Raw genomic sequence first — 72089 nt, 5'->3', positions numbered from 1 at the left:
ATCAGAATAAACCCAAGATATAACGTTACAAAATCAAAATGCCCTTCAAATTCACCACAATCGACACACGCTTCAATCATATTCATATTCACAACCAAAATGTAACCGAGAAAATAAGAAAAAATTATCAAAAGAAGAGTGTTTTACCATCATTGCGGCGTTTGAAGACATAGCGTTCCATCTGGAAGTCGCAGTTTTTGGTTCCCAAATGCACCTCAGCCGCAAGCATCATCTGGATGTCTTGCTCCTTCTGAGAGAGCTGGCGCGGCGCAGCGGCGGAAGTGGCCATAGTTGCGGTGGAGATTTGGTCTCTCGAGAAGATTTGGAAACGCTTGAAGGTCCAAGTAGTAGTAGTGGCAGCGGCGAGAGGAAGAAGGTTTGACGAGTTAGGGTTTTGAGGAGGCACTTCTTCTGTTTCTCTCACACCAATCAGTCGACAATAATATATATATATATATATATATATATATATATATATATATAACTATTTAAACCCTTACTAAATTTAGTCACAAAAAAACCTTTACTAAATTTTACAAACTAAACTCTTGTGAATTATTCAATTAAGGGACATATATTTGGTGGAAAAAGTATATTATTTAAAATATTTTATTTTTGCAGCTATAATTCATTCTTGATTTAATTTTTATTATTTGTTTTAATGATCATAGAAAAGTTAAATTAAAATTATGTTCCAAATTTTGTTTTGGTCTTTTTGAATTGAAGCACAACATAAACAGAGAATTTTTTATTTTTAATATGATGAAAGGAAGGGTGTATATCTGAGTTATGGGAGTGTATGGTGATTCACTGGCGTATGATGGCTGTCCAAGAGAAATCGGACCGTCTGATTGGAGGTACTGAAAATTTTGGGTCCGATTTATGTACTGGCAGAAAACCTTGGGACCGATTTATGTACTGTCAGAAAATTCTGGATCCGATTTCAAAAAACCCTGGATCCGATTTGTGTACTAGCAGAAAACTCTAGGTCCGATTTCAGAAAATCCTGGGTCCGATTTGTGCCCCCCTCTCTCTCTCTGCAATGAAATTGGACCCTCCGATTTGTATACTTTTCACAGTTTTGAAAAACACCAAAAATTACAATGTTAAAGTATATCATCACTCCTACTTCCATAACAAAAAAAATTAACCCACAAACAAACCCAAGAAGAGAGATGCAGCCTCATGAGTCAAGTCACTTGGTCTTATGTCAAGTCACTTGGTTTTCTTCTCAGCTTCCATGAAAATGCAACAATGGATGCCACCAGAGCCGCAATTCCACTGGTCGCCGCGGGTCGTGCTGTTCAGTCCGCTCCCTGAAGCATCAACAATCTTTTCATCTTAAATGAAAAATCTGCTTCGTCGTCGCTCCACAGTTGCTTCTTATTGTCGTTTCAAAGTTCGAGTCCTAATTCATTTAAATAAAGTTCATGAAACATTATTTTCTAGATGTCTTTCTTGGCGGCAGAGAAGAAGCGCCAACTTCGTTGGCATGTTTTGTGCCATTGATAAAGGACGATGGCAGAATCGATCTCCACTAACTCTCTTTTTTATTTATAATTTTCAAAAATTGCTCAATGTAATTGAATTATTATTATTGTTATTGAAGAGTTTCAAAAATAATCCAAAGACCTGTTGAGAAAATTTCAAATTTAAAATTGATAGATAGAGATCCATTAATTTAGTTTCCATTCAACCTAAAATTAATGCAATTTGCTTCTGCTTCACTTGAGGTAGGAGAAAGAGGAGAAGTGGGTGGTGTTGAAAAATGAGACGAAGGAAGAGCCGACAGTAATGAAGTGGAAAAAGATGTTCTCAAGTTATGTGCTAGAGGATGACGGCCATGCGACCGGCGTCAATATGCATTATATTCGAGCACCTGTCATCTTCAATTCTTTGAATTAATTAAATTAATATTATAAATTTATCCCTATAATTTTTTATAATTTTAAACTATACCTAGAATTCGGAGGTCATGAATATACTTTTTTCACCAAAAAAAACTCCTTCAATTGAACTATAAAATGTAAATTGAAATTTATATCTTATCCGTATGAAAATAAAATATTCGTTCAAAATATTAGTCAATATTAGAAAAATATTAAACCTAATCCTTTCTGGGCAATTGTTTTCCCAAATCTTACAAATACAAGAGAGCTGTGATTCACTGACCTCCTTGTCGTTGGATGTCTTTCCCAATCTCAAGAATCTTCAGATATCATTGTGTAGGAATCTAGAATCAGTGTCAATGTCAGAGGCACCACACAGTCACACACTGCTCTTCAACGTCTCAAAATAATTGAGTGCTCCAAATTAGTGTCATTTGCAGGAGAAGGACTGGCTGCACCCAACTTGACTCATCTGGAGATATCAAGGTGTAGGAATCTGGAATCAGTGTCAATGTCAGAGGCACCACACGCTGCTCTTCAACGTATCTCCATCTATGAATGCCCTGAATTAGTGTCATTTGCAGGAAAAGGATTGGCTGCACCAGTGGCGAAACTTGAAACAAAATTTTGGGAGGTCAGATAAAAAATAATTGTCAAAATATTTTTGATATAGACTCTACTTAAGATAAACTCGTCTAATCTCATCTCTCTGGTTTTGGTGATATTGACAAATTTAAAGCCCTTTTTCAAGATCTCGTTCCAAAAAGTTAAGGTTAAAGTCATGAGATGTAACTTTTTGAACTTTTGAAGGTTATATCTCACTTTCTTCGTCATTCATTAAAGTAGAAGAACTATCTACAAGTATTGATATTGTAAAATTTATATATTCTTTTTCTTAAATATTAGTCTTCCTCTTAAAAAATGTATCAATTCTTTTTGGTGGCATTTATATTTGTTAAATATCATTTCACTGCTGATCCTAAAATCTAAACAATGATCCAACATTACTGCACTACTATGCATTTCACAAAAAAGTGTAGAAAATAAAAAGAACTGAAAGACTATAGAATGATAACTGTGTTTGGTTTTTCTGATGACAAACTCCTAGTCTTGAAATGATATTAATTTGTGTATTAGTGTGTCAGGAGAAAGCCTATGAGCTCTGCATGAGATACATTGAGGAATAAGCAGCAATACAGAAACATGGGAATACCCTTGCTGTCACTTGAGTAGACAAGATCAAATATTTTGAAACTGAAACAGTGTCAATTGCAGAAAAGGAGAGGGAAACTTGAAAGCTAAAATGTTGTGGATAGTTAGCTGCCTACAATGGTCAATACAATGCATATATGAAGAGGCTTGATTGAGTATGATTAAGTTGTCCCTTTCAGCACATAATCTTTATATAAATTCAAACCATATTTACATTACCTTCATTCAATCAAAAGAAGTGATTTCTGTTTTAGCTTCAGGTTGGTATAGTTACTCTATTCCTCTCTGCAATTTACTTCAGGTTGGAGAATATGGCAGGAGAAAAGCTTCCTTTCTCTCTGTTACTATTTCAAATTCAACACTGTCCTTTGCCCGGCAAACGCTACAAGAAGATAAGTTGCAGCTAAACTCTTCATAAAGGTAACATAAACTCGATGGATCCAGAGGTATTGATCTTTGAAGCTGCTCTATCTCATATCATTTCTTATGGATACCAACTCAAATAGATTTTTCAGAGGCATCAAGGGATAGATAACTGCTGTGCTGGAGGATTTGCTTTCTTTCTGGTTTCACATATTAAAATGCGCATTAGGCAGCTTCTATGAGAATCGCAATTTGGTGAGCATGTAAGTACATTTGTCAAAATTTTGCATTGCGGTATTATTATTTTGATGTCAATCTTTTCTCAAGCTGAATTTGTCCCTTTCGGTTCTGTTTTTGAAGCTAAAAAGGAATGCAACAATGTTGAACGCATCATTGTGTATTTATCAAGCAGGTTCTTATCATAGTCCTTCAACTTTGAGGTGTGATCGCTATCCGTGCTCTCTACCCAAAAAGTTCGAAAACAACGGCTGTCTATTGTATCATTGATTTCACCATTTAGTTTATGTGGTTATGTTCTTGGACAAGAGTTCTGCACTTATAAGTAGTAGTGCTTGTAAGTTTTGAGACTTGCTTGTAGCTTTATTTGGAAAATAGTGAATACTTTTACCTTCCCGTGGGTTTTTTTCCCTCTCACATTGAGAGGTTTTTTCCCACGTTAAATTTTGGTGTTCTGTTGTTCTGTCATCTCTTCAATTATTTGCTGGTATTGATGCTTTCATATTATGCCTTTAACAGGTTTAGTTTATTCCCACCATGAATGATGATTTTACAATGTTAAATATCTTGCCTATGAAAATTATATTGAGGTGCAATCTATATAACTAGTAGCTTAATGTTTCTCTCTCTCCTTTTTTTTATAAGAGAAAGAAAAGAATTAAAGAAAACTAAAAGCAATTCAGTTTGATTGTACTAAACTCAGGAATATTGAAAATAATGCACCAACTATTAATTATCTTAAAAGGTTTTCATAGGTGTATACAAGAACTACTCTCTTCCTTGAATAAATGGAAGAGAAGAATCATACTCTTCCAAAAGGAAATTCAGTTTCATTAGAAAAAACTTTCAAAAAACTTTTTCAAAAAAAAAAGTATGAAAAAAAAATATTGGTTCCCCCCTTTCCCCTAAATCATGGTAGAGGGGAACAACAATATTAGAAAATTGCTAAAAACATACAAGTTGTATGATAGAATTACTCTACTTAGTATGTTAAAAAGTTATTATTATAAGTTGATAAAAATAATTGAAAACAATCAATATCACTTGATAATTCTCAAATGAGATATATTTTTAGACGTAATAATAATAAATGAGAAAAATATTTATTCTTGGATGCAGGAACAACCTTATTTTAGAGATGCAAGGCAATTAATGTCAACAAAGAGAGTGGTTTATACAAACTTTGCTCATAACGACTACACTCACAAAATGACAAGCACTTAATTTATGATGGGGCCATAAGTTATGATGGACCAAAATGAGACAAAGGTAGTTTGATACTACAGTTTGAACAACTTGAAAATATTAATACTTTTTATTCAACACTTGAGCTACTTTTGTCTTATAAAGCAGAAGGACATCAAAATTTTGATTTTTAGTAATAATAAATATGAGTATACAGTGAATCCCAAACTGTGGTGGGAGAGGAAATTATGCAGCAAAAAATACACTCATTGCATCTTGTCCAGATTGAGGTAGAAATTATTATAGGCAAACTACTAAAACCAAAAATAATAAATACGTAGCTACATTTACCATTTAACAACTATCATCTCAACCTAGTGGGATGGACAAGATTTTTACTACTATTATCATCTTCACTTTGATCAGTGATCTCTCCACCTAAGTCTGAATTTAAGGCAATCAGCATTAGCCATCTAAGTTGTCTCCAAAAAGTACACATCTCATATTGTTGCTCTGCTGTATCCTTTGCTAACAATTGTTTTCCCAAATCTTTGCAAAAGCTAAAAATCAGTGGTTGCAGCAACCTGGAATTCCCAGAGAACAGCAGCAGCACAAGTATGATTTGGTAGAGTACAAATAGAAAACAGCTGCGATATCACTAACCTCATTCTCCTTGGATGCCTTTCCCAATCTCAAGATTCTTAAGATACAACAGTGTAAGAATCTGAAATCAGTTTCAGTCGGTTTCATATCTGCTCTTCAATGTCTCACCATGGTCGGCTGCCCCGAATTAGTGTCATTTGCAGGAGAAGGACTAGATGCACCCAACTTGACTCATCTTAAAGTCACAGATTGTGCAAGTTGGTGGCATTGCTGTCTCACATGAATAGTCTTCTCCCGTGTTTAGAGTCTCTCAGTATAGAAGGTTGCTCAAATCTTTGTAGGTTGCTGGAGGGTTGGTTTGCCGCCTAACTTGAATCAGCTTCTTGTGGGAAATCGCAAGAAACAAGTGATAGGGCTATCAGGGATGGGAAACTTCCACACCCTCACCCTCACTCATCTTACCATTTATGGTGGCTTTGAGGGCCCCAAGTCATACCCTGAGAAAGGTTCACTACCTCATCTTCCCTCCCTTACCACTTTGCACCTCTATTGCTTTCCAAATATGAAGACATTGGAGTGCAACCAGCTTCTACCCCTCACCTCCCTCAAACATTTACTCCTTTCATACTGTTCCAATCTGAGAAATATGGCAGGAGAAAAGCTGTCTTCCTCTTTGTCATCATTTCAAATTCATATCTGTGGTTTGCTGGGAGAACACTGCAAGAACAGGAATCATCAAATTTGGGCCAAAATTTCTCACATCCCCACCATTAAAGTCGATGGCATCAACCTTTTTGAATAAAAGGTTACTGACTACTTACCAAGTAATTCTCTAATCTTCATATTTCACATGCTAGCACAATTAAATAATTCATACATGCCTAAATTTCCTTTTCCTTACAAACAACAACATTAACTAGTTGAACTGATATGCCAAAAAGAATGCAAGAAAATTTGCATTATTTTCTTTCATTTATTGGGAAAGCTCTCATTTTGTTGCTGTATTTAAAGAGACATCCTTTGTTATCTGACAAGAACTCATTGCTATATGTCATACTTATCATCCTTCATATTTTTCAGCATTTACAAAGGAAGATAAGAATTAAGATGAAATATAAATCAAAAGACAGGAATATCTTTTTTTTTTTTCTGTATCCAACATTTGAAAATTTCTTTGGATGTATTAACAAATAGGTGAATCAAATTTATTGTTTTTCCCACCTTCTGCTGAGATTTCATGATTCAAAATATCATGGCATATATATGTAGTTGTGAAGTGGGAAGGCCTACTGTATCCATGCTTCATGTATCAAACTGGTAAGTGGTTTTCCCTCCTATTTCCACAAAGTATGTCCCATTTGCATCTTCTTAAAAATAGGATTCTCTTCCTCTTTTTCTTTTTTTATTCAAACAAATAACTTCAAATACTTCCACAACACAAAATTCTGCTTAACGGTAATATCAAACAAACTACAAAGATTCTTATTTTGAATACTACCTTAACTTTGGATGCAGAAAATTTATGGTGTTACTGTGCTGTATTTGGGTTATCTTTTTAAATAATTTAACAACCTTGTTTTGCAGGAAATTCCTACTGAGGCTGAACACAGATGGTTGAGATTTCATGGAATCATGGTATTTGTGAATATATGGAGATGTAATCTTATACAGTGGCAATCATATCAAAACTGTTTACTTTCAATTCAAGGTTCACTTGAGGTGGTAAAATGGAGTCCATTGATATGTTGGGAACCAGAAGTGTTTTCTGATTTTAGCTTCAGGTAGGTAATTACTCTATTATTCTCTCTGGAATTCCATTTTACCTGTTTGGTCAGAATAATTAAAATGATAGCTTCATATTTAAAAGGAAATAAAAAAGGAAAATTATTGTGAAGGACCACTAAGAATACTAGTTACAAAAAAGACCAATTATTTTTAAATTATTAAAAAGGACCAAATTAAATAGGTAGAAGGACCAAATAATTTTCCCAAGTAGACTTCAGTACCCTTAATTTCATTAAATCAATGTTTGTACTGAAAATTATTATTGCTGTTAACTTATTAGTTATTATGTAATGTTGTATGATGGCAAACATTATTTTTGACAGCATATTATTTTTGTCAATTCATCCTTTTCAGTATATAGGAAAACTCTCTACAAAAAGGGAAGAGTAGATCAGCAAGCAAATCAGAGAAAGAGAATCAAATTCTTCATCATTTAGTCTTGTCTCGATACAACTGCAAAGTTTTTCTCTTTTTCACTTGTGTCACTTTGTTTATCATTCTCTTTCTGCAATTGTTTTAAACAGAGAGTGAGTTATCCTAGGCTAGATAAAGAGACTTGTTCTGTTGTCCTTAGGTTGTGCTGTTTAAGAAGTTTGTGTTTCTGTAAGAAATTATTTGTAATAAACATTGATATAGTGAAAAATCTCTCTTTGGTTGTGAATTGGATGTAGACTCATGTTGGATTTGAACCAGTATAAATTTGTTGTGCCTCTTTTTTCTAACTCTCTCTTTGCATATTTTTTATCATCTTGCATTTGTGATATTATTTAAACTTTAAAGAGACTGGAAATTATGATTTTATTGAGCAAGAAAGTTTTTTAATGGTATTTGATTCAATCCCCTTCTCAATACTATCAATTGCTTTCTAAGTTGGAATATCCATAAGCTAACGAAGTCCTTTAGTGAATAAATAATAAGGAATGGATTAACAAATTTTGCATTATGGAGGACCAAATAATTTTTACACATTTAATATGTCAAAAGCTATACATTTGCATCTCTTCTATAATTTATCTTGGAGCATCTTTCAAAGAGAAATTATATTAAGTGTTTGTTATTTGTGTTGAATAAATATTTTAACTTCCAACTCTTCATAAAAAAAAAAATAGACATTATGGTATTTCTTAGAAGGTATGTGCTTATATTATGTTTGGGTGCTTCCAAATTATGCCTTTCACAGGTTTAGTTTATTTCCATCATGAATGATCATTTTACAATCTTAAATATCTTGCCTATAAATTATATTGAGGTACATTCTATATAACTAGTAGCTTAATGTTTCCAAATTCAAAATGTGCACACAAGTAGGGGAAATAAATCCTTGGAGTCTAGGTTGGTTGAATATACCATGTACCTTTCATTTTGTCTGCTTTCTCTCTATCCTTTTCTTTAGAAAAGAAAGAAAAGAATTAAAGAAAACTAAAAGCAATTCAATTTGACTGTACTAAACTCAAGAATATTGAAAATAATGCACCAACTATTAATTATCTTAAAAGGTTTTGATAGGTGTCTACAAGAACTACTCTCTTGGCATTTACACAGTTTTCCTTGAATAAATGAAAGAGAAGAATCATCCTCTTCCAAAAGGAAATTCAGTTCATTAGGAAAAAATCCATTAGGATCATTTTTGTTACTTGTGCTGCATAAGTAATAAAAATGACAAAGCAAGCTAGAAAGACCAAAATAGGAGAAATGAATGGATAAGAGTTAGTCTTCCGAAGTTCCACAGTTTGATTAAAATGATGTCAATATTCAACAGAGCTAAAAATATTATTGATAAAAATAAATCAATAAAAACTTCATGTCAAGGAAGCCACTGCACGGATGAAGTTAGACATGGAGGAAAACAGGTTTGTCATCAAGGGGGAGATTGATGAGTTTGGAAAACTCTAAATTAATATTTGTGATGACTAAACATTATTAAAAATAATTAATTACAAAATTATTAATCTAATTTTCATTTAACATATTTTGATTAATAATTTTGTTGTGCAGGTTTAATGTTGGGCCGAAAACAAATTTCTGGTGCAAGTCCAATATACATTCAGCCCTTGGTTTTAATAATTTATGATGAATATGGCTGAATGGAAAATAAATTAATTGGGCCAAAACTCAAACATTATGATAAGCCCAATTAATTTGGTTGAATCAAAATTTTATTGGGTCAGATTAAGCTTTATTGCAACAAAGCTCAATTTCAATTTTGATGAATGTTTCCATGCATGATCCGAATCCAAAGTCCATCAAGAAAGCAAAAGTTAACAATTGTTGCTTGCCTCCAACGGATTCCATTTCTCACTTTGGATGGAATTCAAATTTAATTTAATACATTGGAAACATAAGCAAGTGAGAGAAGATTGATTTGACTAAGGGCATCATTGCTACACGCCAACTAAGGGAAGTAAAAGCAAGCTATTTTCAATTAATTAGTTTAATCACTTTGAAATAGCTTTACTTCAGATTCTTTCTTCTCTCTCTCATCTCTTTCTCTCTTCGGTTATTGCACAGAAAATATTGGCAGCCATGGAAGCAAAAAAAAAGAGCTACCGAAAGGAAGAGAAAGCAAGCCTAAAGACCATCACAATGATGGCAATAAAACATACTAAAATAAAAATGAGTTGTGGCTGAGATTTTCACCAAATGTGGTTAGATTTGGTGAGGTAATCTCGAGCTCTTCATGCTCAGAAAAGGAAGATGAAGATTTGGCCAGCAAGGGAGATTCTTGAAGCATGGCTTGTCTTTGATTCTGCTCAACCACCACAGGGAGTAGCTAGAGTGGCAAAGTGATGGTTGAAGGCAGAGATTAAAGCAGATGAAGTCATTATCATCATGAGACATCAAGGGCCAAAAATCCATCTTGGAAAGCAAGCCTAGGATGGAGAGCCCGGATTGATGAAGGGTGATGATCAAGAAAGGACTAGAGGTAATTGCATGTTGGTTAATGCATGGTTATCTCTTCTCTCTCTGTGTGGCCGAACCGGTTCTGTGTTTGTTGAAGGAGGAAGAAGTTGGTTCGGTTTTAGCTTCAAGTGTGGAGGCTTTCCTCTTCTTTAAAAAGGGGGAACAACCACTGTTTAAAGCAAGGAGAAAATTTGAGAGTGCAAGGCACAGAGTTCTCAGAGCTACCTGAGCTAACAGATTTCTCTTCTCCTTCAATGTTCTCTATTTTGTAATTTTTCTGTTTAATTTTGTCATGTCTTGAGTCTCATGGAAAAAGGCAAACAAGTGAGGTTTGTATGAAAAAGCCATAGAGCGAAAAAGGGCAGAGAGAGCAAAATTAAAAGAAAAAGCCATAGATGTCTTAGAGGTCCTTTGTTCATCTATGTTGTGTATCATGATTCTGTGGGAATCCCCTTGTAAGTTGGGTTAGCACTTTACAAGTTGTAATCAGATTGATTATAGTGAAATTCCATCATGTTTGTGATGGAGACTGGATGTAGGCTACATTGCATTTAGCAGCCGAACCAGGATATATCTGGGTGCAATCTTCTTCTCCTTTCTACTCCATTTCTGTTTTCAAATACATAGGAGCAAAAACCAAAATTATCTCGTGCCAAGTGACGAGACAAAAAGAAAAGTCTCGTGGCAAGGGACGAGACAAAACAAAGTTGCTCGTGTCCATTGACGAGCAAAAACAGAAAAGTCTTCTCTGAAGGTCAGCAAGTGTTAGCATCGAAAAGGGGGCTAAGATTCAACCCCCCTTCTCTTAGCCACTGAAACCATCAATTGGTATCAGAGCTTGGTCTCAAAGAGATCAAGCTTTGCAGCTTGGAGTAAAGATCCTCATGACAGAAAACAGTGGCGCAAATGTGGTGTCTTACAATCTGGCTGAAGGTCAATCAAGCAACAGACCTCCTCTTTTCAATGGGAAAAATTATACCTATTGGAAGGAGAGGATGAAGATATTTGTACAAGCCGTGGATTACAGACTTTGGAAGATCATCTTGGAAGGTCCTAAATTTCCAACTACCACAAATGCTCAAGGAGTAATCTCTCTTAAACCAGAAGCAAGCTGGACCGAGGAAGATAGGAAGAAGGTGGAGTTAAATGCCAAGGCAATCAATCTGCTCAACTGTGCTATCAGCTTTGAGGAGTACCGACGAGTATCACGATGCACAACGGCAAAGGAAATCTGGGACAAGTTGCAAATCACTCATGAAGGAACCACCATTGTAAAGAAAACTCGGACAGACATGTTAAACAGGGAATATGAAATGTTTGCAATGAAGGAAGGAGAGTCCATTGATGAACTGTTCAAACGGTTCAATACCATCACTGTTGGCTTAGATGCTCTTGGAATCACACATTCAGAATCTGTGCTAGTGAGAAGAGTGTTGAGATGTCTCACAAAAGAGTGGGAAACAAAAGCTTTAATTATTTCTGAGAGTAGTAGCTTAGATTCCATGACACTTGATGATTTGAGAGGAAATCTTCTTGCTTTTGAAAACGCATATTTGAAAAAGGATTCAAAAAAGAAAGGGGTTGCTTTTTCTTCTGTGACTAACCCTCTGGATGATGAATCCAGCGATAACTCTTCTGAAAATGAGTTTGTGTTGTTTGCAAAAAAATTCAGGAAAATGGCAAAGCTCAAAGGCAAAGGCAGCAGCTCAAGGAGGATGAAGAAAGACCTTGGCAAAGTAATCTGCTACAATTGCAAGGAAATGGGGCATTTTAAATCTGATTGTCCCAAGTTGAAGAAGAAAGAAAAGCCGAGAAAAGGAAAGAAGAAAGGACTAATGGCTTCATGGGAAGAGTTGGAAAATGACTCAGATGATGATGATGAAGAATCAGAGACCAAGTCTCAACAGTGCCTTATGGCAGATCATGTAAATCAGGTGTGCCTAGCATCCAAAAGAAAGGAGAACATGTGGTATATGGACAGCGGATGTTCTAGGCATATGACCGGAAAGACAACATTCTTCATAAAGCTAGATGAGTATGATGGAGGACTTGTCACTTTTGGTGATGATGCAAAAGGAAAAATAGTGGCTGTTGGGAAAGTTGGTAAAAATTTTTCTTCTTGTATAAATGATGTGCTTCTTGTAAATGGTTTGAAACATAACTTACTTAGTGTTAGTCAATTGTGTGATTTAGGTTTTGATGTTATCTTTAAAAAGTTTGTTTGTTTGGTTGTTTGTGAGAAAACTGGGGATATTTTATTTGAAGCCAAGAGATGCAACAATGTGTATGGATTAACTCTTGAAGATTTAAAGGAACAAAATGTAACATGTTTTACATCTTTTGAATCTGAAAAATGGCTTTGGCATAGAAAGTTGGGACATGCTAGCATGTACCAAATTTCTAAGCTAGTTAAAAAGAATTTGGTTAGGGGAATTCCAAATATCAAGTTTGATAAGGATCTCACTTGTGATGCTTGCCAATTGGGTAAACAAGTAAAATCTTCTTTTAAATCAAAAGATGGAATCTCAACCAAAAGGCCATTGGAGATGTTACATATTGATCTTTTTGGTCCTACTAGAACTCAAAGTTTAGGAGGAAAACACTATGGTCTTGTAGTGGTAGATGATTACTCTAGATTTGGTTGGGTACTTTTTCTTGCTCATAAGAATGATGCATTTTATGCCTTCTCTACCCTTTGTAAGAAAATTCAAAATGAAAAGGATTTGAAAATTGCTCATTTGAGAAGTGATCATGGAAGGGAATTTGAAAACCAAGATTTTGAAAAATTTTGTGATGATTTAGGAATTTCTCATAACTTTTCATGTCCTAGAACTCCCCAACAAAATAGGGTGGTTGAGAGAAGGAATAGAAGCCTTCAAGAGATGACTAGGGCTATGCTATGTGAGAATGAGATTTCTAAATTTTTGTGGGCTGAAGCTGTGAACACAGCATGTTATATTTTGAATAAAACAATCATTAGAAAAGGGCTAAAGAAAACCCCTTATGAGCTATGGAAAGGAATCCCTCCAAATCTTAAGTACTTTCATGTTTTTGGATGCAAATGCTTTGTGCTTAATAATAAAGAAAATCTTGGAAAATTTGATCCAAAATCCTATGAAGGAATGTTTGTTGGATATTCCACCACAAGCAAGGCCTATAGAGTTTATCTCAAGGAGCATAGGACAATAGAGAAATCCATACATGTTACTTTTTGTGATTCTAAGTTAATTCCCAGTACTGTGATAGATAATGATTCAGATGGAGAAGGAGCTGGAACAAGCAAAGAAAATCCCAAATCTGTCCAGAATGAAGAATCTGCCAGTCCAATTTTGTCTCGTCAGATTGAATGAGAAACTTCCGTTTTGTCTCCTGAGCAGGCATAAGAAACTGAAACAGTGAGACCACCAGAAGTTCATCAAAACTCAACACCTGTCTGAAAGCCTAGAGAATGGAAGTCCATGAGGGGCTATCCTCATGACTTCATCATTGGTGATCCCTCTCAAGGTGTAACCACAAGATCCTCCACCAAAAGGCAAACCGAACCTAGCAACCTTGCTCTCTTGTCACAAATGGAGCCTAACAATATCAAACAAGCTCTTGAAGATCCATCATGGGTCAAGGCCATGCAAGAGGAGCTTGCTCAATTTGACAAGAATAAGGTTTGGACATTAGTACCTCATCCGGATGGTAAGAAGGTAACAGGTACTAAGTGGGTATTTAAAATAAACTTGGTGAGGATGGACAAGTTGTTCGTAACAAGGCTAGATTAGTGGCCCAAGGTTACGATCAAGAAGAGGGTATTGATTTTGATGAGTCTTTTGCTCCGGTAGCTATAATAGAAGCAATTAGGTTGCTTCTTGCCTATGCTGCCCATAAGGGTTTCAAAATGTTTCAAATGGATGTTAAGTGCGCTTTCCTTAATGGCTTTATTGATAGAGAAGTGTATGTGGCTCAACCCCCCGGTTTTGAACATAAAGAGTTTCCAAATTATGTTTTTAAACTAACTAAGGCTCTTTATGGCCTTAGACAAGCTCTAAGAGCTTGGTATGAAAGGCTTAGTGCCTTCTTGTTGGAAAATCATTTTCAAAGGGGAACCACCGACACTACTTTATTCATTAAAGCATCTAATGATGATATCCTTCTTGTTCAAGTTTATGTTGATGACATTGTATTTGGTTCGGCCAATGTTTCCTTGTGTGAAGAGTTTGGAAAACTCATGACTAGTGAGTTTGAGATGAGTTTAATGGGAGAGCTTACTTTCTTTCTTGGCCTGCAAATTAAGCAAACTCCTAGTGGTACTTTTATTCACCAAGGAAAGTATACAAAAGAACTTATCAAAAAGTTTGGCCTAGAAAATTCCAAATCAATGGGCACTCCTATGCATCCCAATACTAAACTTGAAAAGGATGATGATGGCCAAGATGTGGATGAAACAAGGTATAAAGGAATGATAGGTTCACTTATGTACCTTACCTCCTCTAGACCGGATATAGTCCAAAGTGTGGGTGTATGTTCAAGGTTTCAATCTAATCCAAAAAAATCCCACCTTACGGCTGTTAAGCGCATCATTAGATACATTAAGGGAACTTGTAATTATGGATTATGGTATCCTAAAACTGATGACTTTTGTGCAGTAGGTTTTTGTGATGCAGATTATGCGGGAGATCGAGTGGATAGGAGGAGCACCTCCGGCATGTGTTGCTTCCTTGGAAGCTCACTCAATATGTGGTCAAGCAAGAAACAAGCCACAGTGGCTTTATCCACAGCTGAAGCCAAATATGTTTCCGCATCTGCATGTTGCTCTCAATTAATTTGGTTAAAAACACAATTGGAAGATTACAAATTAAAGATCAATAGTATTCCTTTATTTTGTGATAATATGAGTGCTATAAACATTTCAAAAAATCCTGTTCTGCACTCAAGAACTAAGCACATTGAGATAAAATATCATTTCATTAGGGAACATGTGCAAAAGGGTACTATTGATATTCAATTTGTAAAATCTGAAGACCAAATTGCTGATATTTTTACAAAACCTCTCTGTGAAGACAGATTCTGTACCTTGAGAAAAAGTTTGGGAATGTTTGATTTAAGTTTCATTGAAAATCTGTGAATATGTGACTCTGTTCAGTTTTGCTCGTAGGTTTGGACGAGATGAAAAATAATGCTTGATGGAGGAGCTATGGTTAAGGGGGAGGCTGCGCAGAAATAAACTCCTATGGGTCCCACGAAATTTGTTGACCCCACTTTGACCGTTTTGTTAGTTCCTCATTTTTTTGAAAATCAAATCTCAAGATTGTCTTATCATATCTTTTGGAAGAAGCATAGGTCAAATCAAATCCTTCTTTTTCAACTAATCCCTTGATTTAAGGAAACCATCTTTTCAAACTCTTGGAAACCACCTTGGTCATTAATCACCCACCTTGTGCATTAACTATCTCATATTCTCCTTTCACTCAACATTTATTCCATCCATACTCTCTCACACAATTCGGTTCAATTCACTCTCTCATCTCCTACCCTTTCACTCTCATTATCATGAACAAAAAGGACACACCCGAAAAGAGCACTCAGAAGTTTAAAGGGATTGCCTTGAATGACACCAAGGAGCCAGCAAATTTGGAGTCATGGGATTTCAAGAAAAAATTTCATAAGCCACACTCTCACTATGATCCATCTAGGTTTGACTCATGCGCTTCCCATGAATTCCACAATGAAGTTCTGAAAGAACGAGATCTCTGTGCTACTTATCTAGTCAGCCTAGACTCACTCTCCAACAAAGGGATCAATGTCTCCTCTCTGTTTGATAATCTTCAATGGACTCCTCTGCTTCACATCCGGAAGCCAGTTTACCCAGGTTTAGTCCGTGAGTTCTACGCCAACATGAGACTTATTGATGGCACAATCCACTCATATGTGAAGAAGATTCATATCACTCTTGATGCTGGAATCATTGGGATGGCTCTAGGCTACAAAGAAGAAGGACCAAGAGCATACATGTCTAAGAAATGGGATTTAAGGGTTGGGATCACATACCAGATGGCTTTAAATCACACCTGCGAAGGTCTCTCCAAAATGGAGTACGGCACCAACTCTCAAAGAACTTGGTCCAGATAAGACAATTCTTCTTTACAAAATCATATCTCATGTTCTCATGCCACAAAGTGGACCACGACATCGTGTAACAGTGTCTGACTTTCTTGTCCGTTTTGCTCTCGTTACTTCATCTCAAATATCATTTGCATACCTTATGATAAGGCACATGTGGAAATCTGTCAAAAGTTCAAAAAGGCCTAATCTTCCATATGGAATGTTTCTCACCTGCATCTTTGAATATTTTAAAGTTGATATAACAAATGAAGATGTTGAGAATAAGGTTTCACTCATAAAGGGAGAAGGAGCTGGTGACAAGAATGCTGATTCTGAATCAGGAGTACAATCTATCTGATGTCTTATGTGAATTCTGGTGTTATTCGGTTCCTGTTTGAACTTTTGATTGATTATATGGATACTTTTGCGATACTCTGTTAAACACTTGATTATTTTGGATATTGGTTATATTTTGCATATTTTGTTTCATAGAATAAATCCTGTTTGCAGTTGCCCCCGTGATGACAAAAGGGGGAGGAAATTTAGGTTCCAAAATTGAAATTGGAACGAAACAGGGGCTGGAAAAACAGGGGAACAGGAGTTAGGGGAACAGGGGTTGAAATTTTCAATTTTAAAAATTCATGATCACCCTTGTTCAAAGAATGCATGTTGTTATTGCATTTGTTTTACTATGGTCATTGCTGTTTGAACTGCATTAGTTTTTGGTTTATCATGATTAATTTATTTGGCATTTGGTTTATAATGATGTTTGATTTATTTTGATGCCTGGCTGTTGATTCATCATTGATAAACTTGTTGGATTGAAAATTTATTTTTGACAGTTCCTTTAATTTGTGTAAAATATCAAAACTGCCTTGTTTTGTTCTTCAAATATTTCTCATAATGTTATTTTGCTCTGATATTCTAAACAGAAAAATGTTTGAAAAATATTTGGATACTTTTTGTAGTTTGAGCAGTAAATCAGTTTATGATATCAAATGAGTTTTGATTATCAATTAAAACTGCTCATAAATCAAGCATTTAGCATTATAAAAGATACTAAATAACATTGTTACCTGAAGCTTGATTTAAATGTTACAAATTAAGTGCTTCCCTAAGTAATATGAGTATACATCTAGGGGGAGCAATGTGACATTTTGAAAGGGGGAGAAATTTAAATATTTAAAGGGAGTACTCTATACTCAATCTCTAAATTTCTTTCCATTTCAATTTTAATAATGTTTGTCATCAAGGGGGAGATTGATGAGTTTGGAAAACTCTAAATTAATATTTGTGATGACTAAACATTATTAAAAATAATTAATTACAAAATTATTAATCTGATTTTCATTTAACATATTTTGATTAATAATTTTGTTGTGCAGGTTTAATGTTGGGCCGAAAACAAATTTCTGGTGCAAGCCCAATATACATTCAACCCTTGGTTTTAATAATTTATGATGAATATAGCTGAATGGAAAATAAATTAATTGGGCCAAAACTCAAACATTATCATAAGCCCAATTAATTTGATTGAATCAAAATTTTATTGGGTCAGATTTAGCTTTATTGCAACAAAGCCCAATTTCAATTTTGATGAATGTTTTCATGCATGATCCGAATCCAAAGTCCATCAGGAAAGCAAAAGTTAACAATTGTTGCTTGCCTCCAACGGATTCCATTTCTCACTTTGGATGGAATTCAAATTTAATTTAATGCATTGGAAACATAAGCAAGTGAGAGAAGATTGATTTGACTAAGGGCATCATTGCTACACGCCAACTAAGGGAAGTAAAAGCAAGCTATTTTCAATTAATTAGTTTAATCACTTTGAAATAGCTTTACTTCAGATTCTTTCTTCTCTCTCTCATCTCTTTCTCTCTTCGGTTATTGCACAGAAAATATTGGCAGCCATGGAAGCAAAAAAAAGAGCTACCGAAAGGAAGAGAAAGCAAGCCTAAAGACCATCACAATGATGGCAATAAAACATACTAAAATAAAAATGAGCTGTGGCTGAGATTTTCACCAAATGTGGTTAGATTTGGTGAGGTAATCTCGAGCTCTTCATGCTCAGAAAAGAAAGATGAAGATTCGGCTAGCAAGGGAGATTCTTGAAGCATGGCTTGTCTTTGATTCTGCTCAACCACCACAGGGAGTAGCTAGAGTGGCGAAGTGATGGTTGAAGGCAGAGATTAAAGCAGATGAAGTCATTATCATCATGAGGCATCAAGGGCCAGAAATCCATCTTGGAGAGCAAGCCAAGGATGGAGAGCCCGAATTGATGAAGGGTGATGATCAAGAAAGGACTAGAGGTAATTGCATGTTGGTTAATGCATGGTTATCTCTTCTCTCTCTGTGTGGCCGAACCGGTTTTGTGTTTGTTGAAGGAGGAAGAAGTTGGTTCGGTTTTAGCTTCAAGTGTGGAGGCTTTCCTCTTCTTTAAAAAGGGGGAACAACCACTGTTTGAAGCAAGGAGAAAATTTGAGAGTGCAAGGCACAAAGTTCTCAGAGCTACCTGAGCTAACAGATTTCTCTTCTCCTTCAATGTTCTCTGTTTTGTAATTTTTCTGTTTAATTTTGTCATGTCTTGAGTCTCATGGAAAAAGGCAAACAAGTGAGGTTTGTATGAAAAAGCCATAGAGCGGAAAAAGGCAGAGAGAGCAAAATTAAAAGTAAAAGCCATAGATGTCTTAGAGGTCCTTTGTTCATCTATGTTGTGTATCATGATTCTGTGGGAATCCCCTTGTAAGTTGGGTTAGCACTTTACAAGTTGTAATCAGATTGATTATAGTGAAATTCCATCATGTTTGTGATGGAGACTGGATGTAGGCTGCACTGCATTTAGCAGCCGAACCAGGATATATCTGGGTGCAATCTTCTTCTCCTTTCTACTCCATTTCTGTTTTCAAATACACAGGAGCAAAAACCAGAATTATCTCGTGCCAAGTGACGAGACAAAAAGAAAAGTCTCGTGGCAAGGGACGAGACAAAACAAAGTTGCTCGTGTCCATTGACGAGCAAAAACAGAAAGGTTTTCTCTGAAGGTCAGCAAGTGTTAGCATCGAAAAGGGGGCTAAGATTCAACCCCCTTTCTCTTAGCCACTGAAATCATCACATAGGTATATACAGGAACTAATCTTCTGGAATTTACACAATTTTCCTTGAATAAATGAAAGTGAAGAATCATCCTTTTCTAAAAGGAAATTCAGTTCACTAAAAGAAAATCCATTAAGTGCATCATATCAGTGTGTGCTTCTTCCAAGGCACTGTCAGCAGTTAAGATTCTTTAAACAAGAGTTTGCTTGGCTGATCAAGATCCAAGAGTGACACCAATATTTTTCAATAAAACTGTATGGAAAAAATATTGGTCTTCCCCACCCCCTAAAACATTGCCTTTTCCTAAAGGGATGAAGATTCAAGAAAGGTGTGAATGAGTTATGACTTATGAGTATGACTCAGCACATACGGATACGCTGATACAGGGCAGTGCCAATGTCAGACTCTCAGGTAATTAAGTAACAGTGATAATGCAAACCATCTTTTTGAAAAAAAATCATACATATACATATTCATTTTAACTATTCAATCAAATTATTCTCTACAACTTATGATTCATTCCCTCACCATTATAGTAGTATTGTAAATTTAGAGTAGCAGTATCTATTATATATCCCACTATCCTCAACAAACACCTCTCTTTTAACTACTGTTCAAATTCTCCATCCTTATTGCTTACTATGTGTCAAGTGTGAACAATAATGAACAATAAATTATACTTTACTACTAATTTTGGAATGTAGATCCTATTCATTCATAATAAAAATTTATATATATCTATACATCATTTACCATCAGGATATTTTCTAGGTAAATTAGTTGCACTGAAAATATATGGTTCCACAGCTGAAAATATAACTGTTTTAGAATGTTTAAACTGCAGTGATATGCTTAATTGTGGATTTAAACTTCAAGTTTAGTCTGATTGATAGTTTACAGCCGAGAAATTCCACGAAGAGGATAGATAGCACTTATCTTAAATTTTGATTATTTAAGTTTTACAAACTTGTCATCATATTATTATTCAGATATGTCCAAAGATTCAAGCCTAAAAGGCATTTAAAAATAAAAAGGCATAGCTCTTACTAGCTTTTGGTAACATGTACTCTCTTACCGGTTATTTACAAATAGTTGTTTATTTTGTTCCTTTGATTAGGATAATATTGAAGCTTTTTATCTTATCCTAAGTTTCTTTGGTCTCTCACACTCGAGATATTTTTTCCCACATTAAATTTTGGTGTTGTATTTTTGTGCCTTCTCTTTAATTTTGTGCTGTTATTAACTATTGCCATAGTGTGCCCATGTAATGCCTTAGAGTGAAAAAAATGATTGTACAATGTTAGCATAAATTAAGTATCTTGTCTCTACAGTCTGGACCATAAATATATAACATTATCACAAGAAGGAATCTTTATGATCAAACAGAATAACTTTTGTTGATTCAACAAAAGTGAAGAATCACACACGCTATTGCCATGCATTATTAAGAAAAAGTTTTAACTGTGCAACATAATTTTCACAAAGATAACAATTCCATTGGTCACGCATAAAGCTAGTCCTGCAATCACACTGCATAGTCAACAGTTAGGATTAAAGATAAAATCCAATTGTGATGTACCTTCCAAAGAAGAATTTTAACTGTTGGTTATGTAGCTTGTATATGCCACTTTCTTTGGAAAATTCTCTTGGTTTTATCTGTATTTCTCTGACAAGAAGATAATATTTACATGCAGCAATCCAATAAAAGAATCATCATGAGCGCCTAATGCTGTACTGAGTTAAAATACAAAAATTATTAGTCCCAAAGCATCACATATCTTTTAAAGCAACCTCATAGATAAGCTAGCTATCATCACGTGAAGGCGTGAAAGTCAACATCTATTGCCAACACATTTTAACTTATATTATTAACATAAGACCATGATTTATATGCAGATCCATGCTCCTTAGTTTTATATTATTAACATAAGACCATTATTGATTGCAAAGCCAGCTAAGCACTCCACCATACAGAATTTTTTATAGTTACCTTCTTTGAACCCCTCTATTATTGAGTTCACTACCCCCTGCAACCATTGTTCTCTTACCTTTCCCTGAAAATTCATTCACTTTTCTGTTGTTGTTGACATCATATCATGGCTGGTGCACTTGTTGGTGGAGCTTTTCCTTCTGGCTTCATTAACGTTGTCTTTGACCGGTTCCTTACAATGGATGCTGTCAACTTGGTCTTGGGCAAGAAACTTGGCCCTGACTTGGTTCAAAGGCTGAAGACAGCTCTGTTGGGTGCTGAAGCTCTTGTTGCTGATGCTGAGATGAAGCAGTTCGGTAATCCATCTGTGAGGAAGTGGCTCGATCATCTCCGGGATGCTGTTTACTGTGCCGAGGACTTGCTCGACACTGTCCTCACTAAAGCCGCCACTCGAAAGGAGGAAAGTTTTTCCTGGTCCCTTAGCTTCTACATCAACCGAGATAGAGATGACATGGTAGACAAGATGGAAGGGGTGGTTAGAAGAATTGAGGATCTTGGAAGACAAAAAGATTTCCTTGGTCTTGAAAAGATTCCCACTGGTAGCTCATCATGGAGGACTCCATCCAGTTCTCTTGTAAAAGGGAATGTGTATGGCAGGGAGGATGACCAGAAGGCCTTAGTCCAAATGCTGAATGACAACAATGAGTATCACTTGTCTGTGATTGCTATTGTTGGCATAGGTGGGGTTGGTAAAACAACTTTAGCCCAATGGCTGTACAACAATGCAGAGTTCATGGAGGGATTTGATCTGAAAGCATGGGTTTGTGTTTCGGAGAAGTTTGAAGTTGTTGAGACTACAAGGAATGTCATAAAGCAGATCCATGGAGGTACTTGTAGTCTCGATGATTTCAGTTCACTTCAAAATGCTTTGAAAGAAGAATTGTCGAATAAGAAGTTCTTTATTGTTCTTGATGATGTTTGGAGTAACGATGGTGACAAATGGAGTAATTTTATGAACCCTTTCCAACAAAATGGGAAAAAGGGAAGTATTATTTTTCTGACTACTCGGGAGGAAAACGTTGCTTCCACAGTTCAAAATTGTCAGCCTTACTTTCTCAGAAAGTTGTCAGAGGACTATTGTTGGTCAGTATTTGCAGAAAATGCATCTTTTCCACAGTCAAATGGGAGAGCAGCAATTGAAGAAATAGGTAGAAAGATTGTCAAGAAGTGTGATGGATTGCCATTAGCTGCAGAAACACTTGGTCGCTTGTTACGTACTAAGCATGATGTTGAGGAATGGAACAAGATACTAATGAGTGATATTTGGGAATTTTCGGTGGAGAAGAGTAAGATTATTCCAGCATTACTGATAAGTTACTTCCATCTTTCTCCATATTTAAAGCGTTGTTTTGTTTATTGTGCTTTATTTCCTAAGGATTTTGAATTTGTGAAAGATGTATTAATCTTTTTGTGGATGACAGAAGATCTTTTACCACCACCAAAGAGAGGAGAAAGTTTAGAAGAAGTTGGTTGTGAGTGTTTTGATGAACTAACTTCCAGATTACTTTTCACGAAGAGTGAAGGCTTTGACGATTATTTTGTGATGCATGATCTCTTGCATGACTTAGCAATATTCCTTGCTGGAGACTTCTACTGCAACTCGGAAGAACTTGGTAAAGAGGAGGAGATAAAGATTTAGACTCGGCATTTGTTTGTAGATTTAAGTCATTGTAGCTCAAAACTTTATAATTCTATTTCTAAAGTAGAATCTTTGAGAACATTATTATTGTTTGGCGATTTCTGGTCTCCCAACTGCAACATTGAAGCGGCAACATGTGAGATATTATCAAAGTGTAAATACTTGAGAGTTTTATCCCTTAGAAAACTTGATGAGGTGCCTAATTTAATAGGAGAATTGATCCATCTGCGCTACTTAAATCTCTCTTGGACTGATGATATTAAGACATTGCCAGAGTCTTTGTGCAACTTGTGTAATTTGCAGATATTGAAGTTGTATCAATGTTCTGAGCTAACTACGCTACCTAGTGGTTTGCATAACCTTGTGAATCTGCGGCATCTTGATATTAGAGGAACTTCTTTGGAAGAAATGCCCAGAAAAATGAGCAAATTGAATCAGTTGCACGTTTTAAGTTCCTTTGTTGTTGGCAAGCACAAAGACAATGGAATCCAGGAATTAGGAGGGCTGGTACATCTTCATGGATCTGTTGAGATTAAGAAGTTGGAGAATATTGTTGATGTGAATAAAGCAAAGAGGGCAAAGATAATGGACAAGAAGCACATTGATGAATTATGTTTGAAATGGTCTTCAGGTGATGATTTGGTTTCAAGTACACAAAAAGAAAGAGACATCCTGGATAAGTTGCAACCGCAGAATGGGTTGAAAGAGTTGAAAATCAAGGGATACAAGGGTACAATATTTCCAGATTGGTTGGGGAACTATTCCTACGAAAACATGACACGTGTATCTCTAAAGTCTTGCAAGAATTGCTGCATGCTGCCTTCACTTGGACAGCTGCCATCTCTTAAGTCCCTGCGCATTGAAGGTTTGGATCAGCTGAGGAGTATTGGCGAGGAGTTTTACAAGAATGAAGGAGCTCATCATTCTTCGCATATTGCAGCGTTTCCCTCACTGGAGACTTTGCTATTTGATAACAATATAACATGGCATGTTGGGAGGTGTGGCACGTATCTGAGTCGGGAACTTTTCCTCAACTTAGGAAGCTTCAAATAACAGATTGCCCAATGTTGAAGGAAGAGATGCTTAATCAGGTATTCTTTAGAATAGTTTCTTCTTTGTCGGATGTTTCAAAAGTTCGCAAACTACATATAGACAACAACTTCATAGAACGGCACATTTTTCTTGATGGGGATACTTTAACAATTGGGGGGAGTGAATCTGTGATGGAGTCTGCATTGAAGGCAATGATGAGCATCAACCATCTACGTTGCCTCCAAGAAATACACATCGAAGGGTGTAGAAAAATAGAATTCCCGCAGCTACAGAAGCAGAAGTATGATTTGGTAGAGCTACAAATACAAGACAGCTGTGATTCACTGACCTCCTTGTCGTTGGATGTCTTTCCCAATCTCAAGAATTTGGAGATAGAAGGGTGTATGAATCTGGAATCAGTGTCATTGTCAGAGGCACCACACGCTGCTCTTCAACGTGTCACCATCGTTGACTGCCCTGAATTAGTGTCATTTGCAGAAGAAGGACTGGCTGCACCCAACTTGACTCATCTCAGCATCACATGGTGCTCAAAGTTGGAGGCATTACCACGTGACATGAATAGTCTACTCCTAGATTTACAGTCTCTCGAGATATATGGCTGCCCAAACATTTGCAGGTTGCCAGAGGGTGGTTTGCCGAGTAAATACCCATAGTAGTCCCTGAGATTCACGCAATTACTCATAGTAATTCCTAAGATTTCGATTTCCCTATTGTAGTCCTCCAGATAGAGCTCCGAGCACTCAAACTAGTCCCTGGCCATATTTCAGGTGATGACTCAGCACCGGAGCGCTGACGTGGCCTAGGATTGCCACGTGGGACATGTCCAAAACGACGTCGTTTTGGGTTTGGCGCCCTTGAAAGCCAAAAACGACGCCGTATAGTTGTTACTTAATATGAAAAACAGTTCTCTCCACCAACACAAACACTTTATCTCTTCTTCTTCCACCCTCTGAGTTCTTCTTCATCTCCCCAACAATGGCGTAGCCGTAGGGTTGTCTGTGCTGGGTTAACAAAAATTTGAGAGAAGAAGCCATCTGATCAGAAGTTGTTGTTGCTCTTCCCTTCCCTTCCTTCACCACAAAGACGAGGTTCTGACGTTGTGATCGGACTGAAGGTAACGTTTTTTTTTTAGTTTGCATTTTGAATACAGTGTTGGTTGATGATAGCATTGGTTAGTGTTGTTGAGGTTTTGGAGTTTTGGTGTCATTGTAGTATCTAGGGTTTGAATCTTTGTTGGGGTTTGTGGGGTTGCTGTAATAACCGAATGAAACAGGGAAGAAACAGGGAGAAGTATGGAGGTTTGGAAAAAAATATTTTCTTGTGGTGATTATTTTTCCTTTTTAATGCATGAGTAGGCTTTCAAATTCTCCCTATGTATTGTAAAAATTTTAAATTTCTTGCAGATGGAGGAGAAGTTGGACATCATGTTTCATCATGGGGGTGAGTTCAAAAAAAATGCAGAAGGAATTATGATATATTCTCCAGACAATAAGGCCTGTTTAGGTGATCTAGACACTGATACTCTGGATGTGTTCTACATACGGAACTACCATAAGTAGCTTGGGTACAATGACATTAAACAGTGCTGGTGGCATGTTCCTGGAAAATGTTTGGAGAAGGGGTTGAGAAATGTAAACAGTGACAAAGAGATAAGAGAGATGGTGAATTGTGCTAGGACAAATGAGGGATTGATTGATATATATTTCGAGCATACAGTGTCAGTGCCGGAGGTGTTAGAGGGAGATAACACAGTTGTGTACTTGGATGATCATGGTGGATAGGGATGTAATGCAGGTACAGATACTGATGTGAGTCCCCCAGTTACAGAGACCCATGCAATCATAGTTGCTCCTCCTATCCCTAAGGTTGTACCCAACACTTCTTGCAAATCCAGTCCCAAAAAAAACAGAACATCTCCACGGCAATCACAACCATCACACTCCAAAACTGCCAATCCTTCCAAGACAACCAAACCTGTGAAGAAGACCAACTCCCCAAAAGTCACCAAGCCCACCAAGCCCACCAAGCTCACGAAGCCCACCCAGGTCACCAAGCCCACCAAAATCAGCCAGCCCACGAAATCCAATCAGAACACCAAATCAGATAAGAGCAAGAAGCAGAAACTGTCCAAGAGACCAAGTATTTTCAGGAGACCCTGTACACGGTCTGCTGCTAGAGGATTTACTAGCAAAGTGTTTAACAATGAAGTTCCGTTTGATGTATCTTCTGACTCTTCTGATAGTGAAGAGGATAGCATGTTCAAGCCAGGTCCGGATGAGGGTAGTTCCTCTGATTCTGAGGCTACAGGGAATGATCCTAAAAGTGGGAGTAGGATTAGGAGAAACATGACACATGCTATGGTGGGTAAGAGAAATATTAGTCCACTGGGTAAAGGGAAGGAGAAGATATTACATGAAGACGATGGTTTGGTGGAGGAGGTGAGTGACGCTGAGGTTGACCTTGGGTTTGTGGGTTGTGTTCATGAAGGGGTAGAGGATGGACTAGACCCAGGTGTTGACTCAGATGGCACCAATTCTTGGCACTCGGAGGAGATGAAGACGCCTCCAAACTCAGAAGATGAGCTGGAGGAAGGAAATGAATCTGAAGAGGCAAGTCCGCTGTTTAGGGAGGGTGCAAGATTTGGAGAGCTGCATCTTGAGGTAGGCATGAAGTTCGGAACTAAATGGGAATTTAGAGAAGCTGTGAGAGAATATACAATCCAAGAGGGAAGAAGCATAAAGATAGTGAAAAATGATAACATTAGGTGCAGGGCGGTGTGTAAGGTGAAAGAGTGCCCATGGGTGGCTTATGCATCAAGAGACCATGAAGACACATGTTGGCAAATTAAGACATTCAATGATGACCACACTTGCCCAAGAGAGGACAAGAATAGGGCTGCCAACAGGAATTGGGTATGCAGCAAGCTTGTGAAGAAGGTGAGAAAGTATCCAAACTTTAGACACTGCGAGGCTACAACTTACTTCAAGACACGATTTGACTTGACTCTGAATAAAAACTCAATATCCAGGGCATTAATGGATGCAAGAAGTGTAGTGTATGGGGATGAGAAAGAACAATATAGGATGGTTAGGGATTATGGTATGACGCTGTTGAAGACTAATCCCAGTTCCACTGTACAAATATGCACCACCCCCCAACCAGATGGTGAAGTGTCCTTTGATAGAATGTATATATGCTTAAGTGGCTGCAAAAACGGGTTCAAGGCTGGTTGCCATCCTTTGATAGGTCTGGATGGTGCTTTCCTCAAGACCCAGTTTGGTGGACAGATTTTGTCAGCCGTGGGGTTAGATGCTAATCATCATATCTATGTCATAGCCTGGGCTATTGTCAGAGTGGAGAATACAGAGACATGGAAATGGTTTCTCGAGCTACTTCATCAGGACTTAGGGCATTATAAAGAGCATGACTGGTGCTTCATATCGGATATGCAAAAGGTGTGATTTAATTTGAATGTCTCGCTTTGATTTTATGTGATCTTATATTAAGAACTGTGTTGTTATGCTTACTGTGAATAATTGTGCTTTCATTAGATTTTGATGGTTAGTTTTTAGGGTAAGACCTTTGATCATTGAATTATTGGATTTTCATGGTTAATTATTAGGGAAAGAATTCTGCTGTTATGCTTACTTGAAGAATTGTAGCTTCCATTCGAGTATGATGGTTAGTTATTTTGTTAAGAATTTTGCTGTTTTGCTTATCTGCATAGACTGTGAGATGATTGGATCTTCATGGTTACTTATTAGGAAAACCATTGTGCTGTTATGCTTGTAATGCATTTTATGGGGAACTTGTAATTACTGGTGTTCTCATTAATCTAGCTGTCCTATTAAACGTTAGGGACTTTTATGGGTCACGACCGTGAATTGTAGGGACTATTATGGGGATGGTAATCAAATGTAAGGGACTATTATGTGTTACGATTATAATGTCAGGGACGATTATGTGTCTAACATTTACTGAATCTGGTAGGGACTGATATCAGCAGTGAAAGCGGTGATGCCTGATGTGCATCACCGTTTCTGCGTCTGGCATTTATGGAAAAATTTCAACAAGAACTAGAAGGACTTACAGCTAAGGGGACTTCTGTGGGAATGTGCAAGGGCAACAACATACCAAGAATTCAGGGATGGAATGGAGAAGATCAAAAGGTTAAACGAGGATGCCTGGGCATACTTAGAGAAGTGGCCTATGGATGCTTGGACCAGAAGCTTATTCAGCCACAAGCCGAAATTGGATAGCATCTATAACAACGCCTGCGAAGTGTTCAATGCTAAGATCAAGGATGCACGAGCCAAACCCATCATAACATTGCTGGAGGAGGTAAGGATGTTTGTTATGCGAACCATAGCGAAAAACAAGGTGAAGCTGCAGAATCACACTGGGAAGCTCACACCTGTTATAAAGAGCAGGCTGGAAAAGGTGAGGAAAGAATCCAAGCATTGGAAGCCTATTTGGACTGGGGATAACGGATACGAAAAATTTGAGGTGCACGGACATCCAACCAATCATGTTGTGGACATAGGAAAGAGATTGTGCACATGCCAATTTTGGATGCTAACGGGTAAGTTAATTGTGTTTATGCATTTTACTTTCTTCAGCCATAACTATTATCATGGTTCATCTCACTGTTTGGCACCTGCAGGTATCCCGTGTGTGCACGCTTGTGCTGCCCTGTCTCGTGTGAATAAACAGCCAGAAGACTTCTGTCACACATGGCTGACCATGGACTCATACAAGGAAACTTATAACCACCACATTAATCCAATTCCGGGTCAACCACTGTGGGAAAAAGCAGATGATTGTAACAGGCCACATGCCCCTAAAATCAAGACAAAACCTGGAAAACTAAAGATGAAGAGGAGGATGGATGCGGACGAGAAGAGTGCTTTTGGAACTAAGAAGCCTAAAGTTGACCCAAAACTCTCAGGCAACACTGCAGATGGTGTACACCTAAAGAGACAGCTGGGTGCCTTTACATGCAGTTACTGTGGTGATAAGGGGCATACAAAGAGAGGCTGCAAAAAGAAAAGAGATGCTGATGCTGCTACTGCTGCTGCTGCAGCAGCAGCCGCTGCCGCTGCCACTGAGGCAGCTGAGAAGAAGAAAAATGATGAAGTTCATACTGTGCCTGAGAAGCAGGTTCAGCAGCCCCAAGACGTTTCTAGCCAAGCAGATTTAGGAAGCAATCCCCAGGAGATCGAATTAACTCAGCCTTCTGCTTCTGAGCAAGAGGATTCTGAAAAGGTAACTAAAATTTTACATATGAGTATGTTGTTATTTCCATGCATAAATAATAGTTAATGCCACTTATTTCTCCTATAGGATCCTGCACCGAAAAAACCTTCCAAGCTGTCACCACGAAGACGATCCTCTAATCAGCCAACCGTACCAACAGTGAATCCCTTGCAGGGTGCATCTTCAGCAACATCTTCAAAGTTTGCCAACTTGATGCAGTTCATCCCAACGCCAGGATTTAGGCCCCCAAGAAAGAAGAATTGAATACTTTAGATATATGTACTTAGGAGTTTCTGTTTTGTGTTTTGTGTTTTGTTATTAGTCTTTTCCATCGTATAATGACTAGATGGTGAACTGTGATGCAAAGGCCTTTTTGGTATGCCTTGGCCTTGCTTTTGATGAAACTACAGATAGCAGCAACATGGTTTCTAGGCTGCCTTTTACAGTCAACTTTTGTTGTTTCTTGATAGACAATGGAATTTATGTTAATATACTATGCTATGTGGTTTACCATTCAAGAAGCAGTTTCTTTATTTTTTTCATACACAATGGAATTTAAATTAACAACAATTTGATAGTTAATAGCACTTTTCATTCCATCAAGAAGCAGATTTTTACAAATGTTGATAACAAGGAACACAAAACCACCAATTCATTCATCATTTACAATACAGGATCACTAACAACACTGTCAATACACACACACCTAACACTAACAACTGGGTCATCACTTTTTGCATCTGGACATCCTCCTCCAACCTTCGAAGCCTCCAATCAACGTTGATCTTCATTTCATCACCACACGATTCTGACTTTTCAACCTGTTCCTCATTCACAGAATCTGCCCACACAAAAAGCCCGCACCACATCTTCCCACTTGTCTGCAACCAATAAAGGATCAAAGTTTAGACAGGAACAACACAAGAACAGTCAGGGGAGGCATAACAACACAAGAACAGTCAGGGGAGGAGAATAATATCAACACAAGTGATTACTCTAACCTACATTATAATTGGGGCAGCCATAGAACGGTTTATTCGGATTCGAATCTGTGCCAGACCATCTGAGAACTGGTCTACAGCCACAGCCGCACCATTCTGGCGGGGCCGATCTTCTGCTCTTCGTTTGCGTTCTACTCCGGTTCCAGCTAGATGGGGAACGAACAGAGCTTCCACCTGCAGTGCTACCTCCACCCATCATCGACATGAGTAGCAGCCCCGGATGAGAGTACATGAACAGGAACAAGTGTATGGAAGAGGAAGAAGAAGAGGTGAACAAGACGAAGAGGGGAGGTGTATGAGAATTTGGGGATTTAGGGTTACTTATACTAGGAGGGACCAATCTGGGTAAAAATTGGAACTTAGCCAGCTCAGCTAGCCGTTGGCAGCAGTCCAGCGTGGTAATCATAGGCCACGTCAGCGCTCCGGTGATGAGTCATCACCTGAAATATGGCTAGGGACTAGTTTGAGTGCTCGGAGCTCTATCTGAAGGACTACAACAGGAAAATCGGGATCTTAAGGATTACTATGAGTAATTGCGTGAATCTCAGGGACTACTACGGGTATTTACTCCTGCCGCCTAACTTGAAATCACTTCATGTGGGATTTTGCGAGAAACAAATGAAGAATCTATCCTGGATGGCCAACTTGGACGCCCTTACTCATCTTACCATTGAAGGTCGTTACTGCGACAACATAAATTCATACCCAGAGGTGGGTTCGCTGCCTCACCTTCCCTCCCTTAACACTCTCAAGATACGCTTCTTCCATAATCTGGAGACATTGGAGTGCAACGAGCTTCTCCGCCTCACCTCCCTCCAAGAATTATTCATTAGATCCTGTAAGAAGCTGGAGAATATGGAAGGAGAAAAGCTGCCGCCCTCTCTCCTGCTACTTCAACTGCAATACTGTGGTTTGCTGGGAGAACACTGCAAGAACAAGCATCAACTAATCTGGCCCAAAATTTCCCACATCCCTGTCATTAAAGTCTTCTAAACAGAGATTTCTGAGCAGGTAATTCTCTATTCCTCATGATTCACACATGCTACCACAATTAAATTCACACATGCACAAGTCATACTTATTAACACATATTTTTTAATATAATTGCATCTACAGAGGAACATAAGAATTAATTACCATGAAATAAAAATTGAAAGACAATTAATATCTTTTTTCGTGTATCCAGCACTTAAGAATTTCTTTTGATATATTAAACAATTGGATGAATCAAATTTACTGTTTTTACCATCCTCTGCAGGTAGCTTCTACCGAGGTACAAGTGCCCAGATGGCTAATATTTCAAAGCACATAATCTTATATAAAACAAACCATACTTACATTACCTTCATTAAATCATAAGAACTGATTTCTGTTCTAGCTTCAGGTAGGTATAGTTACTCTATTCCTCTCTGCAATTTACTTCAGGTTGGAGAATATGGCAGGAGAAAAGCTTCCTTTTTCTGTTACTATTTCAAATTCAACACTGTCCTTTGCCCGGCAAATGCTACAAGAAGAAGAGTTGCAGCTAAACTCTTTATGAAGGTAACATAAACTTGATGGATCTAGAGGTATTGATCTTTGAAGCTGCTCTATCTCATATCATTTCTTATGAAGACCAACTCAAATAGATTTTCCAGGGGCATCAAGAAATAGATAACTGCTATGGTCGAGGATCTACTTTCTTTCTGGATTCAACCATTAAATGTGCATTAGGTAGCTTCTGTGGCAATTGCAACTTGGTGAGCATCTAAGACTTCCGTAAAATTTTGCATTGCGGTATTATTATTTTGTGTCAATCTTTTCTCAAGCTAAATTTGTCCCTTTTGGTTCTGTTTTTGAAGCTAAAAAGGAATAATACATCATTGTGTAATTATCAAGCAGGTTATGATCATTTTCCATTGTGTGAGGCCCAAGCAAACACTTTTTGGAGAGTCCCTCTACATCACAATTAGTGTATTAACCTGAATAAATGAATGATCGGATGGTTAAATTCTTTTCTGGTTTACCTGGAGTTCTTCACTCGTAGTCCTTCAACTTTGAGGTGTGATTGCAATCCGAGCTCTTTAGCCAAAAAGTTCGTAAAAAACGGCCGTCTACTGTATCATTGATTTCACCATCTAGTTTATGCTTTCATGTTCTTGTACAAGAGTTCTGCATGTATGCTTAGTAGTGCTTGTAAGTTTTGAGACTTGTTTGTAGCTTTGATTTGGAAAATACTGAAAAATTTTACCTTCCCGTGGGCTTTTTAATCTCACATTGAGACGGTTTTTCCCACCTTAAAATCTGGTGTTCTGTTGTTCTGTTTTATCTTCAATTATTTTCTGGTATTAACTATTGCCATAGTGTGCTAATATTATGTTTGGGTGCTTCTAAATTATGCCTTTGACAGGTTTAGTTTATTCCCACAATGTTAAATATCTTGCCTATAAAAATTATATTGAGGTGCATTCTATATAACTAGTAGCTTAATGTTTCCTAGGGGACATAAAGCCTTGGAGTCTACCTTGGTTGAATACACCATGTACCTTTCATTTTGTCTGCTTTCTCTCTCTCCTGTTGTTTGTATATGGAGAAATCAAAGTGTCTACCATGCTTGTGGATTTAAAGTTCAAGTTTAGTCTGATTGATAGTTTACAGCCGAGAAATTCCACGAAGAGGATAGATAGTACTTATGCTAAATTTTGATTATTTAAGTTTTACAAACTTGTCATCATATTATTATTCAGATATGTCCAAAGATTCAAGCCTAAAAGGCATTTAAAAATAAAAAGGCATAGCTCTTACTAGCTTTTGGTAACATGTACTCTCTTACCGGTTATTTACAAATAGTTGTTTATTTTGTTCCTTTGATTAGGATAATAATGAAGCTTTTTATCTTCTCCTGAGTTTCTTTGGACTCTCACACCGAGATCTTTTTCCCACGTTAAATTTTGGTGTTGTATTTTTGTGCCTTCTCTTTAATTTTGTGCTGCTATTAACTACTGCCATAGTGTGCCCATGTAATGCCTTAGAGTGAAAAAAATGATTGTACAATGTTAACGTAAATTAAGTATCTTGTCTCTGGAGTCTGGACCATAAATATATAACATTATTTTTGCTCATAGTTCTTCAATTCAGAGTTGTGATCGCAATCTGAGCTCCCTGGGGAGACTACCAGAAAGTTTGTAAACAGCAGCTGCTTTTCTAGTGAAGTTTTGCTCGTGTTTCGTTGGTTTCATTTTGTTGATGTGTTTGTATCCTTGTACAAAGAGTTGTGCATGTATGCTTATTAGTGCTTGTAAGTTTGAGACTTGTTTGTAGCTTTGATTTGGATAATAGTGAAGCTTTTTACTTTCCTGTGGAGTTTTTTTTTGCTTCTCTTCAATATTTGGCTGCTATTAACTATGCCATACTGTGTCTATATTTTGTTTGGGTGCTACTGCATTATGCCTTTGTCAGGTCCATACTATTGCCTATGAAACATATAATATATAGGATTCTCACAAGATTAGAAGATTATAAAAATTATATTAAGGTGGATGCTGTATAACTAGTAGCTTAATGTTTCCAAAATTATAAAAAAAAAAAGAAAAAAAAAACTTAATGTTTTCAGATGTGCAGACAGCAGGAAAAATCTTTAAAATGTGGTACCAAAATGTTCCTAGTTTTATATAGTGTCCATTGCTGACACGAGAGACAACACGACTTGCAAGAAAGAATGAAAAGTTAGAACCAAGGCAGTTAAGCACTCCACTGCTATGAATTTTCTAGGTTACTACCGATACTGTGTCTTGTTACTAAAGAATCAGTGACACCTTCAGAAGAAGAATAACAGTTAGTTACTTAACAATGTAGCATGCATATACCACTTTAATTTCTGCGGAAAGTACTCTTGGTTTTAAAACTCCATATAGTTTCAAGATATAATGTATTTCTCTAAATTTTGTTCGCACAAATCTTAAAAACTTAACTTGCAATTCTATAGCTGTAGGTCTTTTTTTTTTAATTTCTGAATCGAACCGGTAATAACTGTAAGGGAATGGCTCAAATCTATTAAAACAGCACTTTAGAAAACAGAAAATAGCTCATGATCCTATAGCCATTACATATTCTCTTCAAAATTTTACATTATGGAGGACTATATAGCTTTAAAATTTTACATTCTTATTAAACAATTTATTATTATAATATTAAATCCATTATACGCTAGATAACTAGTTGTAAACTTGTAATAGTTCAAATACATAACTGTTAATATAATACTGAGTAAGTGATTTGTTATATAGCATAACTACTTCGATTTGATGTATCTGAGAGAGACTAGTATGGTAGTACTATTGAACCTGGCCCCATAACATAGCAGGGTGGTTGGAAGTTGAAACTTTCCACAAGATGCATTTATCTGCATGCATCAAATAAAGTAGAATTAAGGACTAAACTAAGCGTAAGCCAGCTGCAACGACTTGAAGTCAATGCCGTCTAGGCTGAAGCTGAATTATTGGAAGGAGCAGCTCCTCATCACATCACATCAAATTACACAAAATTTCCACAAAAACTTCTACTCCACGTCTTGCAATCACATGGCCTGTTTCAAAGTTTTGGAAATGAAAGTAACAATAAAATTACGATGCATGCACCTCAAAGGACACCAACAAGATAGTCCCAACACAAGTATAGGTCCAACATATTAAAACAGTACTTCAGAAAACAGAGAATAGGTCATGATTCTATAGCCATTATATATTCTCTTCAAAATTTTACATTATGGAGGACAATATAGCTTCCAACACTTATTTAACAATTAAAGTGCGGTTTATCTCTCAAAGAGAGCCCCTTTTTTTGTGTAGAAAGAAATAACAAGTAAAATAGAAATAATCATGAGTGTCTCAAACTCTCAATCACTGATAAAAGTTGCAGAAAACCGTACTATTGCCTTGCTCGTACACAAAGTTGAAACCTTCCTCAACTTGCAATTTCGTTGAGTCTTTCATGAATCAAAAACACAAGTATGAGCCATTATTACAAAATTTAAATCCAATTCTTAAAATCTTCTTATATTACAGTTTTGGATAAGCCAGTAAATTTTAAAAATTTCTATGAGATCAAATGATTTTTCGATTTAAATCTAGTTACGGTTTTACATTTTACATGTTTAATTTATTCTTCAATTTCAATCTCAACTACCTTGCTGTTCACTACAAATTCATTTCATTGCATGCATTATTAGCTTGTATAAGAAATAATTATTTTAGACTTCTTTAGTTTGTTATGTTTCTTTCAACTTTGTATAAGAAATACATAACTCTTAATATAGTACTGAGTGGTGACTAGTAACTAATATTAGCATAACTACTTCGATTTGATGTATTTGAGAGAGATTAGTTTGGTAGTACTATTGAACCCAGTCCCATAACATAACACGTTAGTTGTTGAAAGTTACCCCAAGATGCATTTATGTTGCCTGCATGAAATAAAGTAGAATCAAGGACTAAAAATAGTGTGAGCCAGCTGGGACGACTTGAAGTCAATGTCCTCTAGCCTCAACCTGAATTATTGGAAGGAGCAGCTCTTCATCATATCACATTATACAAAATTAATGAATAAGTTTTCAATCACATGGCAAAAATTAAAGGTAACAATAAAGAAGTTAATGGCAAAAATGAAAATTACTTTGTATGCACCTTCCAAATTACAAAATAACAATCAAATACATCAAATTAATATAGAGCTAGCAAGACAGTCCCACAAAGGACACCAATATTTAATTATTAGGACCCTCAGACAGTCCCACAAAGGACACCAAAGCCTGCAAGCGTTACATTTTTTACTCACCTTCATATCTAAATTTCCGATCACTTGTTGAGATCATATCATGGCTGCTGCACTTGTTGTGGAGCTTTTCTTAATGGCTTCATTAATACTGTCTTTGAGAGGCTCCTTACAACTGATGCTATCAACTTGGTACTGGGAAAGAAGCTTGGCTCTGACTTGGTTGAAAGGCTGAAGACTGCTCTGTTGGGTGCTGAAGTTCTTGTTGCTGATGCTGAGATGAAGCAGTTCGGTAATCCATTGGTGAGGAAGTGGCTCGATAGTCTCCGGGATGCTGTTTACTGTGCTGAGGACTTGCTAGACACTGTCCTCGCCAAAGCTGCCACACAAAAGGAGGAAAGTTCTTCCTGGTGGTCCCCTAGCTTCTTAGTCAAACGAGATCGGGAGATGGTAGAGAAGATGGAAGGGGTAGTTAGAAGAATAGAGGATCTTGGAAAACAAAAAGATTTCCTTGGTCTTGAAAAGATTCCCACTGGTGGCTCATCATGGAGGACTCCGTCCACTTCTCTTGTGAGAGGGAATGTGTATGGCAGGGAGGATGACAAGAAGGCCTTAGTCAAGATGCTGAAGGACAACAATGAGCATCACCTGTCTGTGATGGCTATTGTTGGCATAGGTGGGGTTGATAAAACAACTTTAGTCCAATGGCTGTACAACAATGAGGAGGAGTTCATGAAGGGATTTGATCTGAAAGCATGGGTTTGCGTTTTGGAGAAGTTTGAAGTTGTTGAGACAACAAGGAATGTCATAAAGCAGATCCATGGAAGTACTTGTAGTCTGGATGATTTCGATTTACTTCAAAATGCTTTGAAAAAAGAATTGTCCAATAAGAAGTTCTTTATTGTTCTGGATGATGTTTGGAGTGATGATGGTGACAAATGGAGTGATTTTATGACCCCTTTCCAACAAAATGGGAATAAGGGAAGTATTATTCTTCTGCTACTCGGGAAGAAAATGTTGCTTCCGCAGTTCAAAATTGTCACCCTTATTTTCTCAGAAAGTTGTTGGAGGACTATTGTTGGTCAGTGTTTGCGAAAAATGCATCTTTTCCAGAATCAAATGGGAGAGCAGCACTAATAGGAAGAAAGATTGTCAAGAAGTGTGATGGCTTGCCATTAGCTGCAGAAACACTTGGTCGCTTGTTACGTACTAAGCATGATGTTGAGGAATGGAACAAGATACTAATGAGTCATATTTGGGAATTTTCGGTGGAGAAGAGTAAGATTATTCCAGCATTATTAATAAGTTACTTCCATCTTTCTCCATATTTAAAGCGTTGTTTTGTTTCTTGTGCTTTATTTCCCAAGGATTATGAATTTAAGAAAGATGAATTAATCCTTTTGTAGATGGCAGAAGATTTTTACCACCACCAAAGAGAGGAGAGTTTAGAAGAAGTTGGTTGTGAGTGTTTTAATGAACTTACTTCCAGATTATTTTTCACGAAGAATGAAGGCTTTGGTGATTATTTTGTGATGCATGATCTCTTGCATGACTTAGCAATATTCCTTGCTGGAGATTTCTATTGCAATCTAGAAGAACTTGGTAAAGAGGAGGAGATAAGGATTCAGCCTCAACATTTGTGTGCAAATTTATGTTACTGTAGCTCAAAATTTCATAATTTGATTTCTGAAGTAAAATCTTTGAGAACATTATTATTATTTGGCAATTGCTCATCTTCCAACTGCAACATTGAAGCAGCAACATGGGACATATTATCAAAGTTTAAATACTTGAGAGCTTTATCCTTCTGTAAACGTGGTGTGGCGTCATGGTACACGAGAGATTCATCCTTGAGTATAATTGTGGTGCCTGATTCAATTAAAGAATTAGTCCATCTGCGCTACCTGGATCTGTCTTGGACGTTTATTAAGACATTGCCAGAGTCTTTGTGCAACTTGTCTAATTTGCAAACCTTGAAGTTGTATCATTGTTGTAATCTAACTAGGAAGAGATTGCCCAATGTTGAAGGAAGAGATGCTTAATCAGGTATTCTTCAGAATCGTTTCTTCTTTGTCGGATGTTTCCAAAGTTCGCAAACTAGTATAGGCGACGAAATTTATCCACAGATGAAGACCATGAATCTTGATGGGGATAGATTATCAGTTAGGGGATGTGAATCTGTGAGGGAGTCTGCATTAAAGGCAATGATGAGCATGAACCATCTAAGTTGCCTGCAAGAAATGGATATCTCACGGTGTTCCTCTCATGTATCCTTTTCTGGGCAATTGTTTTCCCAAATCTTTGCAAAAGCTGGAAATCCGGAGGTGTAGAAAAGTAGAATTCCCGCAGCGCAATGCATCAATCTCTTGGGGGCCAAAGAAAAAGGAAGCTTGGGAGGGTTTGAAGGAGACAGTTTTGTTGTCATCAAGTGATAGTTGTTTGTATTCATGGTGGATGAATGTGACTCTTGGTGGGTCTCTGGCACAAAGAAGCTCCCTATACCAAACTGGGAGAATTGAAGGGTTTGATGCACCTTGGGCGATTTCTGCTCATCGGGTCTTCCATGAACTTCAAAATTAAAGATGTTCTTTCATTTCACTCTCTTTAGGCCTTTACTCTTCTTGTAAACTGATTTGGTTTTTTGTGGAACATTTTCAATACTATCCTTCATTTGTTGTCCAAATATGGACCTTAAATTTATTTATAGTGAAATAAAATGACTTTACCTTTGACAAAAAAAAAAGTTAAATAAATTATTTTATAATAAAAAATTTATTAATATTAACTATATAAAAATTTAGTCACAAAATGTTAAAAATTAATTTTCTATATTTCTTATATAGATCATTTTTATACAAACCCTTGAAACCCTAGAAGGATACACTATTCAACGTAACATTTGTATCTGATGCAAGTAAACAAGAAATCTTACCTTAATGGATGAAAGGGAATATTAATATAATCACGAACATGCTTTATATATTGTACTTTTTCCATTGCATGTCGTTGTAAATTGATTAGATATGCGACATTTTCTTACAGTGATTAAATGATGGATTATTGTCCATAGTATGAACAGTTTTAAATTTTATTCTTACATAGTAAGTTTGAATTTCAATTAAGGATGGGGCATCCGAAAAATTGAGATAATAGGTCAATATGCAAAATGTGATCTTGTAAGGTTATCCCGACATATTCTTTTGTCTCAGCAAACTTCAGTACCATTAGCGGTCGCAACGGAACAATTAAATTGTTGAAACAAACCAAGTATCAGTATGCTAAATCAAAATTTAAATATCAAACCTACAGGTAATGATGCATCTATCCTAAACAAAAGAAAATCCCATACTCATCCTATTCCCAACTAGTGGGAGCAACAGCTCCGGGTGCCGGAACGGAAGGCTGAGGAGCTGGAACCGGTTCCCAATCACCTGCAGCTGCAGCTATAAAAAGAACTTAGGTCAAACAAATTGTGATCTTATATTTTTTTAACAAGACTATGTTAAAGCTGCAAGAGTTTCTACCATTTCGAGGGAGAACCTTTGAAACACAAGAACACATTAAAAGCTTGATGCAGCAACTATTGCGCATCCAATTTATTAGGAAAAAGGAGGGAGAACAAATACGGGCGTAAAGAGAATGACAATACAACCAATCAAACTGAAATTAAATCACACAAATGACTAGCATATAACCACAGATCCAAAGTTGAATAAATTATTCTTACAAGTATCTGGGGCCCAATCAGCAGGCGCAGCTGCAATAGGTTGTTGTGGAACTGCCTCGGGCCAGGGTTGTACTGTGACAGCCGTCCATTCACCATCAGCTGTGGGGAAACCGGCAATGCCAGCAGCACCAAAGTCTTGAATGGCATATTCTGGGGCAGCTGGTGCTTCCTCCTCCTCTTGTTGCTTGGCCTCTTCAGGTTCTCTATAGAAGAATAGATCCACCTACACATGAAAAGTTGACATAAATTATCTAATATTGGAAGGATACCAAAGAATAATATTACTATCTTACAAGAAAATATGAATTTCTAGACGCTTGCACGTACTGAAAGAAAACTTGTTCTGAATCAAGTGCAAAGTAACAATAGTTACATTCATAAGAGCAGAAATAAGTTTTTACCATCACATCCCATTTAAGCCCTGGACGAATAATACCCCTCATCTGCAAAACCATCCTTGCTAATAGCCAAAAAAGACAACCAATACTGTGCTTCCCTTTATTATTGGCAGGAATGCCAACATCAACATACCGCATTGGAGAATCAGTATCGCAAAAGGCAATTGTTGGAATATTTCCAAGAGCACCTTCCTTAATGGGCTGCACAAAAATGGAAAAACAAAAATGAGATCAACTGATAGCAGAATTTCAAAGCCCCATGAAAACATTGGATGTTAAAAGTGAAAACATGTTACATATACAACATTACATCCTCAACACAACCAAAAAACTCTTTGAACATCTAATGCGGTACCTGATGATCAGTCCTTGGATCAGTCAGAATAAGAAGGCGAGGCTCGTTATAGGATGTCTGCATCTGATTAGTGAATGTTCCAGGAGTGTGCCTTCCAGCAATTGCATTTGCACCGGTGTATTGGGCAAATTTCAAGACTGCCCTCTGACCATATGGCCTAGCAGACTGAACAATGATGTCCTGCGGATTCTCGATGGCAACAATAATCCTAGCAGCAAGTTGGAGCTTCTCCCATGTCTTGCCAAGGTTAATTATGTAAATACCTGGTAACAGGAAATACTAAAAATCAACAAAAAGATAAAATGCATTCTTTGTTCAGTACAATGTACAAACGAAAGAAGAGTAAATTGACAAAAGTACACATAAAAGAGTTTGGGATGGACAAAAATACCTACTAAAGATTCGTGAAAACAAAAGTATTCTTCAGATATTGTTTTCGATAGACAAAAGTGTCATACTGTTGGTAAGGTTTGATATTTACAATCTTTAATGTGTACTTTTGTCCATGGAAAACAATCTTTGGTGTACTTTTATATTTATAAATCATAGCCTGTATTTTTATCCACCCCAAACTCTTTCACGTGTACTTTTGTATATATATTACTGAATTAGAATGATTATAGGCATCTTAAGGTTTGATCAATTTTGGAACAGAAGTTACCCGCTTATAACAAGCTAATAAAAAGCACATAACAAAAAACAGAACCCCATAGACACAAAAAGATAAATAAATAAACCGAAAAGAAAATTCACAAATGAGCAAGGAATATATAGACACAATAAATAAATAAATTTCTACACAGATCTCTGTGTATTTAATATGAGCAAACGAATATCAGAATAAACCCAAGATATAACGTTACAAAATCAAAATGCCCTTCAAATTCACCACAATCGACACACGCTTCAATCATATTCATATTCACAACCAAAATGTAACCGAGAAAATAAGAAAAAATTATCAAAAGAAGAGTGTTTTACCATCATTGCGGCGTTTGAAGACATAGCGTTCCATCTGGAAGTCGCAGTTTTTGGTTCCCAAATGCACCTCAGCCGCAAGCATCATCTGGATGTCTTGCTCCTTCTGAGAGAGCTGGCGCGGCGCAGCGGCGGAAGTGGCCATAGTTGCGGTGGAGATTTGGTCTCTCGAGAAGATTTGGAAACGCTTGAAGGTCCAAGTAGTAGTAGTGGCAGCGGCGAGAGGAAGAAGGTTTGACGAGTTAGGGTTTTGAGGAGGCACTTCTTCTGTTTCTCTCACACCAATCAGTCGACAATAATATATATATATATATATATATATATATATATATATTATATAACTATTTAAACCCTTACTAAATTTAGTCACAAAAAAATCTTTACTAAATTTTACAAACTAAACTCTTGTGAATTATTCAATTAAGGGACATATATTTGGTGGAAAAAGTATATTATTGAAGAGCTTAAAAGACCAATTTAAAATATTTTATTTTTATAGCTATAATTCATTCTTGATTTAATTTTTATTGTTTGTTTTAATGATCATAGAAAAGTTAAATTAAAATTATGTTCCAAAATTTTTTTTGGTCTTTTTGAACTAAAGCAGAACACAAACAGAGAACTTTTTATTTTTAATATGATGAAAGGAAGGGTATATATCTGAGTTATGGGGGTGTATGGTGATTCATTGGCGTATGATGGCTGTCCAAGAGAAATCGGACCGTCTGATTGAAGGTACTGAAAATTCTGGGTCTGATTTGTGTACTGACAAAAAACCTTGGAGGTCATGAATATTATAAATTTATCCCTATAATTTTTTATAATTTTAAACTATACCTAGAATTTGGAGGTCATGAATATACTTTTTTCACCAAAAAAAACTCCTTCAATTGAACTATAAAATGTAAATTGAAATTTATATTTTATCCGTATGAAAATAAAATATTCGTTCAAAATATTAGTCAATATTAGAAAAATATTAAACCTAATCCTTTTTGGGCAATTGTTTTCCCAAATCTTACAAATACAAGAGAGCTGTGATTCACTGACCTCCTTGTCGTTGGATGTCTTTCCCAATCTCAAGAATCTCCAGATATCATTGTGTAGGAATCTGGAATCAGTGTCAATGTCAGAGGCACCACACACTGCTCTTCAACGTCTCAAAATAATTGAGTGCTCCAAATTAGTTTCATTTGCAGGAGAAGGACGGGCTGCACCCAACTTGACTCATCTGGAGATATCATGGTGTAGGAATCTGGAATCAGTGTCAACGTGAGAGGCACCACACGCTGCTCTTCAACGTATCTCCATCTATGAATGCCTTGAATTAGTGTCATTTGCAGGAGAAGGATTGGCTGCACCAGTGGTGGAACTTGAAACAAAATTTTGGAAGGTCTAATAAAAAATAATTCTCAAAATATTTTTGATATAGACTCCACTTAAGATAAGCTCGTCTAATCTCATCTCTCTGGTTTTGGGGATATTGCCAAATTTAAAGCCCCTTTTCAAGATCTCGTTCCAAAAAGTTAAGGTTAAAGTCATGAGATGTAACCCTTTGAACTTTTGAAGGTTATATCTCACTTTCTTCGTCATTCATTAAAGTAGAAGAACTATCTACAAGTATTGATATTGTAAAATTTATATGTTCTCTTTCTTAAATATTAGCCTTCCTGTTAAAAAATGTATCAATTCTTTTTGGTGGCATTTATGTTTGTTAAATATCATTTCACTGCTCATCCTAAAATCTAAACAATGATCCAACATTACTGCACTACTATGCATTTCACAAAAAAGTGTAGAAAATAAAAAGAACTGAAAGACTATAGAATGATAACTGTGTTTGGTTTTTCTGATGACAAACTCCTAGTCTTGAAATAATATTAATTTGTGTATTAGTGTGTCAGGAGAAAGCCTATGAGCTCTGCATGAGATACATTGAGGAATAAGCAGCAATACAGAAACATGGGAATACCCTTGCTGTCACTTGAGTAGACAAGGTCAAATATTCTGAAACCGAAACAGTGTCAATTACAGAAAAGGAGAGGAAAACTTGAAAGCTAAAATGTTGTGGATAGTTAGCTGCCTGCAATGGTCAATACAATGCATATATGAAGAGGCTTGATTGAGTATGATTAAGTTGTCCCTTTCAGCACATAATCTTTATATAAATTCAAACCATATTTACATTACCTTCATTCAATCAAAAGAAGTGATTTCTGTTTTAGCTTCAGGTTGGTATAGTTACTCTATTCCTCTCTGCAATTTACTTCAGGTTGGAGAATATGGCAGGAGAAAAGCTTCCTTTCTCTCTGTTACTATTTCAAATTCAACACTGTCCTTTGCCCGGCAGACGCTACAAGAAGAAGAGTTGCAGCTAAACTCTTCATGAAGGTAACATAAACTCGATGGATCCAGAGGTATTGATCTTTGAAGCTGCTCTATCTCATATCATTTCTTATGGATACCAACTCAAATAGATTTTCCAGAGGCATCAAGGGATAGATAAATGTTGTGCTAGAGGATTTGCTTTCTTTCTGGTTTCACATATTTAAATGCGCATTAGGCAGCTTCTGTGGGAATCGCAACTTGGTGAGCATGTAAGTACATTTGTCAAAATTTTGCATTGTGGTATTATTATTTTGATGTCAATCTTTTCTCAAGCTGAATTTGTCCCTTTCGGTTATGTTTTTGAAGCTAAAAAGGAATGCAACAATGTTGAACACATCATTGTGTATTTATCAAGCAGGTTCTTATCATAGTCCTTCAACTTTGAGGTGTGATCGCTATCCGTGCTCTCTACCCAAAAAGTTCGAAAACAACGGCTATCTATTGTATCATTGATTTCACCATTTAGTTTATGTGGTTATGTTCTTGGACAAGAGTTCTGCACTTATAAGTAGTAGTGCTTATAAGTTTTGAGACTTGCTTGTAGCTTTATTTGGAAAATAGTGAATATTTTTACCTTCCCGTGTATTTTTTTTCCCTCTCACATTGAGAGGTTTTTTCCCACGTTAAAATTTGGTGTTCTGTTGTTTTGTCTTCTCTTCAATTATTTGCTGGTATTGATGCTTCCATATTATGCCTTTGACAGGTTTAGTTTATTCCCACCATGAACGATCATTTTACAATGTTAAATATCTTGCCTATGAAAATTATATTGAGGTGCATTCTATATAACTAGTAGCTTAATGTTTATCTCTCTTTTTTTTATAAGAGAAAGAAAAGAATTAAAGAAAACTAAAAGCAATTCAATTTGACTGTACTAAACTCAAGAATATTGAAAATAATGCACCCACTATTAATTATCTTAAAAGGTTTTCATAGGTGTACACAGAAACTATTCTCTTGGCATTTACACAAGTTGCCTTGAATAAATGAAAGAGAAGAATCATCCTCTTCCAAAACAAAATTCAGTTCATTAGGAAAAACTATTTAAAATTCTTTAAACAAGAATTTAATTGGCTGATCAAGATCCAAGAGTGACAATAATGAGAAAAATATTTATTCTTGGATGCAGGAACAACCTTATTTTATAGATGCAAGGCAATTAATGTCAATCACCGGAGTGAAAAGCTGTATAGGACTAAAGAGAGTGGTTTAGACATTAAATCATAACTAACTAAGAAAAAGGCAGCAAGAGACAAAGAAAAAGGATGTCCCAAAAAGACATTCATGATCAAGCTACTAATTAGTGCCGATTGTCTAGCTTATAAGGACAAATTGGTAAATTCTGGAGTGGCAAGTTTTGCATTGATTGTGGATCCTAATTCCCTAAATGATCAAATAACGATCCACTTTCTTACTTAAATTGCTTGTTCCACCATTTGAGCAATCATAGCCAAAATGACAAAAAAGTTACAGCTACATTTAATATTTGATTAGCCAGCCAGCAAGAGCAATTCCCACAAGCATCCAACTATGAATTAGGCAATGATGATGATGATGCAATGATATTTCTTCTATCAAGATAGCTGGATGGTAGACCTAGCATTAATGATAGTGTATAATATTTGTTTTTCTTGTTCTTCATGTGTATTTATTTACCACTCTTTGTATAAGATGACTCACATTCAATATTCGATCCAAGTTACATAGCAGTAGAATGATTAGTACATAATAAATACATAAAGAATAAAATAAAGACAAAAAAAAAATAAATCATACACATTTTACTCTGGGTCTAATGCTCATAACAACTACACTCACAAAATGACAAGCACTTAATTTATGATGGGGCCATAAGTTATGATGGACCAGAATGAGACAAAGGTAGTTTGATACTACAGTTTGAACAACTTGAAAATATTAATACTTTTTAGTTTTTATTCAACCGTTGAGCTACTTTTGTCTTATAAAGCAAAAGGACATCACAATTTTGAATTTTAGTAATAATGAATATGAGTATACAATGAATCCTAAATTGTGGTGGGAGAGGAAATTATCCGTTCCCAAGATGATGTTCATCCGGATATCCCAAGTCAGAGGGCTTACAGAATCAACATCCCCATGCAGCCACTGGTCCAGATTCCCATTGTCAACATATTCATACACAAACATCCTGAGAAACATATCAATACTTAAAATCTTACTAGTCTTGAACTTTTTAGCTTTAATTTTTCCAAATGAAATGTCAAGAGTTAATACCTGTACGCCCCTCAACACAGTATCCAAGCAATCTAACAAGATTCTTGTGCCGCACACGACCAATAGCTTCTACTTCTACCCTAAATTCTCTCTCAACTTGTCCCCTAAGATGAGTCAAACATCACGTGCTTACTTATATACAAGAGTAAGACCAGAGAACCTTCATTATATTGTAAAGAGTAAACAATCAAGAAAAAAATCCAAAATATGACACTGCAAAACTTTTGACAAGCAACAACACAAAGAAACACAGTTCTGATTCTTTTCTTTACATCAGTAGTAAGTCATGCTACCTTGAAATCGAATTATTAAGAAAATAAGTCCAAAAGAAGCAAGAGAAACATTGTATTTCATGTTCCTTCCTCTTGTTCAAAATATTGAAGGCCTATAATTTCTTCACTATCTGCAACCAAATTGAAAAAACCCGAAGACATTAAGTACACAAATTTACTACGGCCAACCATGAAACATACCAAGCATATTGATGATTACGAAACAGAATATACCAACCTAGTGAATGAACCAGGATGGAGCAACTGCCAAAATTTGTTGCAGAATAAACTTTAGAAGAAGTTGGTACTGAGTGTTTTGATGAACTAACTTCCAGATTATTTTTCACAAAGATTGAAGGTCATGACGATTCTTTTGTGATGCACGATCTGTTGCATGACTTGGCAATATACCTTGCTAGAGGTTTCTATTGCAACTTAGAAGATCTTGAAGAGGAGGAGATAATGATTCAGACTCGGCATTTGTGTGGAATTTTACGTTATTGTAGCTTAAAACTTTATAATTCTCGTTCTAAAGTAGAATCTTTGAGGACATTATTATTGTTTAATGACCAAATCTGGTATCATGAATTCAACATTGAAACAGCAATATGTGACATATTATCAAAGTGTAAATACTTGAGAGCTTTATCCTTTCATAAACTCAATGTGTTGCCTAATTCAATAGGAGAATTGATCCATCTGCGCTACTTGAATCTCTCTGGGACAAGTATTGAGGCACTACCAGAATCGTTGTGCAACTTGTATAATCTATAAACATTAATATTGTATCATTGTACTGAGTTGACCATGTTGCCTAGTGGCATGCATAATCTTGTGAATTTACTGCTCCTTGATATTAGGGAAACTTGCTTGCAAGAAATGCCTAGAGGAATAAGCAAATTGAAGGGATACAATGGTACAATATTTCCAAATTGGGTTGCGGATTCTTCTTACCAAAACATGACAATTGTAGGTCTGTGGGATTGCAAGATTTGATGCATGCTTCCTTCACTTGGAGAGCTGCCTTCTCTTAATGTCCTGTACATTCAAGGTTTTGATCAGCTGAAGAGTGTTGGCATGGAGTTTTACAAGAACAAAGGCCATCATTCTTCTTTGTGTATTACACCATTTCCCTCACTTGAAACATTGGCATTTGTGGATATGGCAAGTTGGGAGGAGTGGCACTTACCTGACTCAAAAACTTTTCCTCAGCTCAGGAAGCTTGAAATAAGAGATTGCCCAATGTTAAAGGGAGAGATGCGTAATCAGGTAATCTTGAGAATTGTTTCTTCTATGTCTGATGTTTCCAATGTTTGCAAACTGAAAATACAGGAAGATCGTGATGGAAGGTCTCTAGATATGCAACTTGATAGGGATACTTTATCAATCAAGGGATGTAAGTCTGAATTTAAGGTAATCAGCATTAGCCATCTAAGTTGTCTCCAAGAAGTACACATCTCATATTATTGCTCTACTGTATCCTTTGCTGACAATTGTTTTCCCAAATCTTTGCAAAAGATAAAAATCAGTGGTTGCAGCAGCCAGGAATTCCCAGAGCAACAGCAGCAGCACAAGTATGATTTGGTAGAGCTACAAATAGAAAACAGCTGCGATTCACTGACCTCATTCTCCTTGGATGCCTTTCCCAATCTCAAGATTCTTAAGATACAACAGTGTAAGAATCTGAAATCAGTTTCAGTCGGTTTCATATCTGCTCTTCAATGTCTCACCATGGTCGGCTGCCCCGAATTAGTGTCATTTGCAGGAGAAGGACTAGATGCACCCAACTTGACTCATCTTAAAGTCACAGATTGTGTCAAGTTGGAGGCATTTCGGTCTCACATGAATAGTCTTCTCCCATGTTTAGAGTCTCTTGATATAAAAGGTTGCTCAAACCTTTGTAGGTTGCCGGAGGGTGGTTTACCGCCTAACTTGAATCAGCTTCTTGTGGGAAATTGCAAGAAACAAGTGAGAGGGTTATCAGGGATGGGAAACTTCCACACCCTCACTCGTCTTACCATTTATGGTGGCTTTGAGGGCCCCAAGTCATACCCTGAGAAAGGTTCACTACCTCATCTTCCCTCCCTTACCACTTTGCATCTCTATTGCTTTCCAAATATGAAGACATTGGAGTGCAACCAGCTTCTACCCCTCACCTCCCTCAAACATTTACTCCTTTCATACTGTTCCAATCTGAGGAATATGGCAGGAGAAAAGCTGTCTTCCTCTTTGTCATCATTTCAAATTCATATCCGTGGTTTGTTGGGAGAACATTGAAAGAACAGGAATCATCAAATTTGGGCCAAAATTTCTCACATCCCCACCATTAAAGTCGATGGCATCAACCTTTTTGAATAAAAGGTTACTGACTACTTACCAAGTAATTCTCTAATCTTCATATTTCACATGCTTTCACATGCTAGCACAATTAAATAACTCATACATGCCTAAATTTCCTTTTCCTTACAAACAGCAACATTAACTAGTTAAACTGATATGCCAAAAAGAATGCAAGAAAATTTGCATTCTTTTGTTTCATTTATTGGGAAAGCTCTCATTTTGTTGCTGTACTTAAAGAGAATACTCTAACAAGAACTCATTGCTATATGTCATACTTATCATCCTTCATATTTTTCAGCATTTACAAAGGAAGATAAGTGATGGTTTTCAGTGGCTAAGAGAAGGGGGGTTGAATCTTAGCCCCTTTTTGCTTATTAACACTTGCTGGTCTTTGAAGCGACTTCTGGAGACTTTTTTATCTTTGTCTCGTTTCTAGCCATGAGACTTTTATTTTTGTCTCGTCACTTGGCACGAGATATTTTTTAGTTTTAGCTCCTGTGCAGTAGAAAACAGAAATGGAGTAGAAGAGAGAGAAAATTACACCCAGATATATTCTGGTTCAGCTGCTAAGTGCAGTGCAGCCTACATTCAGTTTCCATCACAACAATGATGGAATTTCACTATAATCTTCTTGATTATAGACTGTAAAGTGCTAACCCAACTTACAAGGTGATTCCCACAGAATCATGATACACAACACAGATGTACAAAGGAACTCTAAGGACATTGGTGCACAAAATTGCAATCACACTTTGCAATCCCGCACAACTAACCAGCAAGTGCACTGGGTCGTCCAAGTAATACCTTACGTGAGTAAGGGTCGATCCCACGGAGATTGTCGGCTTGAAGCAAGCTATAGTTATCTTGTAACTCTTAGTCAGGATATCAGAAATTATCAGGATTGATGCTGAAAAGCAAAAGAACATGAAATAAGTACTTGTTTTGCAGTAATGGAGAATAGGTTGAGGCTTTGGAGATGCTCTGTCTTCTGAATCTCTGCTTTCCTACTGTCTTCTTCTTCAAGCACGCAAGGCTCCTTCCATGGCAAGCTGTATGCAAGGGTTTCACCATTGTCAGTGGCTACCTCCCATCCTCTCAGTGGAAATGTTCAACGCACCCTGTCACGGCACGGCTATCCATCTGTCGGTTCTCAATCAGGCTGGAATAGAATCCAGTGATTCTTTTGCGTCTGTCACTAACGCCCAGCCCTCAGGAGTTTGAAGCTCGTCACAGTCATTCAATCATTGAATCCTACTCAGAATACCACAGACAAGGTTTAGACCTTCCGGATTCTCTTGAATGCCGCCATCAATTCTAGCTTATACCACGAAGATTCTGATTAAAGAATCCAAGAGATATCTACTTAATCTAAGGTAGAACGGAGGTGGTTGTCAGGCACACGTTCATAGTTGAGAATGATGATGAGTGTCACAGATCATCACATTCATCCGGTTTAAGAACAAGTAATATCTTAGAATGGAAGCAAGCATGATTGAATGAAAAATAGTAGTAATTGCATTAATCCATCAAGACACAGCAGAGCTCCTCACCCCCAACCATGGGGTTTAGAGACTCATGCCGTGAAAGGTACACAAAGAAACGTGTAAAGTGTCATGAGGTACAGATACAATGTCAAAATATCCTATTAATAGTGAACTAGTAACCTAGGGTTTACAGAAATGAGTAAATGACAGAAAAATCCACTTCCGGGCCTACTTGGTGTGTGCTTGGGCTGAGCATTGAAGTATTTTCGTGTAGAGACTCTTCCTGGAGTTAAACGCCAGCTTTTATGCCAGTTTGGGCGTTTAACTCCAATTTTTATGCCAGTTCCAGCGTTAAACGCTGGGATTTCTGAAGCTGATTTGCAACGCCGGTTTGGGCCAACAAATCTCGGGCAAAGTATGGACTATTATACATTGCTGGAAAGCCCAGGATGTCTACTTTCCAACGCCATTGAGAGCGCGCCAATTGGGCTTTTGTAGCTCCAGAAAATCCACTTCGAGTGCAGGGAGGTCAGAATCTAACAGCATCTGCAGTTCTTTTCCGTCTCTGAATCAGATTTTTGCTCAGGTCCCTCAATTTCAGCCAGAAAATACCTGAAATCACAGAAAAACACACAAACTCATAGTAAAGTCCAGAAAAGTGAATTTTAATTAAAAACTAATAAAAATATACTAAAAACTAACTAAATCATACTAAAAACATACTAAAAACAATGCCAAAAAGCGTATAAATTATCCGCTCATCAGACATCTATAGCTTTTTCTTTTAATTTTGCACTCTCTGCCTTTTTCCGCTCTATGGATTTTTCATACAAATCTCACTGTTAGCTTTTTTCCATGAGACTCAAGACATGACAAAATTAAACAAAAAAATACAAAACAGAATACATTGAAGGAGAAGAAAATCTATTAGCTCAGGTAGCTCTGAGAACCCTGTGCCTTGCACTCTAACTTCTTTCTCCTTACTTCAAGCGTGGCTGTTCTCCCTTTTTATAGAAAGGGAAGCCTCCACAGTTGAAGCCAAAATATCAAGCCAACTTCTTCTTCTCTATGCAAACCGGTTCGGCCAGAGAGAGAAAAGAGATAACTCATGCAAAACCCAACATGCAATTACTTCTAGTCCTTCTTTGGTCATCAATCTTCATCAATCCGAGCGCTCCATCCTTGGCTTGCTCTCCAAGATGAATTTCTGACCCTTGATGCTTCATGATGATGATAGCTTCATCTGCTCTAATCTCTGCCTCTTCCATCACGTAGCCACTCTAGCTACTTCCTGTGGTGGTTGAGTAGAATCAGAGACAAGCCATCCCTCCAAGGATCTTAACCTTGCTGGCCGAATCTTCTTCAACCATTTTTGGTATGAAGAAGCCAAGATCTCATCACCATATCTTACCATAAGTGATAAGAATCTCAGCCACTACATTTTTTATGTTTTCTTGCATTGTGATGGTCTTTTTGCGTGCTTCTTCCTCTCTTCGGTGTCTAGTCATGGCTTCTATGGTTTGCTGGGTAATGACCGAAAGAGAAGAAAGAAAAAATGAGAGAGAAGAAACAATTGGAAGAGAAGCAATTAAATGAATTAAACAAATTAAAGAAGTTGCTTTTCATTCCCTGAGTAGCGTGTAGCCTTAATGCCATCAATCATATCAATGACAATCTCTCTCATGTTTCCAATGCATGTATTAACTTCACTTTAATGAAATTTGAATTCCACTAGAAATGGATTCCGTTGGAAGCTAGAAGCAATACATTTGCTTTCTTTCAAGCTTGGTTTCGGACCAAGCATTGAATTATGTAGCAACAATTATCAATTTGGGCTTGTAGCAATAATGGTTCAATTTTGGCCCAATAACAAGAATAATAATCCAGCCATACTTCATTGGATATCTTTGAATCAATGCTGAATAAATTCACACTTGGGCTTGCATCATTTTATTTAATTTTCGACCCAAATGATCACAAATTGCTTCAGCCACTTGATATAGAAAACATTCAACAAGGCTGAATGCTTATAAGCATATTGGGCTTGCAATAATTTTTCTTTTCTGTTCGGCCCAATATAAACCTGCATTGCAAAATTATTTCAATCAACATTTAATCCAAACTTAATTTTTGCAATTAATTATATTAATAATGTTTGATCATCACTTAATTAAAAATGGAGTTTTCCAAACTCATCAATCTCCCCCTTGATGACAAACATTATTAAAATTGAAATGGAAAGAAATCAAAGAATTAGAGTATAGAGTACTCCCTTTGAAGATTTGTATTTCTCCCCCTTTCTAATTGTCACATGACTTCCCCTTAATATATACTTTCTTTACCAAGGGAAGTTCCAACCTGTAACAATTTTATCAAGCTTAAGGCAACAATGTTATTCAACATATTTAATGTAAAATGTTGAATGACTTGATTTATGAGCAGAATTAGATGATAATCAAAACTCATTTGTTATCAATAATTTGATTTTCTGCTCAAACACATACAGAAATAATTTTGTACAAAAAATTTATGTAACCTGAAGCTGTTTTTAAAAGATTTAAAATATTTTCCAATAAACAAATCAGAGCAAAGTGATTATTGCAAGGAAAATATTTCTAGTCAAGCTTGATCCTTTCAAACCATAGCAATTTTCAAACTTCATGTTTTTATCACATTTTAAAGGAACTGCCAAAAAAAGGTTCAAAACAGCAATAATTTTATCAAGGTAAGTCAATTGTATCATCAACACAGTAAGCCTTTTACCAAGATAAAATTAAATTACAAACTTCAAAGCTTCAAGCATCAACTCAAAATAGCAAGCATCAATCCAAAATAGCAAGCATCAATCAGATGTATTATTAACATCAAACACATAATCATAACAAGATATTGAAACTTAAAACGAGGGAGGTCATGAATCTAAACAAGGATTTCATTCCTATTTTGTTAATTTCAATTTTCAGCACTTTCTTCCCCTTTTGGCATCAAGGGAAACCTGCAAAAGATGACATATAGAACAGAATATGCAAAATATATCCAAAATATCAAGATTGTTTCACAGTGTCATTTGTCTATAGTACCAAAATAAACTGCCACAGTATTGGATTAAGCCTAAACATGCCAAATATCAACAAACATAAAGAAAACAGTACTTAATTATCAGAGAGATTAAAGTCAGATTCCTCAGTGCCTTCCTCACTAGCAACTCCCAGCTCCTCCTCAGAGCTTTGTAGCATCAGACTCTCTCTATCCTTGCATCTCATCCAAGCCCTTTCATTTTCATATGCTAGCTTACGAGCCGCCCTATGGGATTGTACCATTAGCTCAGACATGTTTGAGAATTCAATGAGGATTTTCTTGATTGATTCGGTTGCCTTGGAGGATTCTGGCCGACTCTCAAAGTCACTATCCGAAGGTACGGATTTCTTGCCCTTGGTTCCTTTAACAGCTCCACCTCCTTTGATCATAGACACTTTGTTTTCTACATCCTCATTTGTTAAATCTACCTTAAAATACTCAAAAATACACGTGAAAAATATTTCATAAGGTAAATTAGCCTTTTTGGTACTCTTTTTACAGACTCCCACATGTGTCTAATCATAAGGTAACCAAATGAAATAGGAGATGAAGTAACAAGAGCAAAGATTATGAGAGAATCAGATACAGTTACCCTGTTAAGTGAAACACTCTGAGGGGTCAGAATGTGAGTTATAATTCGGTACAGCAGTGAGTTGGTTGGTCCAAGAGCTTTGTGGGTAGGAATAGTGCCATCTAGGCCAGACAGATTTTCACAAATTTGTTGAAGAGCTTGCTTGTATGTGACCCCAACTTGTGCATCCCACTTGTTAGTCATGTATACCCTCAGTCCTTCATCTGTGTATCCAAGGGCAGAGCTGATGGTCTCAGTGTTCAGAGTGATATGCACACGCTTCACATAGGAGTGAAGACTACCATCAATCAATCTCAGATTAGCATAGAATTGTCTCACCAACCCTGGGTATACCATTTTCTGAATGTGTAGCAGTGGAAACCATTTGAGATTGTCAAACAGAGGGTGAAAATTGATCCCTTTGGCAGCCAGAGAGTCAAGATTCACCAAGTATGAGGGACACAGATGCCGCTTTTCCAACACCTCCTAGTGGAATTCATAAAATGCACATGTAGAGAACCTTGATGGATCATAGTGAGAGTGTGGTTTGTGAAATCTGTTCTTGAAGTCTAATGATTCAAGGTTCGCGGGTTCCCTGGTCTCGTGCAACACGAAACCTTTGGTCTTCTGCGAGCTTATTCCAGATGCAGGTGGTGTTGCCCTTTTTGGTGATGAGGGAGGAGGTGATGTGTGCGACTCCTCTTCTTCTTCAATGCTTGGTTCCTTGTTCTTTCCACTTTTCCTCCTTCCAGAGGATTTTTGGGCAATCACTTTTCGCCTCATGGACTCGGGTTGCTTGGTAGGAGGTGAGGGAGAGGATGATGAAATTGAATGAATGTGTATGTGAGTGTGAGTTTGAGGTGTGGTTGGTTTTTGGGAGAATAGAAGCTGTTCACTCTTCCTTGGTGTGATTTTCTTTTTCATGATAATGAGAATGAATAGGTAGAAGATGAAGGGATGAATGGAACCGAATTGAGTGAGTGAGGAGGGAGGTTAGGGATGCAATAAATGCTGAGTGGAAAGAGAATATGAGGGAGTTAATGCACAAGGTGGGCGGTTATTGACCAAGGTGGTTTTCATTTATTTGAAATAAATTGAAAAAGTGGTTTCCTTGAATCAAGGGATTAGTTGAAAGGGAAGATTTGATTTGACACCATGCTCTTCCAACAAGATTTGATGAGACAACAAAGAGATTGTGATTTTCAATAAAATGAGGAACTAACAAAATGGTCAGAGTGGGGTCAAAAAGATTTAGCGGGGCCCATAATAATTAATTTATGCGCAGTCTCCCCCTTGATCAAAGCCCATTCCACACGTTCTGATTTTTATCTCCTGCTTTCCGACGAGATAAGTCTGAACAGAATCAAATTTCACAAGTTATCAATAGAACTCAAATCTATCATTCCCAAGCTATTTCTTAGTGAACAGAATCTGTCTTCACAGACGGGTTTTGTAAAAATGTCAGCAAATTGGTCTTTAGATTTTACAAATTGAATATCAATAGTACCCTTTTGCACATGTTCTCTAATAAAATGATATTTGATCTCAATGTGCTTTGTTCTTGAGTGCAAAACATGATTTTTTGAAATATTTATAGCACTCATGTTATCACAAAACAAGGGTATACTATTTGTTCATACCCTGACCGGGGTCCTCCAACTCGGTAAATCCGCAAGAGGTCCGACCTTGTCCTAAAGCTCACACCTAAAGGTCGGACCTCGGACAAAGAGCAAAGAAGGCCCATCAAAAGGAACGCAGCCCAAACCTAAAGGCCGAAAAGGCCTGGAAAAGGCGGTTCCACAAAGATAGAGATAAACTCCCAAAGATAAGATAAGATAAGAATATCTTATCCAGGGAAGATCACTGCCAACTACTATAAATACACTGGAGCACCCAGGTATGGCATTCATTCCAAATCTACATATATCTGCTTGGACCCATGCTAACTTAAGCATCGGAGTGTCATTGCAGGTACAACCACCAACCGTTCTGCATACCTAGCTCAGGTCACCAAACCTCCACCTCGGGCCTCTCCGGACGACCGAGCTACACGTTTCAGGCAAACCCTCGGAACATTGGCGCCGTTGCCGGGGAACCTGGAAGTCATCCCTCTACCATGGCGGACAACCCTCTCAACGATGAGCACGCTGCGTCTGAACAAGAGGACGAAATTGACACCGGAGAACGGCCGGACAGCCCTCTATCACCACATACTCCAGGAGGAAACAAACAGAATCGCCCAAAAACATCATCCCCAAACAAGGATCCACAAAATTCCGAAGGAGAGAAGAGCTCGGAAATTCTAGAAGCAGTCCGGGCACAACAAGACCGACTAAAACAACTCGAAGAGGACATAAAGAAGCAGAAAGAAACTGAACAAGATCTGAGAAGGGAAACTCGAAAGCGCAGAGAATTAGAAGAAAAACTGCGGAAAATAGAGGCCAACCTGAAAGACCGGACGGAACACGGCACTACCACCGAAGACAACCATGATCCCTTCACGCAAGAGATCATGAAGGAGAAGGTACCGCGAAACTTCAAACCACCCGATATGGACCTCTACGACGGCACCACCGATCCAAGTCATCACCTCAGCAACTTCAGAAGCAGAATGTACCTAGTCGACGCCTCCGACGCGACTCGGTGCAAAGCCTTCCCCACCACTCTCACCAAGTCGGCCATGAAGTGGTTCGACAACCTGCCACCAAGATCAATCACCAGCTTCGAAGACCTAACCAAAAAATTCCTAACAAGATTCTCTATTCAAAAGGACAAGGCAAAACATGCCCCCAGTCTGCTCGGGATCAAACAAGGTGACCAAGAAACTCTCCGAAAATACATGGAGTGATTCAACAAGGCCTGCCTGGATATACAACACTTGCCCACTAAAGCAGCCATCATGGGACTAGCAAACGGCCTAAAAGAGGGACCGTTTAGCCAATCCCTATCCAAACGATACCCGACCTCCCTATACGAGGTACAGGAGCGGGCAGAAAAATATATCAACATGGAGGAAACCTCCCAGCTAAGAGGCTCTCCTAGGAAAGAATCAACCTATCCACTCCGAGATCGGGATCGAGAACAGAAAAAGAAAGAAGAGCACAACTCAGACAAGCCACGGAAGTACCACAGCTACACCCCCCTCCGAGTCTCCCTGGTAGACGTCTACAGAGAAGTATGCCACACCGAAAAGATCCCACCGCCCCGACCGCTAAAACACAAGAAAGCAGGGAGAGATCGGTCCGAGTACTGTGAATATCACAAGCTCTACGGTCATTCTACTAACGACTGCTACGACCTAAAAAATGTTATAGAAAAGCTAGCCAGAGAAGGAAAACTCGACAGATACATAGCAGAAAAAGGAGAAGAGACCAGGAAGAGAAGGCGGGGGGACAACGGAGATCGGGCCGAACAAACCCCACGAACCCCTGAAAGACATGTTCACATGATAAATGGAGGTTTTGCAGGCGGAGGAACATCCAAATCCTCGCGAAAAAGACACCTCAAAGAAGTCTATCACGTCCGAGAAGACAGTCCCCTGCCCGAATTACCTACTATTTCATTCACCCGAGAAGATGCTCAAGGGATAATTCCCGGACACGACGATCCAATGGTAATCACCATTATCCTAGCAAACGCCAACTTACATCGAACCCTGATTGACCAGGGAAGCTCAACAGATATCCTGTTCAAAACGGCCTTCGACAAGCTCGGACTCGAAGAAAAAGAACTAAAGGCCTACCCCACCGACCTATTTGGACTAGGGGACGCTCCGATCCATCCCTTAGGATACGTCTCGCTACACACCACCTTTGGAAGAGGCGAGCAATCTAAACCATTAAGCATCGACTACATTATAGTCGACGTCACTTCAGCATACAATGCCCTCATTGGGCGACCAACCCTAAACAGACTGGCAGCCATAGTCTCGACCCCACACCTCTGTATGAAGTTCCCTACCACAAAGGGAATCGCTACTCTAAAAGGCGACCAAAAACTAGCACGGCGATGCTACAACGAAAGCCTGAGCCTAAAAGGGAAAGAGGTCAACACAATAGAACTCGGACGAGTTCAATCCCGAGAAGACCTCCGGCCACAGCCAGAGGGAGAAACTGAAAAAGTCCAGATTGGGAACACACCTGAAAAAACAACAAGCATAGGAGCAAACCTCGAAACGGGCCTAAAAGAGGAACTCATAGCCCTTTTAAGAGAGAATTCCGACCTCTTCGCCTGGAAAGCCTCCGACATGCCGGGCATAAGCCCCGACCTGATGTGCCATAAGCTATCGGTTTACCCGGGATCCCGGCCTGTCCAACAAAGGCGCCGGAAGCTCGGACCCGAGCGCATGCAAGCAATAGAAGAACAAGTACAAGCACTGCTAGATGCAGGGTTCATTAGGGAGGTAAAATACCCCCTATGGCTCGCAAACGTGGTCCTGGTAAAAAAGCCCAACGGAAAATGGAGGATGTGCGTCGATTACACAGACCTCAACAAAGCTTGCCCCAAAGACCCATATCCACTACCAAACATCGATGCATTAGTAGACGCAGCCTCAGGCTATAGATATCTCTCCTTCATGGACGCATACTCAGGATACAACCAAATCCCAATGTACAGACCCGACCAAGAAAAGACCTCGTTCATAACCCCAAGGGCAAACTACTGCTACGTAGTAATGCCCTTCGGGCTAAAGAACGCAGGAGCAACCTACCAGAGGCTAATGAACAAAGTGTTCTCAGAGCACATCGGACTACAGCTGGAGGTGTACGTCGACGACATGCTGGTAAAGACACAAGAAGACAGAAACTTGCTGACCGACCTCACCAGTGTTTTCGGCACCCTCAGAAAACACAACATGAGACTTAACCCGACAAAGTGCACCTTCGCCGCAGAAGCCGGAAAATTCTTAGGCTTCATGCTGACTCAAAGGGGCATCGAAGCAAACCCGGACAAATGCCAAGCAATACTCAACATGAAGAGCCCGACGTGTGTCAAGGAAGTACAACAACTGAATGGAAGGCTAGCCGCCCTATCAAGGTTCTTGGCGGGATCAGCAATAAGGTCACTACCTCTCTACTCACTCCTAAAGAAAGGGAAACCCTTCTCATGGACCCCGGAGTGCGAAAAGGCCTTTCAAGACTTCAAAGAATTCCTCGGGCAGCCACCAATCCTAACCCGACCTCTAAAGGGAGAAGAACTCGTACTATACCTCTCGGTTGGAAATCGAGCAGTCGCTTCAGCGTTAATACGAGAAAATGACCAAGGACAACACCCCATATACTTTGTAAGCAAGGCATTACAAGGGGCCGAATTAAACTATCAGAAGATAGAAAAGTTCGCTTACGCCCTAGTGTTCACAGCCCGGAGGCTCCGTCCCTACTTTCAAGCCCACACCATCAAAGTCTGGACAAACCAACCAATGAGACACATCCTCCAAAAAACAGACCTGGCGGGACGAATACTGCAATGGGCGGTGGAGCTGTCCGAGTTCGACCTCCACTATGAAACCCGGACTGCCATAAAATCCCAGTATCTAGCCGACTTCATCGCAGAATACACTGAGACCCCTGGAACCCCACTCTCGTGGAACCTGTATGTCGACGGGTCCTCAAACAAAACAGGAAGCGGAGCCGGGGTTATACTCGAAAGCGACCAAGGAACGCGGATAGAACTATCCCTAAAATTCGAGTTCCAGGCTTCAAACAACCAAGCCGAATACGAGGCCCTACTAGCAGGTCTAAAGCTAGCCGGAGAGGTCGGAGCCCAAAAAATCACGATCTTCAGCGACTCTCAGGTCGTCACATCACAAGTAAATGGAAGCTACCAGGCCAAAGACCCCACTATGAAAAAATACCTGGACCAAACACAGGCACAACTATGCCACTTTTCAGAAATACAGATTCAGCACATACCTCGGGAACAAAACGCCCGGGCAGACGCCCTCTCAAAGCTTGCCAGCACCAAGCCCGGAGGCAACAACAGAAGTCTCCTCCAGGAAACCTTACAATTTCCCTCCGTGCTAAGAGAGGAAGAAGCGCTAAACATATCCAACCAACAGCAAGGATGGATGACCCCCATACTCAACTACCTGAAGTCGGGAACTCTCCCCGCCGAAAGGAAGGAAGCTAGAAGACTCACGAAAGATGCCCAGAATTATACACTAATTCACGACATTTTATACAGAAGAGGATTCTCAAACCCCCTCCTTAGGTGTGTCCCGACCTCAGAAACAAAGAGCGTCCTCGAAGAAGTCCACGGAGGCATGTGTGGGAACCACCTCGGAGCTCGAGCATTATCCAAGAAAGTAGTCTGAGCCGGATTCTACTGGCCGACCTTGCAAAGAGATGCAACGGAATTTGTGAAAGTATGCCCCCCTGCCAAAAACACGCCAATTTTCACAAAGCACCACCTGAAGACCTTATCAGCGTCACCGCACCATGGCCCTTCGCAAAATGGGGACTTGACCTACTCGGCCCGTTCCCCCAAGGACCGGGGCAAGTCAAATATCTCATAGTAGGGATCGACTACTTCACAAAGTGGATCGAAGCTGAACCCTTAGCCACCATCACGGCTCAGAAAAGCCGCAAATTCCTATACAAAAACATCGTCACAAGGTTCGGAGTCCCCTACTCCATCACCACAGACAATGGAACACAGTTCACAGACACAAGTTTTCAGAACTTGGCGACCGAACTAAAGATCAAACAGCAATTCACCTCAGTCGAGCACCCACAAGCCAATGGACAAGCAGAGGCCGCAAATAAAGTCATCTTGGCCGGGTTAAAACGAAGACTCCAAGAGGCCAAAGGGGCATGGGCCGAGGAGCTCCCCCAGGTGCTATGGGCATATCGGACAACCCCACACTCTACAACGGGAGAATCGCCATTCCGACTAGCTTACGGGATGGAGGCAATGATTCCTATCGAAATAGATGAAGGGTCACCCAGAGTCGTCTTCTACAACGAAGAAGGTAACCCACAGGCACAAAGGGAAGAACTCGACCTCCTCCCCGAGGTCCGAGAAAAAGCCCGGATCCGAGAAGAAGCCTTAAAACGGCGAACGGCCCTCAGATACAATCAGAAAGTAATAAAACGAAGCTTCTCAATTCACGACCTGATTCTGATCCGAAATGACATCGGAACACAAAAGTCGGGGGAAGGAAAGCTAGCTGCAAATTGGAAAGGACCCTACAAGGTAACAGAAGTCTTAGGAACAGGCTATTACAAAGTATCCGACCTAGAAGGCAATGAGTTGCCCAGGGCCTGGCACGCCTGTAATCTAAAACGATACTACAGCTAGAAAAACTTAACCCGAGGTGTACTCTTTTTCCCTACAAGGGTTTTTTAATGAGACACCCGGACAAGGAAAGCACCCGACCTAGCCAAGGGTAAACACTCTGTAAATATTCTTTCTTTTTTTTTAATACTAATCGAATTTTTCTCTTTTCCTTCTCCTTCTTCTCCCTCATGATGAAACAAATCCTGAAAAGTATCCCGCCAAGGCGCATTAATTTATGCTCGGCAAAACGCAAAAAATCATTGCCAAAAGACCACACAAGGTCGGCAAAGATAAAGCGACGAGGTTCAGATTAATGTGAGAAGTTATAAAGCAACTCTGAAAAGGCTCAAAAAGCCAAATAAAAGAGGTTACAAAAATAACTTAAAAGGCCGACCAACAACAAGGTCGGACCCAACGAAGGGAAGAACTCGACCGCCCCCCCCCCCCGAGGTCCGAGAAAAAGCCCGGATCCGAGAAGAAGCCTTAAAACGGCGAAAGCAAAGATTTCGAAAACGCTTACTAAAAGGTTGCTATACAAAAACAACTAAAAAGTACAAGCGAAGAAACGAAATCAAAGGGAAGGGTAAAACAAAGTTCCAAAAAGCGCTAGCTAAAAAGGTTGTTGTCCAAAAACAACTAAAAAGCATAAAGCGGAACTAAAAGTCAAAACACGAACAAACACCACATAATAAGCTAAAAAGTTACTACAAGTAGCTAATAGCAAAGAGGTGTTCAAAAGCATTAACAGGTAGTAAAAACCATCCAAAAAAGAGCCCACAGGCCGGGCAAAAAACCAAAGACAAAGGATTACAGGGGATCAAGATCCTTTCCGGACTCCACATCGGTAGAAGGCTGCGGAGGAAGAACCACAGAAATCGGGACAGCCTTGACAGCACCGTCATCTCGGTTTAAAACCTCCACACCAGACTCCTCCCTGGCCAAAGGTAAGGTCGGGTTCGCAACCAGAACTTTGGGGTCAGACACCGGAACCTCATCCTCATTGGGAGCAGGAACAATCTTTCCCTCCACGACAACATTTTCCATACTGAATAAACTCAGATCCAGGTCAGGAGCAAGAACCCGGACCTGAGCTTTCAAATTTTCAAACATAGCATCCATACCCTTAGCCACATGTCCTTCTAACTCGTAAAAATCATCCTGAGCGGATTGCAACCTCTCCTTTGCCTCCACAAGCTCGGCATATGTCCGAGTATAACTCTCCTTCGCCGCCTTCGCCATCTCCTCGGATGCATTCGCTGCCGCCACAGCCGCGGTAGCTTTAGCTTTCTCCTTCTCCAAAGACGCCTCCAGCTCAACAATCCTAGCAGCCTTCAGTTCACTAATCCTCTCGAACTCAGACTGAGCTTTCTCAAGTCGGGAACTGGTCGCACCAATAGGGGATTTCTTGAACTCTCGGGCAATAGCGGCATGAAGACTAGCCATCCGGACACAGCTCCGCGCCATATACTGAAAATGGTGCTCAATAGACACATCATCAGTAGAAATAAAAGTCTGAGGGAGGACATGCTGTTCAACCCAACCAAGAGCATCAAAATCCTTATCATTAAAGCCCGCAAACTCTTGAGAGGTCTTCTGCTTTTTAGGAGGAGGGCCTGAGGACGAAGGAGGAGAAGAGTTACCAGGTCCAGAGGTTGGAGGATCCTGATTTATAGGTCGAAACTGGGGAGTCGGAATAGTCTTCGACCAAGTAGTGACACCCACAGTAGTCTTCTTCGGAGAAGATCGGGTAGAAGCCTCCCCAGCCTCGATATTTCGAGCAGCCACGGACTTCTTTGTCCGACGAAGGTACTTCATGGAATCCGCCTGAGAAGACATCTCTGCAAAAATAAAAGAAAAGAATCACCAAAACAGAAGTTCCACCAAAACAAAAACAAGCAAAGCCAAAATACTAAAAAAGATAATCTCGGAGGGTCGGGAACTACCTAACTCGGAACGGAGAAGGCTTGGATCCCCCAACATTTTCTTCGTGTCCAAGTAAGGCGCCCGACCCCATAAACTGCTTACCACACCCACAAAAGCCTGCTCCACCTCATCTAGACTCTCAAGGGTATACTTAGTAGACACTACTTTCTCCTGCCAACAAAGAGGAAAAGAAGGCTCCCCACTCTCATCTAAAAAGAAGGGTCGGACATCTCCAGTAGCCCGGACCTTGAAATAAAAGTTCTTAAAATCATGAAAGGACTCATCATACAGGGTGCAAAACTTCCTCCCCTGGTTAGCCCTAAAGGAAACCCAAGATACCTTCCCTCCACCCGACCCTGGCTTCGTCAACACAAACAAGTAGGAAAAAAGAGAAATAGAGGGAGCAACGCCCAAGAACTGACACAAGAGTTGAAACAGCTTTAAAAAAGCCCAAGAATTTGGATGGAGCTGCGTAGGAGCAAGATTACAAGACCATAACACCTCGGACTCCAGATCGGTAAAGGGAAGTCGGACGCCCAGCTTAGAGAAAAAACAATCATAAGCATAAAAGAAAAGCTTCTCGGAACTATCTAGGGGCGGGAAGCACACTCTCTCCTCGGAATCCGGGGCTACTAGCTCATAATCCCTCTCAGACTCTCTATTTTCACATATGCTACAATGCCTACGGAACCTAACTAAATACTCAGAATCTACCACGGTAGGGACTCTTAGAGGAAGAGGGTCTACCCAATCAAGACCACATGGAATTTTAGTCGACATCGCTTGAAGAACCTTTCGAGACATAAAATTCTTACCTACAAAGAAGAATACAACAGCAAGCAAAAAATCACATAAAGAAGACAAGCACGAAAACCCATTCAGCAAAACAAGAAACAAAGACCTCACGAAGAAGTGGGGCAACACAGAACAAAGACACCAGGGAACAAAAAAGAAACCCCCCATATAAAAACAACAACAATGGCGGCACCTCTTTTGGGGCAACCCAGGCATAAAGAAAAAGAAATAAACAAAGAGCCACACAAAGAGCAGAAGCATATGATCACAGGAAAAAGAAACACGGAAACAAACCTGGAAGAAGAAGCGAAGGCAAAGAGCTCCGAAGCAAGAAGAACAAAACGACGGCACAAAAAGGAAACGCCGGAAACTTAAAGAAAGATTCTGGAAAGCAAAACAAAGGGAAAGAAGAAGCGGCGCTTATGAAGGCATAAAAAGAACAAACGCAGAAAGGAGAAAAGGAGCAATAAATAAAGCCTTCACAGAGCCCGAACGGAAATCGAGGAAAAACGGTAAAATGCAATAAATGCAGGAACGGCCATTTTGAATTTTGAAAAACAGACTACTATGCCCGAGCACGACCTCCCAAAAAAAGGACGAACTCGGGCAGGGGCACTGTTCATACCCTGACCGGGGTCCTCCAACTCGGTAAATCCGCAAGAGGTCCGACCTTGTCCTAAAGCTCACACCTAAAGGTCGGACCTCGGACAAAGAGCAAAGAAGGCCCATCAAAAGGAACGCAGCCCAAACCTAAAGGCCGAAAAGGCCTGGAAAAGGCGGTTCCACAAAGATAGAGATAAACTCCCAAAGATAAGATAAGATAAGAATATCTTATCCAGGGAAGATCACTGCCAACTACTATAAATACACTGGAGCACCCAGGTATGGCATTCATTCCAAATCTACATATATCTGCTTGGACCCATGCTAACTTAAGCATCGGAGTGTCATTGCAGGTACAACCACCAACCGTTCTGCATACCTAGCTCAGGTCACCAAACCTCCACCTCGGGCCTCTCCGGACGACCGAGCTACACGTTTCAGGCAAACCCTCGAAACACTATTGATCTTTAATTTGTAATCTTCCAACTGCGTTTTTAGCCAAATTAATTGTGAACAACATGCAAATGCAGAAATATATTTAGCTTCAGCTGTGGATAGAGCTACTGTGGCTTGTTTTTTGCTTGACCACATGTTAAGTGAGCTTCCAAGGAAGCAACACAATCCAGAGGTGCTCTTTCTATCCACTCTATCTCCCGCATAATTAACATCACAAAACCCTACTGCACAAAAGTCATCAGATTTAGGATACCACAAGCCATACTCACTAGTTCCCTTAATGTATATAATGATGCGCTTAACGGCTGAAAGATGGGATTCTTTTGGGTGACATTGAAATCTTGAACATACACCCACACTTTGAACAATATCCGGTCTAGAGGAGGTAAGGTACATAAGTGAACCTATCATTCCTCTATACCTTGTCTCGTCCACATCTTTACCATTATCATCTTTTTCAAGTTTAGTGTTAGGATGCATTGGTGTTCCCATAGGTTTAGAATTTTCTAGGCCAAATTTCTTGATTAGTTCTAGTGCATACTTTCCTTGGTGAATAAATGTACCACTAGGAGTTTGTTTAATTTGGAGGCCAAGAAAGAAAGTTAGCTCTCCCATTAAACTCATTTCAAACTCACTAGTCATGAGTTTTCCAAACTCTTCACACAAGGACTCGTTGGCCGATCCAAACACAATGTCATCCACATAAACTTGAACTAGGAGAATATCATCATTAGATGCTTTAATAAATAAAGTAGTATCCGTGGTACCCCTTTGAAATTAATTTTCCAACAAGAAGGCACTAAGCCTTTCATACCAAGCTTTTGGAGCTTGTCTAAGGCCATAAAGAGCCTTAGAAAGTTTGAAAACATGGTTTGGAAAATCTTTATCTTCAAAACCGGGGGGTTGTGCAACAAACACTTCTCTATAAAGAAAACCATTAAGGAAAGCACATTTTACATCCATTTGAAACATTTTAAAGCCCTTATGGGCAGCATAGGCAAGAAGCAATCTAATTGCTTCCATTCTAGCTACCGGAGCAAAAGACTCATCAAAATCTATTTCCTCTTCTTGATCGTAACCTTGGGCCACTAATCTAGCCTTGTTACGAACAACTTGTCCATCCTCACTAAGTGTATTTTTAAAAACCCACTTAGTACCCGTTACCTTCTTACCATTCGGATGAGGTACTAGTGTCCAAACCTCATTCTTGTCGAATTGAGCAAGTTCTTCTTGCATGGCTTTGACCCATGATGGATCTTCAAGAGCTTGTCTCACATTGTTGGGCCCTGATAAACCCCATTTTTAGGGTTTATCTTGTATTGAATTTAGAGTATTTTGATAACCTTTTCTCGCATTTAACCTATGAATTGGCATGGTTTTGTAATCTCTCCCGTATTTGTGCTTAAGTGTAAAAATATGCTTTCTAAGCCTTATTTTGATAATTTTAATTCATCCTTGATTCCATAAGATGCCTTGATGTGTTTGCTAGTAATCTCAGGTTGAAATAGGCTAGTCATGGATCAAGGGAGCAAGGAAGAAAGCATGCAAGTGGAGAGAAGCACAAAAGCCAAAGAATTGATCTTGACCAAGCACGCGCACGCGCATAAGGCGCTCGCGCGCACATTGCAGAATCGGCCAACGATGCGCACGCGTACCGTGCGGGCACGCGTCGATGAACGCACATGACTTCATTAAAGCAACACGTGCCTGGCGATTTGAGAAAGTTTCTGAACCCATTTTGGCGCCGATTGCTAATAGAAAGGGATAAAAGGATCAAGGATTGAGGGGAAGGCAAGGACTCTAGCATATAATATACTTAGGATTAGTTTTAGAGTGAGTTTAGAGAGAGAAGCTCTCACTTCTCTCTAGTATTAGAATTAGGGTTAGATTAATCTCTCTTCTTAGATCTAGGTTTAATTCATGCTTTGATCCTCTCTTCCTTCATCAAGTCTTAATCTTCTCTTCTTCCTATTTCTAGTTATGTACTTTGATAATTGTAATTCTTCATTTTGTTTTGGATAGATTGTTGTTCTTTTATTTTCTTTCAATAATGCAAGTTGAGGTAATTCATGATAACTATGATTTCCTTGATTGTTGTTGTTAATTCTTTGCAATAATTGTTGTTAGATTTCATTCTTGTTGTTGATTTACTATGCTTTCCTTTTATGCCTTCCAAGTGTTTGATGAAATGCTTGGTTGGGTTTTAGTGTAGCTTTTGTTCCTCTTGGCCTAGGTAGAGTGATTAGTGACACTTGAGTTATCTAATTCCTTTGTTGACTAATAATTGGAGATTGCTAATTGATTTGAATACCTCTAAAGCTAGTCATTCCTTTAGGAGTTGATTAGGATTTGAGGAATCAAATTGATTCATCCACTTGACTTCCCTCCATGGTTAGAGGTTAACTAAGTGGGAGCAATGAACAATTCTCATCACAATTGAGGAGGATAACTAGGATAGGACTTCTAATCTTTATACCTTGCCAAGAGCCTTTTATAGTTGTTAATTTATTTTCATTGTCATTTACTTTTCATGCTTCTTATCCAAAACCCCAAAATAACTCATAACCAATAACAAGAAACTTTATTGTAATTCCTAGGGAGAACGACCCGAGGTCCAATACTTCGGTTTATAAATTTAGGGGTTTGTACTTGTGACAAACAACTTTTTGTATGAAAGGATTATTGTTTGGTTAGAAACTATACTTTACAACGAGATTTCATTAGTGAAATTCTAAACCGTCAAAAATCCAATCATCAAAATGGCGCCGTTGCCGGGGATGTGCAATGGTGTTATGTTATTGGTTATTGTACATATGTGAATAGTGTGAATATTTTGCTTTTTGCTTTATTTGCTAGTTGTAGAATTTTATTTTCTCTTTCCACCATGAATTCTCACTTTGTCTATGAGTGTGATTACAACTATGTTGTAGGTGATGAGAACTTCAATGAAGATGTGTATCAAGGATGGGACAATCAAAGGTGGGAGGAGCCATATGCATATGATCAATCTTCTTGGCAACAACCTCCACCATTGCACTATGAAGAAGAGCCATTCTATGATGCACACCAATCAAATGGCTTTGGTGAATCTCCTTGTAACTTTCAAGCACCACCACCACATGCCTATGAGACATACCCTCAACATCAACCTCAATCACACTCACAAGCTGGTGCGCGAAATTGTGAACAATACTTTTCACAACTCTCATAATCCCCGGTCATGAACCCCAAAAACTTGGTGTTCAATACCATGGCATTAACACAACTTTGCACAACTAACCAGCAAGTGCACTGGGTCGTCCAAGTAATAAACCTTACGCGAGTAAGGGTCGATCCCACGGAGATTGTTAGTATGAAGCAAGCTATAGTCATCTTGTAAATCTTAGTCAGGCAAACTCAAATGGATATGGTGATGAACGCTTAAAACATAAAGATAAAGATAGAGATACTTATGTAATTCATTGGTAGGAACATCAGATAAGCGTATGAAGATGCCTTCCCTTCCGTCTCTCTGCTTTCCTACTGTCTTCATCCAATCCTTCTTACTCCTTTCCATGGCAAGCTTAAGCAAGGGTTTCACCGTTGTCAGTGGCTACCTCCCATCCTCTCAGTGGAAATGTTCAACGCACCCTGTCACGGCACGGCTATCCATCTGTCGGTTCTCGATCAGGCCGGAATAGAATCCAGTGATTCTTTTGCGTCTGTCACTAACGCCCCGCCCTCAGGAGTTTGAAGCACGTCACAGTCATTCAGTCATTGAATCCTACTCAGAATACCACAGACAAGGTTAGACCTTCCGGATTCTCTTGAATGCCGCCATCAGTTCTTGCCTATACCACAAAGACTCTGATCTCATGGAATGGCTGGCTCGGTTGTCAGGCGAGCACTCGGTTGTCAGGCGATCAACCATGCATCGTGCAATCAGGAATCCAAGAGATATTCACCCAATCGAAGGTAGAACGGAGGTGGTTGTCAGTCACACGTTCATAGGTGAGAATGATGATGAGTGTCACGGATCATCACATTCATCAAGTTGAAGAACAAGTGATATCTTAGAACAAGAACAAGCGGAATTGAATAGAAGAACAATAGTAATTGCATTAATACTCGAGGTACAGCAGAGCTCCACACCTTAATCTATGGTGTGTAGAAACTCCACCGTTGAAAATACATAAGAACAAGGTCTAGGCATGGCCGTGAGGCCAGCCTCCCAATGATCTAAGAACTAGATGTCCAAAGATGAAAATACAATAGTAAAAGGTCCTACTTATAGAAAACTAGTAGCTTAAGAATTACAAAGATGAGTAAATGACATAAAAATCCACTTCCGGGCCCACTTGGTGTGTGCTTGGGCTGAGCAATGAAGCATTTTCGTGTAGAGACTCTTCTTGGAGTTAAACGCCAGCTTTAGTGCCAGTTTGGGCGTTTAACTCCCATTTTGGTGCCAGTTCCGGCGTTTAACGCTGGAAATCTTGAGGGTGACTTTGAACGCCGGTTTGGGCCATCAAATCTTGGGCAAAGTATGGATTATCATATATTGTTGGAAAGCCCAGGATGTCTACTTTCCAACGCCGTTGAGAGCGCGCCAATTGGGCTTTTGTAGCTCCAGAAAATCCTCTTTGAGTGCAGGGAGGTCAGAATCCAACAGCATCTGCAGTCCTTTTCAGTCTCTGAATAAGATTTTTGCTCAGGTCCCTCAATTTCAGCCAGAAATACCTGAAATCACAGAAAAACACACAAACTCATAGTAAAGTCCAGAAAAAGTGAATTTTAGCTAAAAACTAATAAAAATATACTAAAAACTAACTAGATCATACCAAAAACATACTAAAAACAATGCCAAAAAGCGTACAAATTATCCGCTCATCACAACACCAAACTTAAATTGTTGCTTGTCCTCAAGCAACTGAAATCAAATAAGATAAAAGAAGAGAATATGCAATGAATTCCAAAAACATCTATGAAGATCAGTATTAATTAGATGAGTGGGGCTTTTAGCTTTTTGCTCTGAATAGTTTTGGTATCTCACTCTATCCTTTGAAATTCAGAATGATTGGCTTCTTTAGGAACTTAGATCCAGATAGTGTTATTGATTCTCCTAGTAGAGTATGATGATTCTTGAACATAGCTACTTATTGAGTCTTGGCCGTGGCCCAAAGCACTCTGTCTTCCAGTATTACCACCGGATACATACATGCCACAGACACATAATTGGGTGAACCTTTTCAGATTGTGACTCAGCTTTGCTAGAGTCCCAATTAGAGGTGTCCAGGGTTCTTAAGCACCACTCTTTTTGCTTGGATCACAACTTTATTATTTTTTTCTTTTTTCTCTCCTTTTTTTTCGTTTTTTTTTAATAGAAATGCTTTTTCTTGCTTCAAGAATCATTTTTATGATTTTTCAGATCCTCAGTAACATGTCTCCTTTTTCATCATTCTTTCAAGAGCCAACATTCATGAACCACAAATTCAAAAGACACTATGCACTGTTTAAGCATACATTCAGAAAACAAAAATACTGCCACCACATCAAAATAATTAAACTGTTATAAAATTCAAAATTCATGCAATTCTTTCTTTTTCAATTAAGAACATTTTTCATTCAAGAAAGGTGATGGATTCATAGGACATTCATAACTTTAAGGCATAGACACTAAGACACTAATGATCACAAGACACAAACATAGATAAACATAAGCATAAAATTCGAAAAACAAAAGAATAAAGAACAAGGAAATCAAAGAACGGGTCCACCTTAGTGATGGCGGCTCTTTCTTCCTCTTGAAGATCCTATGGAGTGTTTGAGCTCCTCAATATCTGTTCCTTGTCTTTGTTGTTCCTCTCTCATGACTCTTTTGATCTTCTCTAATTTCATGGAGGATGATGGAGTGTTCTTGATGCTCCATCCTTAGTTGTCCCATGTTGGAACTCAATTCTCCTAGGGAGGTGTTTAGTTGCTCCCAATAGTTTTGTGGAGGAAAGTGCATCCCTTGAGGAATCTCAGGGATCTCATGATGAGTGGGGTCTCTTGTGTGCTCCATCCTCTTCTTAGTGATAGGCTTGTCCTCATCAATGGGGATGTCTCCCTCTATGTCAACTCCAACTGAATAACAGAGGTGACAGATGAGATGAGGAAAGGCTAACCTTGCCAAGGTAGAGGACTTGTCCGCCACCTTATAAAGTTCTTGGGCTATAACCTCATGAACCTCTATTTCTTCTCCAATCATGATGCTATGGATCATGATAGCCCGGTCTATGGTGACTTCGGACCGGTTGCTAGTGGGAATGATTGAGCGTTGTATAAACTCTAACCATCCTCTAGCCACGGGCTTGAGGTCATGCCTTCTCAATTGAACCGGCTTCCCCCTTGAATCTCTCTTCCATTGGGCGCCCTCTTCACATATGACTGTGAGGACTTGGTCCAACCTTTGATCAAATTTGACCCTTCTAGTGTAAGGATGTTCATCTCCTTGCATCATAGGCAAGTTGAATGCCAACCTTACACTTTCCGGACTAAAATCCAAGTATTTCCCCGAACCATAGTAAGATAATTCTTTGGATTCGGGTTCACACTTTGATCATGGTTCTTGGTGATCCATGCATTGGCATAGAACTCTTGAACCATCAAGATTCCGACTTGTTGAATGGGGTTGGTAAGAACTTCCCAACCTCTTCTTCGGATCTCATGTCGGATCTCCGGATATTCACCCTTTTTGAGTGAAAAAGGGACCTCGGGGATCACCTTCTTCAAGGCCACAACTTCATAGAAGTGGTCTTGATGCACCCTTGAGATGAATCTCTCCATCTCCCATGACTCGGAGGTGGAAGCTTTTGCCTTCCTTTTCCTCTTTCTAGAGGTTTTGGATGCCATAAATGGTTATGGAAAAACAAAAAGCAATGCTTTTACCACACCAAACTTAAAATGTTTGCTCGTCCTCGAGCAAAAGAAGAAAGAAGAGAGTAGAAGAAGTAGAAATGAGGAAGAAGGGAATGGCTTTGTGTTCGGCCAAAGGGGGGAGAAGTGGTGTTTAGGTTGTGTGAAAATGAAGGAGTGAAGGAGGGTTTATATAGGAGAGGGGAAGGGGAGGGTTCGGTCAAGTGAGGGTGGGTTTGGGTAGGAAAGTGGTTTGAATTTGAATG

At 38.6% G+C, this 72089-nt stretch overlaps 4 protein-coding genes and 2 long non-coding RNA genes across 10 annotated transcripts in view; 4 read left to right on the top strand and 2 right to left on the bottom strand.

Moving 5' to 3' along the window:
- LOC112740124 (small ribosomal subunit protein uS2) overlaps positions 1-458 on the bottom strand; it is a 2614-nt gene extending 2156 nt beyond the window's left edge. The window contains exon 1 of one of the 2 annotated variants that reach the window (XM_025788999.2): positions 148-458. In XM_025788999.2, coding sequence (XP_025644784.1) covers positions 148-289 — 142 coding nt within the window. In that variant the 5' untranslated portion in view covers positions 290-458. The remainder of the gene's footprint in view (positions 1-147) is intronic. The other variant, XM_025788998.2, reaches the window with a different exon arrangement.
- Positions 459-5270: 4812 nt separating this feature from the next.
- Positions 5271-7990, top strand: LOC112740113 (uncharacterized). The gene is made up of 3 exons (XR_003171045.2): positions 5271-6313; positions 7074-7270; positions 7629-7990. It is a non-coding gene; the product is annotated as an uncharacterized lncRNA (long non-coding RNA).
- A 22905-nt stretch (positions 7991-30895) lies between these two features.
- LOC112740086 (uncharacterized) lies at positions 30896-32582 on the top strand. Of its 3 annotated transcripts, none has more exons than XR_011871699.1 (5): positions 31172-31311; positions 31559-31573; positions 31726-31842; positions 31938-32039; positions 32182-32306. It is a non-coding gene; the product is annotated as an uncharacterized lncRNA (long non-coding RNA). The 3 variants fall into 3 exon arrangements; XR_011871698.1 differs by having other exon boundaries at positions 31929-32039; XR_011871700.1 differs by lacking the exon at positions 31559-31573 and having other exon boundaries at positions 30896-31311; positions 31929-32039; positions 32182-32582.
- Positions 32583-35895: 3313 nt separating this feature from the next.
- On the top strand, positions 35896-37454 carry LOC140176636 (putative disease resistance RPP13-like protein 1). Its single transcript, XM_072208170.1, has 3 exons — positions 35896-35911; positions 36176-37033; positions 37162-37454. The coding sequence occupies exons 1-3, from the start codon at positions 35896-35898 to the stop codon at positions 37452-37454; spliced, it is 1167 nt and encodes a 388-aa protein (XP_072064271.1).
- Positions 37455-39246: 1792 nt separating this feature from the next.
- Positions 39247-41806, bottom strand: LOC112740044 (small ribosomal subunit protein uS2). 2 transcript variants are annotated; one of them, XM_025788996.3, is made up of 5 exons: positions 41510-41806; positions 40529-40791; positions 40177-40374; positions 39776-39998; positions 39247-39485 (listed from the first exon to the last, which is right to left on the bottom strand). In XM_025788996.3, exons 1-5 carry the CDS (start codon positions 41649-41651, stop codon positions 39403-39405), a joined length of 909 nt encoding a protein of 302 aa, XP_025644781.1. In that variant the 5' UTR covers positions 41652-41806; the 3' UTR covers positions 39247-39402. The 2 variants fall into 2 exon arrangements, with proteins under 2 accessions (XP_025644781.1, XP_025644782.1); XM_025788997.3 differs by having other exon boundaries at positions 39247-39491; positions 41510-41802.
- Positions 41807-47229: 5423 nt separating this feature from the next.
- On the top strand, positions 47230-48699 carry LOC140176631 (putative disease resistance protein At3g14460). Its single transcript, XM_072208165.1, has 4 exons — positions 47230-47395; positions 47474-47691; positions 47755-47835; positions 47941-48699. Exons 1-4 carry the CDS (start codon positions 47230-47232, stop codon positions 48697-48699), a joined length of 1224 nt encoding a protein of 407 aa, XP_072064266.1.
- The last annotated feature ends 23390 nt before the right edge of the window (positions 48700-72089 follow it).

Source organism: Arachis hypogaea, chromosome 2 (genome assembly GCF_003086295.3).
Source record: "Arachis hypogaea cultivar Tifrunner chromosome 2, arahy.Tifrunner.gnm2.J5K5, whole genome shotgun sequence".
Classification (NCBI taxonomy): Eukaryota; Viridiplantae; Streptophyta; class Magnoliopsida; order Fabales; family Fabaceae; genus Arachis; species Arachis hypogaea.
The sequence above is the reverse complement of the archived record's forward strand: the minus strand, read 5'-3'. Positions and strand labels throughout refer to the sequence as shown.

What these genes read in the sequence shown, in the direction of transcription:
- LOC140176631 (XM_072208165.1), top strand. Translation starts at nt 47,230, where the DNA reads ATGTTGCCTAGTGGCATGCATAATCTTGTGAATTTACTGCTCCTTGAT. An exon ending in CCAAAACATGACAATTGTAG is followed by an intron (nt 47,396 to 47,473) that starts GTCTGTGGGATT and finishes TGTACATTCAAG; the next exon opens with GTTTTGATCAGCTGAAGAGT. An exon ending in AGGGAGAGATGCGTAATCAG is followed by an intron (nt 47,692 to 47,754) that starts GTAATCTTGAGA and finishes CTGAAAATACAG; the next exon opens with GAAGATCGTGATGGAAGGTC.
- LOC140176636 (XM_072208170.1), top strand. An exon ending in ACAAAATGGGAATAAGGGAA is followed by an intron (nt 37,034 to 37,161) that starts GTATTATTCTTC and finishes CATCTTTTCCAG; the next exon opens with AATCAAATGGGAGAGCAGCA.
- LOC112740044 (XM_025788997.3), bottom strand. Translation starts at nt 41,651, where the DNA reads ATGGCCACTTCCGCCGCTGCGCCGCGCCAGCTCTCTCAGAAGGAGCAA. An exon ending in CTTCAAACGCCGCAATGATG is followed by an intron (nt 40,792 to 41,509) that starts GTAAAACACTCT and finishes TCCTGTTACCAG; the next exon opens with GTATTTACATAATTAACCTT. An exon ending in GGCTTAAATGGGATGTGATG is followed by an intron (nt 39,999 to 40,176) that starts GTAAAAACTTAT and finishes TTTCATGTGTAG; the next exon opens with GTGGATCTATTCTTCTATAG.